The following is a 65,079-nucleotide window of genomic DNA, read 5'->3' as shown; positions in this document are numbered from 1 at the left end:
ACAGACTTTAGCAGATATTTACCTAGTGGAAGTGATAATACTCTGTTAACTAGATATTAGTTGTTATACCCTCTATTAGGTGTTATACCCTTTCAGTAGCTAGGTGTGGTAGCAGAGTGTTGAAGGCAGAAGGAGCAGGAGTTCAAAGTCAACCTCAGCTACATAGTTTGAGGCCAGCCAGGCTCAACTGAGACTAACTGAGACTCCTACCCACAAAAGGAAAAAATAATTCTTTCAGTAGACCCATTCTCTACTTCTATTCAATAAGTAGGGATCTAGTTGTGATTTAATTCCTTACTGAAAATGAATCAAATTGAGATTTAGACTTAAAACTTCCTGTCTAGTATGAACCTGTTTCCCTGAGTGTCATCAACTCCAGATACACAAAATCAGTTTTCTAGGATTAGAAGTCCAAATTTTTACCCTAGATGCACAGAACACATGAAACTCAAGAAGGATGATCAAAATGCGACTGCTTCACTCCTTCTTTAAAAGGGGAACAAGAATACCCTTGGCAGGGAATAGGGAGGCAAAGTTTAGAACAGAGACTGAAGGAATGCCCATTCAGAGCCTGCCCCACATGTGGCCCATACATATACAGCCACCCAATTAGACAAGATGGATGAAGCAAAGAAGGGCAGACTGACAGGAACTGGATGTAGATCTCTCCTGAGAGACACAGCCAGAATACAGCAAATACATAAGCGAATGCTAGCAGCAATCCACTGAACTGAGAACGGGACCCCCATTGAAGGAATCAGAGAAAGGACTGGAAGAGCTTGAAGGCTCAAGACCCCATATGAACAACAATGCCAACCAACCAGAGCTTCCAGGGACTAAGCCACTACCCAAAGACTATACATGGTCTGGCCCTGGGCTCCAACTTCATAGGTAGCAATGAATAGCCTAGTAAGAGCACCAATGAAGCCCTTGGTCCTGCCAAGACTGACCCCCCAGTGAATGTGATTGTTGGGGGGAGGGCAGAAATGGGGGGAGGATGGGGAGGGGAAGCCCATATAGAAGGGGAGGGGGAGGGCTTAGGGGGATGTTGGCCTGGAAACCGGGAAAGGGAATAAGAATCGAAATGTAAATAAGAAATACTCAAGTTAATAAAGATTAAAAAAAAAAAAAGTCCAAATTTTGAAATGTGGGCTCATTCATCATTCCTTTATCAAATAATTATTTGGTACATCAACTACTATACTTGGTTCTGAAGCTATTAATTTCAAGGCTTAAGCCACATGCAATTTAAAATAGGCTTAGGGGCTACATAGGCTTCTTGGCCGTGAAGAGGACCGGGGCTCAACTGCTGTACTCACATGGGAGCTAACGACTAACTGTAGCTCCAGTTCCACGGGTTCTGACCACCAGCATTAAATGGTGTACAGACACACATACAAGCAAAAGTCAAACACACAAAAAGGGGGGTGCTCTGGAGATTGAGGACTGGGGATGTGGTTCCAGTGGTACAGCACTTGCTTAATATGCACAAAGCATCGAGTTCAGTCTGGCCTTTAGGACCGCTTAGAGCAGGTATGGGTAGTGCACACCTATAATTCTAGGACCTGGGAAATGGAAGAGGGGATCGGAGGTTTTGAAGGTTTTTGTTTGTTGTTTGTTTTTTCTTTTCTTCTTTTGTTTTGTCCAACAAGGGGATCAGAAGTTCAAGGTCATGCTCAGCTATACAGCAAGTTCAGAACCAGGCTGGGATACCTGAGACACTATCTAAAACTAAAAACTGGTTTTGAAAACTGGGAGTGTAGTGTGGCTTAGTTGTTTAGAGTGCTTGGTTAGCATAGTCAAAGTCCCAGGTTCAATCCTCAACACCACATTAAGCCAGACATGATAAATTAGTGGTTCTCAACCTTCCTAATGCCGCAACCCTTATTTAGTACAGCTCATATTGTGATGACGCCCAAACAAAATTATTTTCTTTTTTTTTTAAAAAGATTTTATTTATTTGTTTATTATATATAAGTACATTGTAGCTGTCTTCGGACACACCAGAAGAGGGCATCGGATCCCATTACAGATGGTTATGAGCCACCATGTGGTTGCTGGGAATTGAACTCAGGACCTCTGGAAGAGCAGTCAGTGCCCTTAACCTCCAAGCCATCTCTCCAGCCCCAGAAAATTATTTTCATTGCTACTTCATAGCTGTAACTTTGCTACTATTATAAGTTGCAATTTAAATATAAAAATGTTTTGCAGTGGTCTTAGGTGACCTCCTGTGAAAGGATCATTCGACCCCCACAGTGGTTTTGACCCATAGGTTGAGAACTTCTGTGATGGAGCCTCCAGCTTGGAGGTGGAAGCTGGAGGACACAATTGCAGGCCCAGCTGCAGGGCATGTTTGGGACCAGACTGGATTACGAGACCCTGAAATGTTTTAAAAATGGGTGTAGAGAAGCCGAAGTGTGTATTATTTTTCTCATTGCTGGGACAAAAATGCCTGGTTAGAGCAATTTGAGGGTTTGCTTTGTACCTCCAGGGGATACAGTCCAAGGCAGGATTGGCATATTGGCAAAAGCGGAGGCAGCTGGCTGCCCTGGGGCCACAGGAAGCAGAGCTATGAAGGCTTGTGGGCAGCTTGCCTTTTTCTTCAGTCCATGGCCCTAACCACGGAATACTGCTGTCCAAAGGTCTGGCTAACATAAACTACTCTCTGTTAACCTAATCAGCTGCTCCCTCAATCGGCATGCCCAGGGCAATTCTAGAGCCAGCTGATAGTATTAGACCTCTCGAGGTACTATGGAAGCATGCAAGCACGTAGCATTGATAATGTTTTCTGTACATTAAGAATTTATCTGTAAAACTGGGCTTGCTGCTTTTTCAAACAAGGAAATGGAAACAAGTGTCTAAAACTGCTGTGGGCTTTATTTAGTCCTTAAAGACTATCCTGTTCATTGTACCCTTCTAGGGCAGTGGTTCGAAACCTGTGGTTCGAAACCCTTTCAGAGGCTGAACAACCTTTTCACAGAGGTAGCATATCTGATATTCACATTATGACTCATAACCAAAGCAAAATTACAGTCATGAAGTAGCAACAAAAAAATCTTATGGTTGGGGTCACCACAACATGAGAAACTATATTAAAGGGTCACAGCATCAGGAAGGTCAAGAATGACTGCTCTAGGAGAACCCTTAAATAAAGGGTAACAGTACAGTTATCTCTCCCTATCTGGAAAATTGGTTTGGCGCTCTAACTCATAGGTAGCAAATGTATGGATTTTCAAGTCCTTTATATAAAATTGCATAGAATTGCATAAGACTATACCATGGCCCACTCTGCAATCACCTCTGTATTATAATACCCAATATGATGAAAATGTCATGTGATTATACTTTATCACTAATAGACAAAGGTAAAGTCTACAACTTTGGTACAATATTTTCAACCAACAACTGGAAAAAAAATGTGCAACTGATGGGTATAGAACACTGGCTGTATTCCTATTCTAGGGTTTTTGGTTGTTTTTTTTTGTTTTTGTTTTTTTTTTTTAAGATTTATTTATTTATTATGTATAAGTACACTGTTGCTATCTTCAGATACACCAGAAGAGGGCATCTGATCCCATTACAGATAGTTATGAGCCACCATGTGGTTCCTGGGAATTGAACTCAGGACCTCTGGAAGAGCAGTCAATGCTCTTAACCTCTGAGCCATCTCTCCAGCCCTCTTCAGGGTTATAAAAATTAAGTTTTATATGAATTTGATCTCTAACACTACAGAACAAAGTAACTCTTCCCTTGGGCTATTTTATCTTTGTTGTTTTGAGGTAAGACCTTTCTATAGTTATATAGCCTAATCTGTCCTTAAACTCGGTGTAACCCTTTTATAACAGCCCCCCAACCCCACCCCACTCTAGAGCTAGGATTACAAGCATGTGTCAGTACTCCCAGCTCAAGGAGTCTCTGTTATTAAAGCTATAACAGAATAAACGACATAAAAAATTGTCAGCAGCCATTAGCGTAGGCTAAGGCTAGCAGGTGGCTTCCTAGAGGTGGCCCGCAGGGTTTTGTTTTGTTTTGTTTTTTTGTTTGTTTTTGCATTGTCTGTGATGGGTGAGCTCCATGGCAGGGTTCCAAAGTGACTTCATCTCTGGATTGCTTCTTGCAGCTGATATGCTTTTTCTGTCATTATTAAACTAATATAAGTATTCCTGAGTATTAGCCCACCGTATTGATAAGATTTCCTGCAGATCAACATAAAGATGAAGTTTCATGAATTCTGTTTTGATGAATTAATGAGTCTAAAGAACTCTGGACTTGATTCAAATAATTTTAGGAAGAAAGTTCTAAGAGATTGCCTTAGTTTCTTTGGTAGAATGATATAACTAAAGTTGGAATCAAGAATAGAATGTGCCCACTCATAATGGTAAGCAAAGGCTGCATAAGACATACAATGAGCTTTCACAATTACACTAAAGAGAAATAGCTTGAGACAGATTCAGGTCCAAGGATAAAGCCACAGGTGTGAACTATGACAAGGCCAAAGCTGTTGCTTTGAACTATGATGGGCATATTAGAACGAAACACTGCTTTGAACTTATTATCAACATCCTTCTATAATTCCCATCTTATATAACTTTCTTTCTCTGAGGTGATTTTCTAAACTGTTTATCTAAAAAGGTATAAAAAGGCCAGAGAAAAGAAATAAAGTTGTTGGTTGAATGGTTTGGCTTGAGGAGCTCGGCCCCCATCCATCCAAATGCATATGTCTATCTATACATACACATGCAGGTGTAAGAGTATGTAAGTATGCATGAATACTTGTGCAGTGTTTCAGACAGGTGGTTGGACCCTTTAAAAATGTGAATGTGTTAATGCATAAACCAGAACGTGAATGAAAATGTATGTATGAATATATGTGTGTGTATGCATATTTCCCTGTATAAATCATCTTAATTATTTTCCTTTCCTTCCTCTCTGGTTCACAAAGAGTTAACCAGTCAGGCTAGTGAAGGGCTTCTGGCTGCCTGGCCAGAGAAGGGAGCATTAACAGTAAATCCTTTACCTAATCACCTTCTGTTAGCAACAAGTGTCAATAGATCCAGAGTCCTGCAGCCTCCTCAGCAACCATACTGGTACTAAAGACCAAGTTTTGCCTTCCCCAATCCCACTCCCTGCATGCTGAGGATTTCAGAGAGGACCCAGCCCGGGGCTGGCACCCTGACAAAAAAATTAATCCAGGCTGTAGTACCTTAAGCACCAGACTCAACCTTACATAGAACAGGAAAGGGTTAAAGAACAGATTTCCAAGTATATCCAGATTCAAACTTATAAGAATTCCCTCCAGAGTTGTGATTCTTGTTTGCTGGGTTTAGTGGTGCATGCCTGTAGCTCTAGCTACTTGAAAGCTGAGGCAGGAGGATCACCAGGAAGTCTGGAACTGACCTGAGTGTGATGGTTTGAATATGCTTGGCCTAGGGAGTGGCACTAGTAGACCTGGCCTTGTTGGAGGAAGTGTGTCATTGTGGGTGTGGGCTTTAAGACCCTCCTCCTAGCTGCCTAGAAGCCAGTCTTCTAGCGTCTTTCAAATGAAGATGTAAAACTCTCAGCTCCTCCTGCACCATGCCTACCTAGACACTGTCATACCTTGATCATAATGGACTGAACCTTTGAACCTGTATGCCAGCCCTGGTGTCTCTTCACAGCAGTAAAACGCTAAGACTGAAGTTGATATTGCTGTGATAGGCAAGGTTGTGCCTTGAGCTGCACCTGGCCTTCGTAATGTGTAAGAATCACCTACGTGGTACTGATTTTGAAGGCATGAAAGGGTCATGAAGAGCAGCTGAGGCTGGGTACTGTGAGAGACCATGGAAGGCCATTGGTCAATGTGCAGCCTCAGTTGCAGTTGATGGCCTAGGACTGAAGAAGTTGTGCAAAGAAATTGAGGCTTGGCACTATGAAGGGAGCCTATGAGAGGCTGTTGGTGAAGCCTAGTTGCAGCAGAAGACTCCAGCACATTGGAGAGATGCAGTGCCATGGGGTGACCACCAAGAGCAGCAGCAGCAGTGGAGTCAACCAGAGCCTAAGAGTCCTACAGAAGGCAGAGCTGGAGAAGTGACCAAGCCCTTTGAAGGAGCCCAGGCATTAGAACAAGAGGCTGTAAATTTGAAGTTGCCTTGGATATCCAGTGTTAGAGCCATGGGATACAGATGCTGAGGAAAGCTGCTAACAGAGTGGAACCAGCCCAAGAGAATGAAGTTTATTGCTCTGAATGCCAGATCTGCCATCAGCAGTCAACAAGGATGAAAGGAATTGGAGATGTGGAGTTTGTAGTTTGCCCAGCTGGTTTTCTGTCTTGCTTTAGTCCAGTATTTTTGATTTTATACAGGATTAGTTAAGTGACTGCAGGAATTTCAGATGAGACTGTGGATTTTTAACATTGTTGGGACTGATATAGACTATGGGGGCTTTTGAAGTTGGATTAAATGTATTTTGTATTATGCTAGAGCTAGGTATGGCCCATAGGCTCCTGTCTTTGAACAAACAAACCTTCTGGGGACTGGGAGTGAAATGTGGTGGATTGAATATGCTTGGCCTAGGGAGTGGCACTGAGGTGTGGCCTTGTTAGAGGAAGTGTGTCATTGTATGCCTGGGCTTTAAGACCACACCTCCTGGCTGCCCGGAAGCTAGTCTTCTCCTAGGTGCCATACTTTTTTTTTTTTTTTAAATTATTTATTTAATGTATGTGAGTACACTGTAGCTGTCTTCAGACACACCAGAAGAGGGCATGAGATCCCATTACAGATGGTTGTGAGCCACCATGTGGTTGCTGGGAATTGAACTCAGGACCTCTGGAAGAGCAGTCAGTGCTCTTAACCACTGAGCCATCTCTCCAGTCCTTTTTTAAAATTTTTTGTTTTGTTTTTTGTTGGTTGTTTTCTTTTTTTCTTTTTTTTTTTGGTTCTTTTTTTTTTCCGGAGCTGGGGACCGAACCGAGGGCCTTGCGCTTCCTAGGCAAGCGCTCTACCACTGAGCTAAATCCCCAACCCCTTGGTGCCATACTCTTGATTATGGACTGAACATCTGAACCTGTAAGCCAGTCCCAATTAAATGTCCTTGTAAGAGTTGCCTTGGTCATCATGGTGTCTGTTCACAGCAGTAAAAACCTAACTAGGACACTGAGTAACACAGATGTCTCCTACAAAATTCCAAAATTACTGAGACATTTGAAAATTGTTTTATTTCTGATTAGATAAACAGCTAGTTGACTTTTTACACTTTAACCCCAAACCACATCCACTCAAGAAACATTAGGCTCTGGAGTGGGGACTGAAGCTCACTTACTAGAGAGCAGTTGCTTAGTATGTGCAAGGATCAGTACCTAGTACCAAAAAGGCATTCAGAAGCAAGCATATGCCTCAAGCTTCCATACCTTTCTGGGTTGTCAGAAAGCTCTAGAACAACAAACATACCTTCGAGAAGTTCCCTAGACAGACAATAAGCCAGGCCGTGCCCAAATTTGACCAGTCTCAACTGTTCACTATGGCAGTAGCAGCCAGTGAATGCCTTCAGCAATTGAGAAAGGGAATACTCAAGTTATACAACATTGCTCTTAAGTTTTGTAGCCAGTGCTCTGTAGCTCTGAATGGTCCTCAAGGATCTGTCTGCTTCCTCCTCCCTAAGTGCTGGCACTCCAGGTGGGTTCACCAAGCAAAGTTGGTCTTTTCCCACCATAACCAATCCTGCCCTTTGAAAACTCTTTGCAGGGACTTGAATGACCACTAGCACTCTGCAGCTCTTCTCCGTGACCCTTTCTCCAGCAGTAAGCAATGGTAACCTCCAGTTCTAGGCATGAAGTTTACGGCACTTGTCAATTTTGTAAACAGAGATCTTTGGTTTAGTAGTTGATGAACAACAGTAAGGAAAGGACTTTAGCTTTAGGTACTAGGGCTAAAACTCATGACTTTATACACCAAACAAGCAGACAACTGACAGTAATCTACACCTACAGCTTTGGTATTTTGAGACAGAACCTTGGTGGCCTCAAGCCTGGTATGTAGTCAAGAATGACCCTGAAAGTTTCATCCTGCCTCTGCCTGGAATCACAAGTGTTTGCCACCATGATGGTTTCATTCCAAGCCAAAGACCAAACCCAGGGCTTTGTGCAAGGTAAGCATTCTACCCAGTGAACTACATCCACAGCTTCCCTGATAGCATTTTAAAAGTCATGTCTTTAGGAAGGGTAATGTTAAACATTGTTGAATATCAGTTTATATGGCTGTTACTGAAAGCTCGGGTGATGGGCTCCCCTCCCCCTCCCCCTTATTTTAAAGAGGGCTTCTGGTGTGACAAGTCCTTTGTATAACCTACTGTTCGCACCTGTTACCTAGTCAATACTTTGCAATGCTGAGGTTTGAACAAGGGTCTCATGTATGTTAGGTACCCAGACCATGGTGTACCTCCAGCCCCTTCAATATCTTCACTTATTTCCTAACTAAACAAACAAGTTCTCAACTATGGGTACCCTCTCCTACTGTTAACTATGTGTTGTTCACCTTTAGATTGTTCAAAGGTAGATATCAGTTTACCCATTTTACAAATAAAATCTGAGGACTCTGGGAAGTGAATTCAAACCATGACTCCAGTCAGCTTGTACATAGAAGAGTTCTTACCAAGCTTCTTTATCTGGGTTGACCTCAGATGTTTTATTTTATCTTGGTTCACAGTAATTGCTAAGATCACAATGGCTGGCAGTAATTAAGAGACCCGCATTCTGTTCCCAGCTGTGACCTTTATCTGAATGAGTTAATCTGGAAGGTGCAGTTTCCTTCTAGTTTCAAAATTAGATGCTACCCTACCTTTACACCCATAGATGCGGCTCTCTATTCCTTTGATAGCAGTATTTTGTAGACTAGCCTGACTTATGTAAGCTTTGTATTTGTGATAATCGTGGTTATACAAGAGTGCCAGCACACTGCACTGTATTTCGTCTGTTCCAGGTTCACAGCCCCGACCAACCTTGTTTAGTTTTTCCTGATCTCTGACTCACTTCTATGGTCCTTACAGGCATGTACTAAAGGTCAAAAAATAAAGAATGTGAAAACCTGAGAATACTTGTAAAACAAGAGGGAAGAATGCTCAAAATTCCATTGTTTAGTAAGGCTGACAAAATGTCAAAGAAAGTACTTCCATAAAAGTTTTATTTATCCCCACAACAACCCTGTGAGGTAGGGTGATCAGGGCATTTGAAGATGAGAGAACTAAATCTACATTACTTGTTCACGGCTATACTGCATAGTAAATAAGTAGAAATTAAATTGAGATTTTTAAATGTCCACGACTTCATATTGATTCATGTGGAAATAAGTAGAGAGAATATTAACTCCCCCCTACCTCAATGCCAAAAGGACACTACCTTGAAAAATCCCACTTCAAAAGATGAAAGTAGCATTTCATTGCTTATTTCTACAAAGATTTATAAAATAAAAAAATAGTGAAATATTTCAGTTAATATATATAATGGTCTCATTCAGGGACATGTCCTTCTGCTATGTAAATGGTCAGCTATTCAGAGTTTTATAAATGCACACTCTTAATTTAAAAGTATGAATGACAAGAATGGCAAGGAGCAGTAGCCTCAATCTTCATTATTCCTCCACCACTTTGAATACGGTCTGTGAAATATGGTCCCAGCACTTAAAAAACCTACCAGGGAGAGAGGGAAAGGAGGGGGAGAAGGAGGGAGGAGGAGGAGGGAGAGAGAGAGAGAGAGAGAGAGAGAGAGAGAGAGAGAGAGAGAGAGAGAGATAGAGTGATATGGCTGGTCAAATTTTGTAACCTATTCTCAAACCACATTGTTTAAAAGAGGATATACCATACCAAAGTTGTCTATTTAAATCACTGGGAGAGCTTTAAAAATACAGAATTTTCAAAGCCTGCTCTAGATACAAAGTGGCTTCCCAGGCTTCAGGATGCTGTATAGTTTAAAAGCTCCACAGTGAAATTCTGATTAGCAGGTAGGTTTGGTAGTCACTATATATCTTAAAATACTAATATTAAAACCATATGCTAGAATAAACTTGCTCTCTTAAATCCTTTTTTAAAAGACTAAATTGATTTACAATGGAATTTCAATTCAAGATAACAGAAATATGAATATGAAAATGTATCCTAATAATGTGACTTGATTTCAATAATTTAAGTAGCATTTGAATATAAGGTACTGAGTTTTGTGGTTCTTACTCTGAGAACTTTAAGGTATTCTATGCAATCTCCTAGCAGGTTTTCAACTCAAGGGAAGACATGAAAAGCAATGGCATAATCAAATACATTATCACTGAAAAACAAACAAAAAACCCCAAACCTTTAGTCAAATACAGCTCACAAGAGGAATAAGAAAGTGAATGATGATAACCTAAGGCCTTTTGGCCTTACATTTTTGTTCCCAGTCCACTCTTCCCCTATAAGGGGAAATAAAATAAACATTCTTTCCTAGTTCTTGGCATAGTTATTCGGTGAGTAACTATTCTAAGTTAATTTAGACATACAAGATTTAAAGAGGTAACAAATAAATACCTAGGAAGACGAAGAGAAGTCAGGTCAGAAAACCTTAACTAGCTAGTGATGTAGTGTATGACACATTGTGTCAGTACAGGAGTGAAGGCTTCAGTGTCCTTTAAGTGACTGACACACGTGGAAGAGATGTGATCCTTGAAGAGTCTGTGCTTGCTGTATGACTTGTAGGAATAATGAAATGCCTTCTTCACTGATGAGATGAAGTCTCTTACAGGCAAGTTGACAACACAATAAAAATGAGCTCCGTTAGAAGGCTGAATGAAAGGAAAAGCTAACAGAAAGTCATTGGCAAAAGGTAACTTTAAAAACAAGAGTCAGCCCTAAAAAAAAAAAAATTACCCCAGAAATATATATATGTATGTATGTATATATATATGTATATATATAAAAACAATGTACACATCCATATCACTGACAGTTACAAGAAAATAGCCATTTATAGAAGTTACACAATGCTTTCAACAAGTCCCAAAACAATTTTGGGAAACAAATAAAGCCATTGGATAAATAAATATACATACTAGCAAATATAAAACAATTTTTGATTACGAATTGTCATCAATTCTCTTTTGGGACCCAGAGAAAAATGGTAGTAAATCTGGTCAGGACTACATATATTACATGGGATTAAAAAATACAACCAATTAAATATCCTCTAACAATGATACAAATATTTAAAAGAATGTCTTAAAAGTCAAACATTCATAACTGGAAATAGCACAATTTTAATAGGTCCTTAAGAGTTGTAATGTGTACACAGGTAGCTTGCTGTGTGCCTCACGGACCCATGGCCCCTGCATTTACTACAGTCATGTGTGCTGTGTGCACTGACAGGCTGGGCACATCTCAATTAAAAAGTACACACCTCCAATTAACTAAAAGGAAGTGTTCTACAGCTACCAATAAAAAAAGGTATGATTGAAAGATAACATATTAAAATGAAAAGAAGCCGGCTAACTTCTTTATAATATCAAACTTTAGAATTACTCAAAGTAATGGAAAAAAAATGTATTGATTTGGTCTCAACTCTCAGGCCATGTAAACTTTCCCACAATATATTTCTCTACACAGTGTGTTGTTGACTCACCTATTGGCTGACTTACAGGAGCTCTCCGAGCATGGGCCTGCTCTTTTATTATTAAAGTGCCCACAGGCACTATGGTGTAAGTGTTTATGTTTCCCCTTTTAAGTTGTGGGAAGGGCTTTGAGACTGTATTTATTTAATTCCTGATTAAGCTTTCAACAATTATGTATGTCAAAAATTCAATCTTGTACAGATTTTGGGGTTTGCTGTATAAGCATAAAAATGATGGGGCAAGATGTTAACTAGGTCCACAATTTTGAGAAAGAGCATATGTAAAGGTAACATATGTACATTTTATTTCAAGAAAGACATAAGACAAACAGCATAAAGATGCCCAGGTGCCCTAAAGATAAATACATTTCAAAGGTTCTCATTAAAATGAATCTGTAGTATTGTTCCTGCAAGCAAAATACCTTTTCTTTAAAATAAAAAAATCTGAATTGCAAATGCTTTTGCTTTTTTTTTTTGCAGAAAATCTGCCATGATTATTTTTTTAATGAATAAGGATTTTCCACAAAACAGGCTTGCTCTACATGCTAGATTTTTAAACAGTTCAGTGACACAATATGCTAACTACATACACAACAGATAATATAGTAAGAAAACACTCAACCTGATGAAAAGTTAAAATCTTCATTAATACACTGAAAACTGACAACTCATGCCCTTAAAATCAAAAATACAAAAATTAAATGTTTTCCTAAAAAGATTTCCTTATTTTAAGGATTCATTTGAAAATGAAGCTGCATGTAATTTGTACAATAAGTTGTACAAGTAAACAGGTAATATACATAAAAAATTAACTGACATACTCCTCAATTATCAGTTGTCCACCTTTAATTTCCAATACTGTACTTTCTTAACAAGCATACAAAATATCAAACTTCTCTTTAGAAAAAGTGCCGTTCTTTGACATCCTTTACACAAAAACAGTCTGAGCCTGCGGCATGTTAATGCAGTTGAGAGGCAAAGCATACTAACTTTTACAAATTCTACCTTCCATAAAAAGCCTCCTGAAAAGGAGATTACACGCCACTATAAAAATATCAACCTCTTGTGGTAGCTGCATTAGAGAACCAAGGCGTGACGACTATTTTCATATAGCATAGAAAACCACTATGAGCACATTAACTGCACTGGGGGCCCGGGAGTGTACTGTGCCACAGGATTATGCATAGCTACTGTTAGGTACCAAGACTGTTACACAGAGTTTTAAACTGATTGTAACCGGGAGCATAACAGAGGTACTACCAGCCCATGCAGAGTAAAAATACTGAGTCACTGTGCTGAATACTTCATTCCTGGAGAAAACCCAAAGGCAGCAGTAACTGAATCAAGCCCAACAGGTGACTGAACTCGTTCTCCTCAAAGGTTAGTGAGCACAGTGAAGTCTGAGGTATACCTTTATCCATTAAATGTGTGCCATTGCAAGATATTACCATCTGGAATACATGCCATCACAATGGTTCAAATCATTTGAATATTAGTCATTCATATATTCTTAACTACCCAGTCTCTTGATTTTTGAAGATTTCACCTACAGTAGAATATTACAGAACAAAATATAAATGCATTTTTTAAAAAATGAAACTTACATGGACTAAAAGTAGAGAATATTTTAAACAAATATACAATATGCAGGCAGACAAAGCAGGAAAACGGCCATTCAAATGTAAATTTAAAAAAAAAACCTAAAAATTGACTATTTCCAGAAAACTATGAAGCGCCTTAACTAAAAGGAATGCATCATGAGATTCTAATCTAATATAGGTCAGAAATGTAAAAAGGTTATAAACCTTAACAGGAAAAATAAAACAACTTTTACTGGCCATTCCTGTTGAAATGAGAATAGTAAAGTAACAGAAAAGTGGCTACAAACCCACTGAGAGCACCAAACAGAGAGAAAATGAAAGTCCACTCTCACCTCTGTGATTATCATAAAATCCTGTGTAGCTACAGGTCAAACTGCTGGTGGCAGAAACAGAATTCTTTATAAGCTGCAGATGTCCTGTACATAAAAGTTTCACTGGAGTTGTTCTACTCTACAGACGCTTCTGTTTTAGCCTGCCCACTGTATGTGTTCAATCCAAGATAGTCTCTTTCTCTAACCCTTGATTAATATTGGGCACCAAAGATAAGAAAAGCAAGACGGGGTACAAAAATGCAAAATTTCAACAGTAATGGCAATGTTTTTGTCTTAGTCCAAAAGGGTCCTGCATTCTCTCCCCCCTTCAGTGATCTGACAAGTCTCTGAACTTAATCTGGGGGCAGCAAATCATGCAATCGAAATCTGTCTCTGATGTGAGGCCGGACATCTTCATTCTGTGTGAAGAAAAGATTATTTTTGAAAAGCCACATAATTCCTTATAATCTCAAAATAGCACAAAGGTGATTTCAAGCATTTGGGGAGGATATGTGAAAGTTATATGCAAACACCAGACTAAACTTTCTAAAGAACCTGAACACTTGTCAGGGGGGATACTGGTCCAATCTAGAAGAGCTATGAAGGGGTGACTATGTATTAGAATACAACATAAAATAAACCCAAAATTAAAATCTTTTTCATCTTTCTTTTTATAAAAACAGTTATGGTTGTAATACTGAATTCTATTTTCTAGAATTAATTGACTCATAGATAAAAAAAATAATTCCTGTAAATAAAAGAAACCTATCAAACACTGAACTCTGACAGACCTCATTTTAATAATTTCTAATACAATTCAAAACTGTTCATAGAAAACAACAGTGGTCAGTGAGGACTAGGGTTTAGGGCCATGAGTGAGGCTATAAATTGCTAAATTTGCCACCTTCCCCAGGAGAGGACATTATTTATTCTGCTATCGAGTACCCTGGCCTCCAAGGGAAGGATTTCTCTTATATAATCCATGAAGAGGGAGACTTTTCTGAGTCTTGGGTCTTCCTGGCTTCTTTATTATTTTCCTCATTTATCACTTAAAGAAGGAAGATGTTTAAACATCTTGACCTGATGGGAATAGTTATCACTCAAGAGGCAAAGGCAGGTAGATATCTAATAGTTGGAGACCGCCTGAAACAAACAAATTTCAGACCAGTCAAGACTACAGAAATAGACCCTGCCTCAAACAGCAAGAAAACCAAAACCTCATCTGGACCATTTCTTTGATCCATTTTATGGGACACTAATAAATCTCCTTTGAATAAATCTCCTTTGAACACCAGCTGCACCATTCATTGGAGGCTCGGTACCCTGAGGCAAACCTTGGCAATTACTCTGCTTCTAATCAAAATCATTTGTTCACCAGGAACTCCCAAGTCACTAGCCTCCCAGGTGGTTGTTTTGTCTCACTCCACCAGGCAGGCAGGCAGGCAGGCAGGCAGGCAGGCAGGCAGGCAGACAATCTCTCTCTCCCTCCCTCTCTCCCTCAAAGGCTGGCCTCAAACTCACAGATTTGTCAGCCTCTCCCTCTCAAGTGCTGGAATTAAAGGTGTTCCCACTGCTGGCAAGGAAAATTTTTTAAAAGACTTGGACTTCCTTATGCTAACTGATGCAAAGAACTGTCTGCACCTCTGGAGTATGGGTTCACTCTTAGGTTGCCAACAAGATTTCTGCAGGCTACTCTTACTGCTTATTTTTGTATATTTAATGACAGACTGGCTGCAAGTGCCTTGTAGATACTTTATCTTTTCGATATGCAAATAGAAATAAACTGAATAGAACACCTTTTTTAAGAGTTTCATTTAGTCCCAGGCTAACCTCAAGCTCACTATGGAGGTTAGAATGACTTAATTTAACTCATCTTCTTGCCTCCACCACCTTAGTGTTGGGATCAATTGACCCACATATACCACAACACTAACAACTTTTGTTTCAATATAAGAATACTGCATATTATTAACCTTAATCCAGTTAAGAGCACCGGATGCTTCTTTCAGACTACCTGGGTTTAATTCCTATTGGACATGGCATACCACAACTGTCTGAAACTCTAGTTCTAGGATGTGTAACTTCTTCACAGAGACATGCAGACCAATAGCCAGTGCATGTGAAATAAAAATTAATAAATTAAAAACAAAAACAATCCTAATCTTTTTCACTCTGCCGCAGTCTTCTACCACTTAATTATTTGTTGTTGCTGCTGTTCTTTTTCAGTCTCACAACTGGCCTCAGCCTGATGAGTCTGCTGCCTTTGTCTTCCGAGTAGGTTTACAGTTAACTTTAAAAGTCAATACACATAGGGATTTTTTTCAATATAGTTCAACTAATGACAACAACAACAAAAAATCAAATAGGCAATATACTTACCAGTTCTACAAGCTTCTCCAGAAATGGAATCAATTTTAGGAGTTCATTGTCATTTTTATCCATAAACCAGCTTTCTATAGGGATTCCATTAGAAAGCTAAAACAATAAATATATAATTAAGTTCTCTTTAACTACACTAGCCTGCATAGGAAAACTAAAGAAGCAGCCTTACATGACTACAGGTGTCAAGTTCCACTGGAAAAAAATGCGACTAAGGCTTCAGCACAGCTCAATAATTCAAGAGAGCGCTAGTGAGTAAATGAAGTTCACTGATTGTTCAGTGGGCTCACTTCCTCAGGGAGTACAAAGTCAATCAACAAAGAAGGTCCACTAACAAACGCATTTCTGCAGTATTCACTCAAGCAAGTTACTAGCACAGTGCTAGTTGTCCTGGACTAAAGAGATATTTCCAACCTAAGCACTATCAGAAAGTCTATGGGTGCAAACTCTCACACAAAGACCAAGCCTTCCTACTCTTGTTTGTTTTGTTCTCTTTCTTTAAACTTTCTGCAGTCCATGTTCTACTCTTTAGGAGGAATCTTGCTCTGTTGCTGAGGCTGACCTTATGTGCCTACCATTTTTCTGCCATCACCTCACAGTGCAAGTAAAATAGTACAGATACAGGGTGAGAAAAGCACTGTAAAGAAGTATCTTGCCAGGCGTGGTATCTTTACCCCAGCACTCTCAGGAGGCAAAAGCAGGCTGACCTCCAGTTTGAGGCTGGTCTAGGCTACATAGAGAGAGCCTGTCTCAAAACACGAAAACAAACGAATGACTAGTATGAGTCCTTTAGTGATTCAGCTGGTAGAGCAAGACTATAGAAAATATTAGCAAAACAGAAAAATTTTGCTAAAACCACCTAAGAAAATACATCAAATTACTTAAATCAATAGATTAGAATACCGATCATTTTAGTTTTCAAACATGTTTATAACTATAATTTCATAAAATATCAAAATGCTATTAAATGATGCACAACCCTCTAATTCTATTTTCAGATTTACTACATAAAATTTTCTTAATTTATGTTGTACTTCATGTAGAAGACATTTTTCATAAGTTCTTTTTTTTTTTTTTCTATTCTTTTTTTTCAGAGCTGGGGACCAAACCCAGGGCCTTGCGCTTGCTAGGCAAGCGCTCTACCACTGAGCCAAATCCCCAACCCCTTTTCATAAGGTCTTATCTACCTGGCATTCCTAATCCTAAAAAACAACTAAGCGCACAGAAAAATCCCATTTTTTTTCTATCATAGTCTTCTTGGCAGCAGTTATTGTCTTTATATTTTACCCAACTGATTTTGATAGGAATCTTCTTCCTACCTGATAGGCAAAGGCTTGTGGTGAGTTGTCAATTATTATAGTTTTAGAAAGGTCTCTTCCAAGGATATTTAAGTCCTTTATATAATTTCCTTGTACACAAACACAATGTTCACGGAAAAGCCGGTGCCTACACAAAAATAAAAATAAGTTTTAAAATATATACTGAAACATTCACATACCATAAACCTTCTAAATAGTCTTCTCTCGGGAAGCAAACTGAAATACAATTATTGGGTCTAAGCTGTGGGCTAGCGTCAGTATAAAAATTCACAGCAATTATTAATACCTTAAAAAGAAACCCAAATACTACAATGGTTTAAAAAACGTTGGTTTACACTATAATGTCATAAATTACAAAAGGGAATTAAAACTCTTAAGTTGTTTTTGTAATTTAATTACCCAGGAAAGCTCAGCTCAGATGCAGCATTGGTTATCAGCGAGGTCCTGCTTTTTAACCAATTTTCCAGATGGTTGACTGAGGCACAAGTGATTTGCCCAAGGTCACAGTAAGTCTGTGGTTAGCCCCGTATTGGAACCCAGGATCCTCCTGGCTCCCAGTCCTTTGCTCTAACCAGTAAGCCACACAGCCTCCCTATCCCTGTATATGCCAGGATAGAAAATATAAGAAGGTATGTTTTTGTATTGGAATTAAAATAATTTTTTAGTTTTCCTTATAGTTTTTGAGAAAGGATGCTTGCTGCTGAGACCAAAGCATTCCATCATTTCAACTTTACCGAAACACCCATTTTTTAAAAATTTTGTGTGTGTGTCAGGAAGAATGAGAGACAGATTAAAAGAGAGAAAAGGAAAGAGGGAGAAGGGGGAGGGGCTTCAAAAGAATGGTGACAGTTGCCAGGCAGTGGTGGTGCATTCTTTTAATCCCAGCACTCAGAAGGCAGGGACAGGCAGGTCTACGGAATGAGTTCCAGAACAGCTAGAGCTACACAGAGAAACCTTGGCTTGAAAAATGAAACCAAACCAAAACAACATCAAAAAACAGGTTTAAGTAATATAAAGATAAACTAATAACCAATCTTACAAACTAAATAGAAAATTCTGTCATTTTAAAAGCTATTAAAAGTTGTAAAGTCATATATACTAGAGTAATTATATAATCTGCATTTATAACCATATATCATCCTCTAAATATTACTGATAATTGATTTATACGTCTTTTACCTTGAAATGCCATGCCTTTTCTTTGAGTTCATCTTGCTTCCTAATCCTAAGCAAATCTTTATGAGCAATATACTACTCATCTCTGTTCTTTTAGTTTTATAATTTCTAAAAAGGAATCTTTTCAGCTAGGAGTGGTAGTGCACCCTTTTGTTTCGAGCACTCAGGAGGCAGAAGCAGGTGGATCTCTGAATTTGAGGCCAGCCAGGGCTACAAAGAGTAATTCTTTGATAAACAGGAGGGGAAAAAAGTATTTTCTACCCATCATTCTGTCCAAGTTCAACACTTAAGAAGCACGCCCAACTCATTTTAAAAATCCAGCCTGAGTGGCAATGACAAAGAAGTCTCAGCCACTAGTCACTAGTCACTAAAGAAATAACTGATTTATTCATTCCCCACGTTTTCTCTCTTTCCTATTTTTGATTTTTCAAGACAGGGTTGTTGCCCTACCTGTCCTGGACTCTAAAGCACTTCAACAAATTCCAATCTGTTCATTTTTTGTTCTTCTTAACTTTTTCAAAATCCAGTTTAATAGAATAAATCTAGGTATTATAGCACAGTGTAAAATCATGATTATTCCCCAGAAAAAGGAAAGCTGCAAAAGTATCAGGACCGTTCTGTTCACAACTTTTGCTAGAATAATAAATAGTACACAGACATCTCTCAAAGCAAAATGTAAATTTATCTACTTTTATCAATGTTAGATACAGTGAACATTTATTACAGTATACTTCAGTAAATAGAAAAAATTAAAAATCTTTAATTTTTAATTTAAAGATCAAAGTTTAAAAAACTAAGTAAGTGCTCACGGGGAAAAACGGTTTTAATATATTTGCAATCGCTCAAAAGTTGTTTTGAGTTTGTTCAGACCATGTCTTACTACTGCACAACTGAAGCTGGCGTAAAACTCAAGAGATCTGCCAGCTTGTGCCACCATCCCTGGGAATAACATATAACAGTAGTAAACAAGGTCTAAGATTCATAACTCACACAATATGGGAGACACTCAAGAATCAATGCTCCACTTAATAGCTGCTGCAAGCTTCTTACGTCCCCTTTCTCTACTCTTGATCACTTAGTCAGCCTTACTCCTGAACCTCAGAGCAAAGTACTCTCTCTTCAGGTGACAGAAAAAATGGAATTGATTTTCAAAATTCCCAAGGCATCCCTGCTAACCAGGAACACACTCCATCTGCTAGTTAATTGCATACACAAGGAACAGAGTCCAGATTAGAATAACCTGAACGATTAAGCAAATTTTAATTTCCAGCTAGATGCACGTATCATTTTCTTTACACGGGAGGAGGTAAACCTGCTATTAAATCTTTTCTATGATACTTTTACTTTTCTATGCCATTACAAAAGCAGTACAACAGCATTATCTCACAGACATGGGAAACAAGGTCACAGTGAAAATTTCCACCACCTCCACCCTGCTCCCATCCCCATCCCTGGAATTCCCAAAGAAATGAAAATATAGATTTAACAGTGAATAAATATATTTGACTTTGGAATCCTTTAAGGAATGTCTGTCTGAGGTTACATAATTAGGAACTCTTAAAGAGTTCTGGGACTTAAAACAACTCATTTACCACTCGACACAATAAATCTCTATAGATAGTAGCCAGCCGAAAATGGCCATTAAAATTAAATAGAACCAAGGTAATTGCATAGATGAGTGACAGACATTTCTACTATTTCTTAATTAAATTTACCTGACCAGTTGCTTTTTAGGGTCTAGTATGTTCAGTAACTTGTCTGCATACACCTTCTTAGAAGCAGTAAAAAGAATGATCTACAAATTCAGGGAAAAGAAGTAATCAATTATACATGATCTAAATATGGGTACTATATTGAATAAAATAAATTACACAGGTAAATAGTCTAAGCAAATTTACCTCATACATCTGAGACATTCGCTCCAGGAATTCCCTGAAGAATGGTCTTAATCTCACATAAACCTGAAGAAACGCAAAGACACTTTTCAGCAAATAAACATAAAATAAAAACCATCTTAAGATATTGTGCTCTAATTTTGGATTGTATTATAATTTAAAAGTTCCTATTTTAAAGCAATAGAGATATTTACTGAGTACTACTCAAAACAAATATATTTCATGTACCAAAAGCACTTAAGACAGTCTTTTAGAGAGATAGTAATTATTGTTTTATTTTTAATACCAAATACAACAGAACTTCACTGGAATGTAATTTCAAAAAACATTTCAACTAAAAATAGAAGATTTCCCTCATTATAGATTTTGATCCACCAAATCATCTCCATCTTCCAACCAGGTAGCATCCATCCAATCATTATGCAGGTTGTGTGTCCAGTTCTAAGCTGACCTGTCTCAATGACCTTCCTCAGCAAGTACTCAGAATTTCTTTAACAAACACCTCTTGAAAGCACTGCTATCTAATTTTTATATTAAGATAAGGAATAGTCAAGAAGGTAGTATCTGGATTGGTGAGTTTAAATACAGCACGCCCTTTAGTGTAGAAGGGCAGGTTTGATAAGGTAAGTACACAAAACAACACTTCTCAAAGCCACTGCTCAGGATATATTAAAAAAATATGTGGACTGAGACAAAGTTTCTCTGTGTTGTCCTGGCTACCCTGGAACTTGCACTGTAGATCAGGCTGGCCTGAAACTCAGAGATGTGAATCCTGGGATTAAAAGTGTGTGCCACCACCCGGCTATATATTATCCAGTTTTTTTCTTAACACTGTTGCTCTTGTACTCTGCAATATTCAGAAAAAGCACACAAATGTAAGCCATAAGTAATCACTCAAACTACATTTTCCAGTCTGCCATTTATATTTACTTGATCACTAAATTTTATAAGTTTTGTACTCCCCTGAAAGGTGGGTATTGCTTTCAGATACCGTAAACAAACAAACAAGCATGCAAGCAAGAATTCATTAAACTGAGTTAACTAGACTGTGACATAGTACAAGCCTGTGCTGAGTATACATTTAATGCAGGCTTAGTTTTCAATTTCAATTCTGTCATCTACATAAAAATGTTTCTGTGACAAAAATGCCAGTTCTGGGAATGTTTTATGGTAAAACAGGGAAAGCATGCAACAAAGAAAATCACAAAAAGTGACATTTTCCAATGACTCCAGATTAGATTAAACCTGTAATTGCATTATACATATATGTTTGTTATCATGCTATTATTATCTTTAACTAAAACATACATCTTAGAATCTGACACTGCTTTCAGAATGAAGAGTAGCACTAAAGATGGGAAAGTACACTGCTAGTGTTTCCTTCACCCGAGAACATAACGAGTAAGAAGAGTTGCCCATCAAGGTTCCTATCTGCAGAACAGATTCACCACTTTATCAGAAAGGTATCACAGAAAGGTTGGAAGACAGATAATACAGTGGTTGATGGGGAAAACATACTAGAAAAAAAAAAAATAAGGGTCAGGTCTTCAATAAGACCATAGGGAGCTGTACCATGTGACACAGACACAATCATAAGCAAAAATAGTAGAGATGAGATACAAGCCCAAAACTGCCTTTGTTATTAAACGTGAGCAGGTATATGACAGTCAGCAAGGCCTAAGTTCTGTTCTAAAGGAATTGAAAGTATGTATAATATAGTCTCGCTTGTTTATTAGATCTATTTGCTGGAGGCAAGGTGTGTACATGCCACACCACTGGTCAAAGGACAACTTTCAAAAATCCACTTTTTTGGCCCAGCGATCAAACCCAGATTGTCAGGGTTTGTGACAAGTCTTTTCCTGCTGAGCTATCTTGTTGGCCTCAAAAGCTTAGTCCTTGACATTTAAAAGTTTAATTCTTGTTATTTAATTATATCAGGTCACACAGATAGACATGTGCATCATTTTAAATGCTTCAAACCTGATTCCTCAAGTAACCATTAGCTCTTTTCCGTTTCCAAACTTCAGTCTCATAAAGGATTCCGTTCTAAAGTATCCAGTCCTCATTTTCTACCAACTATACTCCTTCAGACTCAGAGCTTTTTGTCTTATGTTGAGACAGAGTCTTACTGTGCAGCCCAGACCAGTCTAGAACTTACTATGTAGCCAAGATGGCTGGATACAGGGGGTAATCTTTCCTGCCCCAGCCTTCTCAATGCTGATGTTACAAGTGTGAGTAAGCAACCATGCCCAACCAAACCTATCTGTGCAAACTCACAAAGACCAAAAGAATGAGTTCACTCTACTTTTCTTTTCTTGCAAACCTACAGCAATGCTACTTAATTTAAATCTCTTCACAACAAACCACATGTATTTTGGAAAAAAAAATAATGCCTACTGGTAGTAAAAAGTAATTATCTGTAAGACTGACAATCACTCAAAAGTGAGCATTTGTGAATATTATGCCAAATTTCTAAATATTAGAAACATTAGAATCTGCTGGGTGGTAGTGGTGTGAGTGTATGCTTCTAGTCACACCACTCAGGAGGCAGAGGCAGGCAGATCTTAGTGAGTTCGAGGCCAGCCTAGTCTGCATAGGACAGCCAGGGCTACACAAAGAAAACCTAGAAAACAACAAAACACCAATAACAAAAACCATTAGACTTTATTAGAAACTTGTCTTACTAAAATTTAAATTTTATATAGAAGAATTACATAAGAAAATAGTATACTACATTAACAGCACTTGACAATGAATAATAGCTTGTTTTCTGCATCTTCCTTGGTATCATGTCAATGAAAACTAAAATATACGAACAGAATCATACTTAGTAAAAGTCAATTGCTTCGAAAACTACTTAAAAATTGTTAACTCTAGATAAGTTCAAATTTAACTTATTTATATTTGTTTATCAAACTTTCATCTCTTAACAGGACCAAGAATCTTCTTAAAAGAAATACTTTACATGAGTTTTAAGCACAGACACTATGATACTAACATTTAAAACAAACAAACAAACAAAAAAAACCTTTCACTGGCCATGGTGGCACACACCTTTAATTACACTTGGGAGGCAGAGGCAGGCTGATCTCTGAATTTGAGGTCAACCTGGTTTACAGAGCAAGTTCTAGGATGTCCAGGGCTACACAGAGAAACCCAGTCTCAAAAAAAAAAAAAAAAAAAAGTCTTCAGTATATTTTTAAGAATACCCTTTAAACTTATTGATATATAATTTTAATTTTTATAAATAGTAATTTTATAAGGTGGGATTATTTGTTCTAGGTTTACATGTGTGCTCCGCTTACACAGGCCCTGGGGTCTGTTAACAGCACTGAAAGAAACATACATTAGAACTCACTGGAGACACAGGCCTTTAACCCCACTACTCTAGAGGTGGAAGCACAGGATTTCGTTGAGTTTAATATCAGTCTAAGCTACATTATGACTTAATGTATCAAAAATAAGAGATAATTAGCGAATACTTCTTATTTAATAACTGGAGACAAGTACAGTTGTCCATGTCATCTCTACACATGCGATCTCTGCACTTGGGTAGCAGAAAACAAATGACACTGAAGTTTTTGAAGAATTAAATGCTGTCATTATCTGGGGAAAAGATTATTATAGATACATAGTTTCCTCATCTATAAATGGATCCCAATGTTATAAAGGTTAGATAATACACATAAAGCATTTGGTATTGTGGCCACACATTTGAAGTGATAAAAGCTGTTAACTATTATTACCTACCTCTTTATTTAAAAGTAACCAGTCACCAGTAGCCAATATTATTAAATGGGGCAGAAATGAACAACCAAAATTCTAGAGAGAACATACAGTTCTTTTAAGAGAACCCAGTCTCTTAAAAGAGAAATATTATTGATTCCACTAATGTTTTCTTAGCATTAGTATCGAACACAGAAACAAAGGCCAAATCTTCTCCCAGGATAGAAGACTACTCTAGTAGGAGCCATGGAGGGCTCAACTTCAAAACCCACATCATCATTTGCTTCACCCAGTTCTAGTGAGATGCATGCAGACAAAGTATTTGTAGAAGGAATAAATATAGGGATGTACAGGGAAGGGCTGAAACATCAATCAGTTTCTCCTTAACTATGGAAACAGAATTCAATCTGAAAAGGGATTCAAATAGGATAAATTGAAGTTTAATGTATTAAATTGTCAATGAAACATAAATGTTTATTATGGAAAAATGGCCATTTATTTGTACATAAATTTAAGTATATAATACATAAATAAAACTTTTAATGACATATTAAGAGAAACTGCAATTATTTTAAGAGCAAAAAGAAAGTAGCCATGTTAAAAAATGTTGCCTTTAAAAAAACACTCTAGTATATACCAGAATGGTGGCTCAAGCCTTTAATCCCAGCATTCCAGAGGTAGAGACAGGTGGATATTTGTGCTATTAAGACCACCCTGATCTACAAGGGCACATTCTAGACCAGTCAGGGTTTTACAGTGAGACTTTCTCCAATAGCAGCAGCTGTAGTAGTAATAACATCAACAATAACAAATCATTCTAGCAATCAAATTGAGGGATTATGAGTTCTAGGCCAGCTTGGGCTCCACAGTGAGACCTTATCTCAAAAATACATAAAGTTAAATAAAATCACTTTTAAGAACTCTAAAGAGGGCTGGAGAGATGGCTCAGCGGTTAAGAGCACCCGACTGCTCTTCCAGAGGTCATGAGTTCAATTCCCAGCAACCACATGGTGGCTCACAACCATCTGTAAAGAGATCAGATGCCCTCTTCTGGTGTATCGGAAGACAGCTACAGTGTACTTATATATAATAAATGAATAAATCTTAAAAAAAAAATCTAAAGATAGTGGACGCTTCAATTTAGTGGACACTGTAGTGGACACTGTAATCAACTGTCAGCTGCTAAGTAAGAACGTTCTATGTACAGTCCATCTACTCCTCCCCACTATTCTATAGCCCAAGCAAACCTCGATTCCACATTCTCCCTGCTCAGCCTTCTAGGCTTCAACAACAGGCCTATACCTATCACCTGTCTGGCTATACAATCTGAGTTTTTTTCAATGAATCATTCCTAATTTGAAAGAGATACTTCAAGAATTCCCAATGAAATATATTTTCTAATTTTTGATAAGGAGAAAATTGTAAGTTTAATTTCTATCATTTTAAATTTAAATATTACTAATAATTATAATGAAAACATAGTGCCAATGATTACTTAATGAGAAGGATGGGAAAGTTTAAAATTATTCTGATATTGTTTTTAACACTTTGTAAAGTAAATTACTATTCACATACTATTCTCTCCTAGTTAAAAGTGACATCAATATTAAATATTAATAACCTCAAATATTATACACAGGCATAATTATGTACAAATATACACACTTATATACAACAAAATTAAGTTTATAAAACTCAGCAACAAAATAACTCTTTAATTATGAAGTCAGAATTTATAAATTTATAAAAGAAAAAATGTAGTCTGGTATTTACAACAGAATTTTTCACTTATATATTTTTCTCTTCATGTAACAAAAGTAAAGCTGGTTTTTCTAGGAAGAGTTAGAAGCCATAACTTCTAATTCTCTCTTTGTGGTGTGAAAAATATCCTGAGCTATATGATGTCCAAGAAAACAAAGTAAGAAGAGGCTGAATTTTGCTAACCATTGGGTTCTCTATTGGCCTCTTCCCCCCAACTTTCCCCATAAAAGCAACTTCTACCAATGAAAGAAAGCATCCTTTACAAGAAGCTCCCTACAGCATCCTAGCTCCTTGAGTGCTTACCATAGTCTGATTTCTGGACAGCTGACCCAAAGTTTGTTGATTTTACTGATCCTCAGAAAGCCACTCACTGGCTAAAGTCTGAATGGTGAATACAGTCAAAAAATCAGATGCCCCTGCCTTACTGTACAGAATGAGGAGATGGACAACACAGTTGCGTTTGATGCACTGTGGTGAGACATATGAGGTATCTTCTTTGTCTTCAATCAGCCACATTTGGGCTGAGTAGCTCTATTACATCTTCAAAAAACTGAGCTCCAGTTCTTGATGGAGACAGAGGAAGGTCATTGAGGAGGTGTTTCAGCTCAAGAGCTAAGTGAAAAATGTCTTTTGATTCAGTTCTGCTTGTGGATAGCAGTCATCTTCTGGATGGAAGAGGGAGTGAGATGACCTAGAGTCTTGAATTGGTGGATCTGCAGGAACAGAAACTAAATACAGTGGAGACCTCTTAACTGAGTAACACCATGAGATGGATTTCCTGACAATGTGTCAATATTAAACTAACTACAAGTTTAAACGTGCATTGGGAGTGATCATGCACCTGTTTTTTCCAAATTAAATGCATCTCTACCATTTTATGAACAAATTCTCAATCATTATGCAACAATCTTTTTTTTTTTTTAGGAAAAATGTGTATTTATTAAAAAGTACAGCAATTCAAATAATCTGTACCTTTTATGAGTCTAAAACCCTCACTTTCAAGTCAGTTCTTTCATATTTCTTATATACACAAACGAGTCTGTCTACTTCATCTATCATCAGGAGTAACTGGTCACCTTTGAGATGGACCTTTTGTTATTTCTCCATAAGAAATAGACATGTAAATACTAAATTTAGACTTGAACAATTCGTCTGTCTGAAAATTCTAAGGGTAGTATTATCTAAACTAACCCCTATTCACCAAAGTAAGAAGAGTACATATTATGAGGTATGGTAAACTAAAGTATAGTAACTACCTGGAAATTCCCTCAATCTTAAGAAAGCCTATTACTAGATCATTATCAAATTTTCATTATAAAAATAAGAATTCCAACGAATATTGGATTACTTCCCCCTAAGAATTTAAGTTTATAAATTTATAGTATATACTCATAATTATTAGATCATAGGTCAGCAAATTAGGGCCTGTTAGCCAATTATAGCCTACCACTTACTTTTTAAAATATTAAATTTTATTCGAACACAACCATATTTTTGAATAATTTTTGAGACAGGGTCTCACTATGTAGCCCACTCTGGCCTCAAACCAATGATCTTCCTGCCACAGCCTCCCCTGTACTGGGACTGCAGTGCTGGATTACAGGTGTAGGCCACCACTTCTGCTCATCTCCTTTGCATGGATGGTTCGTTTCAGGTTGGAACAGCAGAAAAAGTGGTTGCAACAATAGCCATAAAATCTAAAACTCCTGATTTAGATAATTATTAATGTAGATTTAACATAAAATCTAAAACTTGAAACTGTTTTGAAGTGAAAGAAAAATAAAAGGTAGAATTGAAATTAGATATAGATGAACCTTTACAGGCTAAACACAAACTAAAAGTAAACTCCAAAAGAGGATACTTATCTTGCCTTGATCCACAGCAAGAAGCTAATTCTTATACACTCACTGACACACATACTCATAGACACACATACGCACACACGAGAATGGGATGCTACAGAACAGATATATTTAAGAACATATAGATAAGTAAGCGCCATGGATGTGCTATGTAAAATTCACCTCAACAAATTATTTTAAAATAAGAGTGTATACAATATTTTATGGGTTTCTACCTCTAAATGAGCCATATTACATTACAGTGGTTAGATATGTTAAGTTACATCTTACCTAATAATGTGGTTTCTCCAAAATCTCTTAGCTCATCCCAGACCCTTGTGTATATTCTTCTTTGCCAGTAGATGGAGACAACACCACTGAAAGTTTAAAAGACATCATTCCCTGTTTAAAGGGAGCTTGCTGGTCTGAAAAAACTGAGGGGAGTCCTAAACCAAAGATCTCTCTGTTTTTAAAATGTCAAACACAAATCCAAGGGAAGTTACCCAGTATTAACTATGGACAATCTTTACAAGTCTAGTTGAGGGAATTAATTATGTCCTTCATAAAGTAAATTAACCATAATACTAAAACTGCAATCATCTCAACAGCTTCTAAATTCAACCTTCCTGCTCACTGCTATTTAAATAGCTGGGTTACTTTTTGTTCACTTTCAGAAAGTGCAACTCAAATATGTGAAAAGGAAGTTTCTGGAATTCTGTAAAAGTAGATATAATATATTCTGTATAGCTTTCTAAGCCTTTTATTCAAACAAAGATAATTATCCAGGTCCACGTTTAAAAGAAAAAGCAGAAATGGTGGAAGCAATAAGAAAAATTTCAATATAATACATCCATACTGAAAAGAGCCAAATCAATCTATTTCCCACATTTATTTCACTACTCAAAAAACAAAAACAAAAAACTAACAAACAAACAAAAAAAAAACAAAAGAAAAATCAATCCTAAACTAAAACCACCAACAAAACTACACACAAAACAACCCAGAAGTCATCTGTAAGAAGTCATAAATTTCAAATTGAGAAATTTAAGAATTCCCAAATAAGCTTTCCTTTTGAAACTCAAAGGCCTAAAACCAGTTTTCAAAGTCATTCAAAAATGAATAAATAAAAACCAAACTATAAAGAATAAACAACAAGGCTACTACACTGAAAACAGAGCACTAAGTCATTGCTATATTTCTTACGTTGGACTTCAGACTCCTGTCCCTTAAGTGGATTAAAGATAAGCCATCTATCTGGCAAGGAATAGCTCACTCAGAAACCAAAGAACAATTCAAAGTAAGAAAATCTTAAAATTTTATTTTATTTATCTTTTCCTCTTCCCTGAATAATGTATCAGGACTAGCAACACTTTAAAAGGAGATACTATTCAGATATTATAATACCCATCTAGATTAAATTAAAATGAAAATCACTAGTAAAATGAATTCTCATGATTCATGACTACATAAAGTACTTGGCAAAGTAGCCCTCAAACAACTATTTAACTCTAAAATCTTCTAATTCCTGCAAGACAACTGAAATCTACTTAACCAAAAAAAAAAAAAAAAAAAAGCCCAAAAAACAAAAACAAAACAAACAAACAAACAAACAAAAAAACCACTTTGTCCTTGCCCATCGAGAGCACATACAAACCAGGGACCTGGTTATTACCCACATAGCAAATGCTGCAGCTTTATTAACCCCTGGGGTTGCTTCTTCTTGACAAGAAATTTTTTAATTTTTCCAATCTTTCAGCAGCTTATGTTTGTAAGGGTTATGTGTATGTTTACAAACACAAACACACAAAAGGATTCTGCAGTTCTTTAAAGTATACTCATTTCTTAGTTATGCCAATCCTCGGATGAGAAAATTCTAATGAAAGTATGGCCAAAAGATAATCCCCAGCAAACTCTTAGCATCATTTATATTTTGCCCTGTAACCTGTCCACCAAAGACGAGAAAAATGCTCGTACCTAATGTACAGCAGTGACTGCAGGAGTCCTGAGATCTGTGATTAAATAAATTAGGTATACTGAATTATAATTTTACAGATAACATTACTGTAGCAAGTAAAAATGACCAACAAGGAGTGAATTTATTAATTGGAATTATGGGAAAAAAATAAAGACAAAAAACCCCCAGGTTATCAACCTGGCAAGTTGTTCCCGGGGATCTGTATCAGTGTTCCTTGCCTCCACCTGCTGGCAAAGATTATGAAAACTAGTAGAGATCACAAGGCAGAAAAGTTAGTATTTTTTTATTACAAAGTAATGTTTCACGTTAACTATCTAGCATAATGATTCTTTGTTAATAAACCACTAATAAATCTACAGAAAGACACACTGAACATCACAAAAATTTTTCTTCACTCAGAATGTTACCTAACAGTTTTAAAAATTAGGCTTAAAATGTCTTAATTACCTGATAAATGACATCTTGGAAAAGGACTGGAAAAGTTAGTGCTGCATCTTCCAGCTCATTCAGACTGCAGTGCACTAGCGTTTCATCCTTAAAACAAATGCAAAGAAAAACAAAACATTAACAGAAACTTCAAACAACAGTTTGATGGACGCACCATCACTCTTTGGTATTTATGTTGTATGTGATACAGCAGAGTAGGACAGAGTTTCGGTAGCTCTCATACACTTCTTAGAGCAGTAGCAGCATCGGAGCCTCCAGAAGCATAGCTCTATCTCTGAGGAGTCACACTCAGTGGGCTATGCTCTGCGCTGTGATAAACTTCTCAGCTCCCTCTAAAGCAGGCTCAAGTCTAAAACCACTGCCTGAGTTATGCAGTTTTAACTTTTTGTTAAAGAACATGTTACTCCTCTTGTAATGTAACTTCTTATTTAGTTTTCTAAAGAAAGTCTCACTCCATAGTCCAGGCTGACCTCAAATTCATGATTCAGTTCTCATATCACCTGAGTGCTGAGGTTAAAGAACCACATGTCACCACAATCAGCATATATACTAACTACATTTCCTTGCCATTAGCTCATGAAAGCTTATAATCTAATTACTTGATTTCTCATATAACTCACTTTCAAACTTTCTATGAAAAAGAATTTTAATTTAGGATTAGATGTTATTTATACCAGAGTATACTTCATCAACTAAATACCCAATGAAAACTTACCATATTTGAATAACAGATCATGATTTCTTACCAAGAATAAGAAAAATAAGAAAGCAGTTCAAGAAAAATGTTAAGTCAATACATTTCTCAAAACCTAAATGTTAAAAAGGACAGAGGATATAGGTGAGTTGGAAGAATCAAGTTCTCGAATTGACTCCCAGTACCACATTAACCAGGTAAGGTGGCACGTGTCTATTATTCTTAGCACTTAGGAAGGAGAGGAAGGAAAACCAGGTCATCTTTGGCTACATAATCAATCCAAGGACAGCTTAGGCTATCTCAAAAGTAAAATGAAAAAAAAAAAAAAAGTAAAATGTGCTGCCAGTAACCACCCTCAAATTTTTCAAAGGGCTTATTAAAATTGTTGGATTATGTTGGTACACACCCTTAATCCTGGCACTTAGCAAGCAGGGGCAGACAAAATCTAGGAAGCAAGGGCTTCACAAAGAAACCCTATTTCAAAAAACAAGTCAATTAAAATGAGAAATGAATGTCCATATCTTATAATTCCACATTACTAGATGCTGTTTTTTTTTGTTTTGTTTTGTTTTGTTTTGTTGTTGCTGTTGTTTTGAGACAGTTTCTTGGTATAGCCCTGGCTGTCCTAGAACTCACTCTGGAGACCAGGCTGGCCTCAAGACATCTGCCCACATCTGCCTCCTGAGCACCAGAATTAAAGGTATTCACCACCACGCTTGGCTGGCTGGCTGGCTGGCTGGCTGGCTTTCTTCCTTCCTTTCTTCCTTGCTAAGTCTCTAAATAAACATGTGTATATGTGGATATGTGTGAGGTATGTATTTGGGGCACAGGGTCAGTGCCTTGCACATGCTAAGCAACTTTGCTATCACCACTGAACTATATATTCCCCAACCTCTTCTTTTTTCTCTATGTAGTTAGCCACTCTATACAGTCAGCCTTAACTCTACTTGCCTCAGCCTTCCAACTGCTGAGTAAGTGCTAATATAACACACTGGGCTCCCTGCTAACACTACCAAAATAAGAAGCCAGGTGCAGTGGCATACGATCTCAAGCACTTGGAAGGCTGAGGTAGGAGGAGTGCAATAAATTGAAGGTTTGAAATCAGCTTGGTCTATAAAGCAAACGTTGGGCTAACTTGTGCTACACAGCAAGATCTTGTCTTAAATATCACACCCTTAGAATGAAAGTCAAGATATCTTAGTACTTATAAGGCTAAAAGAGGAATAAGGGTTCAAGGCCAACATAGGTTACACAGGCAAAAGTGTGTGTGTGTGTGTGTGTGTGTGCGCACACTCGCGCACTTATCACATACTTGTAGGTATATGTTTATATATAGCAAGAGCAAATAAAACTGCATTTTCAAAGACTCCTAGCATCTTAAGGTATAAAAATTCTTCACCTACTTCAATAAACTATTTGTTCTCAGACACTTCTTTCTCCCTCCACATTAAACCTTCACCTTCCAATCAAAATATGGCTAAATTTCATTATAACTACACCAACTCCTAAATCTCAAATGTAGCAAAATCTCTAATTTCTCCTTCCATTTCTTCTTCCTGAACTAGTCATGACCAATTTTAACTTTTTTCTTCTCTTTACATTTATTCTCTTAAAATACTTTAGGATTTTTGTTTTCTTTTACATCTCTGAATAATAAAGGCTATGAAGTATAAAAACATAAATATCATGCACTAATTAAAAATCATTGGGTGAGTGGTGGCACATGACTTTAATCCCAGCACTTGAGAGGCAGAGGCAGGGTGGATCCCTGAGTTCAAAGCTAGCCTGGTCTACAGAGTGAGTTCCAGGACAGCCAGGGCTAAACAGCGAAACCCTATCTCAAAAAAACAACCAAGGAAACAAATAAAAAAAAAAAAAAAAAGCAAAAGAACTGGCTTTTCTTTAAAATAAATTTCTTGAGGATTAAATCACATTTCTATTCATGAGACACTAGCAATAAAATGTTTTCCAGCACAGTGCATCAGATATACCTTTTGATGGTATTAGAAAACTATAAGCAAATAGTAAATGTGGTACACAAACACACACATACCAAAATGGGTTAGCAAAAGATAGGATAATCAATTCAAAGTTCTTTTTTACTTTACTTTACATTTATAAAATGTAAATTTTTTTCAGACAGAAGTCTTGCTAAATTGCCTGGCCTGGGCCCAAACCTTCACAAGCTATTCTTGTGTCCCAGTCTCAGCCGCTTTCCATAGTTCAGGCTGCAAAGCATATAAAATCACGCCCCATACCAGGTGTGTAATATATAAATTTTAAGTCACATCAAGGTGGGGAAAAAAATCAACTATTTAAAAAAGTTAATTGGTAATTAAATAAATTGAAAAATAAACAGAAAAATAGGGCTAGGGATAGAGCTCAGCTGGTGAAGGGCTTTAGCATGTAAAATGCCCTAGGTTTATTCCTTAATACCAAACACAGGCATGGTGTTACATACACAGCACACCTTAGATCCCAGTCTGTGGAAAGTGAAAATAGCAGGTTCACAAGTTCAAGCTACAAGTACAATTTGAGGCTGGCCCTGGCTATATGAGACCTTGTCTTAAGTGGGGAACGGGTAGAAAAGGACATGTTCTTATGTTAACTTACTGAAGTCAAATTGTATTTGATCAGAAAGACAAGATTCTAAAAACAAAAGGAAATCTAAATTCCAATACAATCAAATCACAGGAGCTTTATGGTGCTGGAGAGATATTCAGTAACTAAGAAAATCTGTTGCTCTTACAGATGATCTGGGTTCAGTTACAACCATCCATTAACTCCAGTCCCAGGGAACTGTTTCTATTGTAGGCAAAATATAAAAATAAATACAACTTTTTTAGGCAAAAGATATAATGTAGTATATAATAACACTTGTCTTGCATAGTAAGACCCTGTATCCACCCAACATCTCAAAATATCGAATCAAAATAAAATAAAAAAAAAAAAAATCACACACATACCAAAATGGGTTAGCAAAAAAATGTGGGTCTTGAGAATGTAAAGAAAAACATTCATTTAAATGCAAAAGTAAAAAGTCTTATTTATTTTCAAAATGTGCCCGTCTCAAACAAACTAGTCTAATGTTAGGGTGCCTAAATAAAAGCATCCTCAGAACGTACATATGGTGAATATAATGACTGCCTATTCATTTGTAGTCTGAACTTTAGCCCTTATTCTTTATGCTGGTAAAGATGCCACTCACCAGATCTAAGACCAGGGAGAACTCCGGTGTGCTTCTCGTTTTCAGAGGAAGAGCAGGTTTCCTATTTAGTTGTTCTTCTGTCAGAGGCGGAACATGTTTGATGAAATAATAGCTATAAATCAAATTTTAAAAAAATTTCAACATTTCTATGTTTCATATATATATATATATAAAACAGTACTAAATTCTAAATTTTAATTAGCTTATCATATGTTTAGCTATAGAGAACTTGCCTAGAATGTGCAAGGCTTTGGGTTTAATCCTTCAAGAACAGAATAAAGCAGGTTTGTGATGGCTAGTCTTTTATATCTACCTCACTGGACTTTATTAAATTGGCACAAAAGGAAGTGCTATGCCAGACTGAATTTTAAATCATAACTAGACTCAAACACATCTTCATTAATCCTAACTGGAAGAATTAACCCATTTTCACCTATAAAAAGTAAAGTGTGCTTATTCCTGTAGTGTAGCTGTTCTCAACCTGTGGGTCATGACCCTTGGAATAAAAGGAGTCTTTCATAGGGGTTTCATATCAGATACCCTACATGTCAGATATTTATGTTATGATTCATAACAGTAGAAAATTATAGTTATAAAGTAGCAATGAAGATAAATTTATAGTTGGGAGTCACTACAACATGAGAAACTGTATTAAAGGGTCACAGTATTAGGAAGGTTGAAAACCAGTGCTATAGTGTAAAACTCCAGGCCTCAGAACCCAGTGAATTCTTAGATAGTATTTTTTGCATGCTGATGGTAGTATAAATGGCCCATCTTCTAGACTGAGAACACAGACTAATGCTTTGGGTCTGGATTCAGACATCTGTTTGGATCCTACTGGTAGCAAAACACAAAACACTGACTATGTAACCTCTTTTCACTACATGTTTGGCACTGAGATGACCATGTGACCTTTTATTAAATGCATGTTTGGCTTTGAGAAGTGCTCTGGAACCTTCTTTTCAAGATCATGAGTTGATCCTCTATATTGTGGTTGGTAATCAGTATTTCTTTGCATGTCACAACTGATTAAGAAAAGTTTTTGGGTTTTTTTTTTTAGCTCAGTGGTAGAGCACTTGCCTAGAAAGCGCAAGGCGGGCTGGAGAAATGGCTCAGCGGTTAAGAGCACTGACTGCTCTTCCAGAGGTCCTGAGTTCAAATCCCAGCAACCACATGGTGGCTCACAGCCATCTATAATGAATCTGATGCCCTCTTCTGGTATGTATGAAGATACCTATATTATACTCATATAAATAAAAAAAAAAAAAAAAAAAAAAGCAAGGCCCCTGGGTTCAGTCTTCAGCTCGAAAAAAAAAAAGAAAAAAAAGTTCTTTGATGCTTAGAATAAGGAAGTCCCCCAAAATGACATATTTTTTTTTCTTTGCCATTAGCTCATAAGGCAAACACTTATCAAGCCTTTTAACTTTTCTGATTTATTTCTATTATGACTGCTGAGTACATACTGAGTTACTTAGTAACTTCCTGTATAGTTGTAAGAGGACCAATGGCAATGACAGTTCTCAACTTGGTTGTCATCTTTTGCTAGCCAGTCACTCCCTCTTCCCCTTCAAGTTCCAACATAATTTACTATTGATGTTGTCAGTGTGTCATGTTTTACAACACATTTTAAACTCATGAGAAAATGGCTTGAGTTTGCTTTCTGTTTTGTTATCACCTCTGTAATATAAAATAAACATCAAGGGCTGGGCATAGTGAGCGGCTCACACCTTTGACCCCAGCACTTGTTAATTTGAAGCCACCCTGGTGTACATTTTGAGTTCCAGGCCAGCCAGAGCTACACTGTGAGATCCTATCTAAAAATAAACAAAAAGCATAACTTAAGCAATAAGTCATTAGCAAAAGAAAAAATGTAAGAACTGTCATTGAAATGATGTACAGTATTTCCTCATTTATATATTCCATACCAAAAGATTTATTTCAACCATGCTAAGGATGTAATTATTTTTGCAACAATCTAACAGGATCACCTAGAAAACTAGAATTCTGTGTATATCTTAAGGGTGTTTCCAAAGATATTTAACTATGGGCCAGGGTCCCAACTGAATAAAAAATCAAAGGTGAAAGCTAGCCACAGTCTTCCCTTCTCTCTGCTTTCTGACTGTAAATACACTGTAATCAGCAGCCTCCAATTGCCTGGTACAATTAGCATGGTCTCACTGCCACATCCCCACTATGCTGGACTTATCCTCAAGTTTGGACGCAAACCAAAAAACCCTTCCTGAGGTATTTGGTCACAGCAATGAAGCCATAAATAATTCAACACTTAACCGAGTAAACTAATTTAGAAAACATGTAAGGAAAGTACATAGATTAGTGTTTCCAAAAAACTCATGAAGTACTAATACCCACAGCTCAAGGTCACAAGCTCTTTGTAAAACAGATGTCTCTATTCATGAGATTATCTCCCACTTCCAGGCTGGAGTATCCTACTAAAAATGCATCTAATGTTCCTAGACTAGCAAACATGTATTGAAAAAATATAAAGCCTAAGTTAAACAATGCATACTGGTTGTCTGCCCTTAGGAATGCCCAGGTGAATGAGATGAGGTCCAGTGTCCAACATCATGACAGTCTCCTGTTATGTGCTGCTGACTTGAAAAAGTTGAAACTCAATATCCAAAGTAAGATCTTCTGCTAGACAAATATTTCCAATTTTATTATGAAAACTGAAAATTTTTGAAGAAAAAATTGATAACCAGGAAACAACTCACGGGTCAAATACTTCCCAGTCTTCCTCATAGGTGGCCTCTGCATGAGCTGATGAGTAACCACTCTCTGGAGCTACTGGTGCTATTTAATAAGAAGCAAAAAAAGGTTACTTTCAGACAACTGTCACAAAATACACATTTTTATTGTTTCTACAAGGAGCTTTCTGTATTTTAGATTAATGACCTATCTTTACAGCAAATTTAGTAAAACAAATGACTACACCCAAAGAAAATTACTGCTATGGATAACATGCCTAACTACAACATGGCTAGTAAATTAAGATGTCTATCTATGAACTAAGAAGAACTAAGAAGAAATCTACTATTAATAGAAGATAATATTCAGCAATAAAAACAACAGCAAAAAAAAAATAGTGTGCTAGTTAGTTTTTTATTAAGAGCTAGAGTTCTTTTAGAAGGGGAACCTCAGTTAAGAAAATGACTCTAGGGGTTGGGATTTAGCTCAGTGGTAGAGTGCTTGCTTAACAAGCGAAAGGCCTCAGCTCCGGAAAAAAAAAAAAAAAAAAAAAGAAAAGAAAAAAAATGAAAGAAAATGACTCTATCAGACTGGCCCACAGGCAAGTCTGTGGGAATTTTCTTGATTAACCGTTGGTGTACAAGTATGTACTATGTACTATGGGTGGTGCCGCTCTTGAGAAAGTGGTCCTGGTTTATACAAGCAAAACAAACCAAAAAACCAAGCTATGTGAGCCACAAGGAGAAATAATAACAAAGTTCCTGTACAGCCTCTGCTTCAGTTTCTGCTGTGACTTGGCTTTTGTTTTATTTTATTTTACTTTTTTTTTTTTTTGGACTGGCCTGGCGCTTCCTAGGCAAGCTCTACCACTGAGCTAAATCAACCCGGCTTTTGTTTTATTTTTTAAGTTTTTTTTTTTTTTTTTTTTTTTTTTGAGACAGGGTCTCTATAGTCCTGGCTATCCTTGAATTAAAGCCTGTGCCACTACACCTGCCTGGCCTAAGTTGCTTTTTATACAGCAATAAAAAACAAGCCAGAGCAATCAGTTTCTAAATGGACAGTATTTACATGTGCTAGTAGTAAAACAGAGAGCTGTGTACTTATATGTAGTCAGTAATACAGTTGTAAAATCTAAACCCCATAAGCACTCCTTAAGCAGTCCACTAATCCTGAACAGAGATGCAACTTGAGCATTATGTTAAGTAAAATGAGCCAGATAAAAAGAGCACATAAGCTCAGTGTATGGCTGCCACGAGAGAGGCTGATCACCAGGCACAGTTTCAAGCAAGAAGCTCTCATGTGCTATTGCACCAGGACTGCAGATACAAAAATGTACTATAGCAAAAAGCTAGAAAAAAAAAAAATACGGCAGGTTTAGCCTAATTTAAATATTATAAAATGTACATGTGAATAAAACATCACATAGCACACACCTTGTCTCCCCATTTGTGTCTGTATGTAGATAGAATGTTACTGTCTTATTTGTTTTTGTTATTTTGAAACAATGTCTCACTAGGTAGACCAGATCAGCTCTGAACTCACTATATAGTCTAGGATGGCCTCAAACTGCTAATTCTCTTGCTTCAGCTTCCCAAGTGCTGCAGTTATAGGAATGCGCCACCATCCCTGCCTTTTCTTTCTTGCTTAGATTTATTTTACTTTATATGTATGGCTGTTTTGTCTGCATGTATGTATGTGCACCACGTAATGACCGGATCAGACACTGTTTGATCCCCTAGAACTGGAGCTACAAATGGTTGTAAACCTGAACCCAGGGTCCTCTATAAGAGAAGGAAGTGTCTCTAACCAACAATGACTCAGTCATCTCTTCAGCCCTAATAGCTCTTATTGTATAAGACAACAATCTTCACTATTAAATCAAGCTGGCCTCAAACTTTTGATCTTTCACATGTTGGCAACATATGTAATTTTTCTGATATCACGTAAATCTAAAAGAAGGAAGGTAAGGGTTGGGATTTAGCTCACTGGGCGCTTGCCTAGCAAGCATAAGGCCCTAGGTTCCGTCGTCCCCAGCTCTGAAAAAAGAAAAAAAAAAAAAAAAAAGAAAGAAGGAAGGTAAATGGGAAGGGAGAAGGAAGCAAATAGGATAGAACAGGAAATATAGGAAAATATAGGAAAGGAAACCTAAGCACAAGGAAGAGCCCAAGAAAATATATGTACATTTGTCCAGGAATTTCAAGCTTTTTTTTTTTTTTTAATGATCATAAAAGAGAAAAACTTGGAAGCTAGAGAGATGGCTCAGCAGTTAACAGCACTAGCTGCTCTTGCAAAAAAGCAAGGACTTGGAGTCAGTTTTGAGCTCCCATGTGGTTTATATTCTAACTCCAGCTCCGGGGGTTTGATGCCCTCTTCTGGCTTTGAAGAAACCAGTAACTACAAACAGTGCAAAGACATACATGCAGGTGAAACAAATACACATAATACAAAATAATGAAAATGCTTTATAAGGTGTGTGTAGAAATCAGTGACTTAGAAATCTTTGCCACCTCAAAACAATCCAGAAGCAATTCCATATTCTGTGTCCCATGATTCAATCTATTTCAGATATATTAAAATGAGAATTTTCTATAATGGTAATTTTAGCTTATTCCAAAGAAGAGGGCAAAAGTGCGTGCAAGGTAAACAAGTAATGTCTAAATGAGACAAATGTCTAAGTGCTAGGGATGTCACTAAGCCCAGCTATTTATCTCCCTTCAGCTGTTTATTTTTTGAGATGGAGAGTATAGCTATGTTACCCAGGATGGACTTTAATTCCTCTGGCTCAAGTCCTGCCTCTCAGAAACAGAGGCAGACAAGTTTCTGTGAGTTTGAGGCCAGCCTGGGGTACAGAGCGAGTTTCAGGATATTAGGGCTACACAGAGAAATCATGTCTTCAAAGTGCACCCATTCCCCCCAAAAGAACTTTAAGTAATAAGAAGCAGCATTTTTACCATTCCTAATCACTTTCTATTAACAATACTGACCTCTCTACTTATTTATATTCTTTATTTATTCTGACTTTGAAACAAAGTCTCTCTGTGGTCCTGGCTGACCTTGAATCCAAAATAGAGATCCATCTGCCTCTGCCTCTGATAAGAGATGAATGTCCCCTTTTGTCAGTCTTTTCATAACATCCAGAATACCCACAATGTGCATTTGCTACTACACTATCAAGTTGTTCTATATAGTTAGCTCTTTAATTCAATCATAGAAAGTTCATAGTCAAGGAGCCTATCTTAGTCATCTGTGTCAAATAATCCCAAAAACCACTGTAACTAGGAGTAGTAGTAATAAACCATAAGAAGCTGAGGCAGGAGGATTTTATGTTTAAGCCTAGCCTCAGGCTAAGCATGATGGTGCATGCCTTTGATCCTAGTACTCAAGAGACAAAGCATTATCTGAGTTAGAGGCCAGCCTAGTCTATAGACCCTGCTTCTGTTCCCAATATTAATGACTCACTTGTTAATCCAATAATAATAAAAAAATAATTTTTTTTTCTTTTTCTTTTTTTTTGGAGCTGGGGACCGAACCCAGGGCCTTGCGTTTGCTAGGCAAGCGCTCTACCACTGAGCTAAATCCCCAGCCCCTAAAAAAATAATTTTAATAATCTCAATAATCTTAGTAAGAGTTTGGGGGATGCTACTTTTAATTTATCAATTTAAAGCATATCTTTCCTCTTTTTCTGTTTTTTACCTTACACTAGTATTACTAGGTTGTACTTTATAGACATTTCAGTTATACCCATTTTATTTAGTACTTAGCAATGGAGATGGAATCCATAGCATTGTGCTAACAAGGCCCTCTACCAAACAAGCCACGTCCTCAGTCCCATCATTTTTTTTAAACATCTGAACACAGAAGACATGGTAGCACATGCCTTTAATTCCAGCACTCACTCAGGAGGCAGAGGCAAACAGATCTCTGAGTTTAAAGCCAGTTTGATCTACATAGGACAGCTGGAGCTACATAATGAAACCCTGTCTCAAAAATAAAGAAAAATGGCCGAACACAATTAGATCTTGTACTTTTTTTTAAAAAGATTTATTCACTTATTATATATTATATATATATATATATTATATATAAGTATTATCTTCAGACACACCAGAAGAGGGCATCGGATCTCTTTACAGATGGTTGTGAGCCACCATGTAGTTGCTGGGAATTAAACTCATGACCTCTGGAAGAGCAGTCGGGTGCTCTTAACCACTGAGCCATCTCTCCAGCCCATGATCTTGTACTTTTTATGATCATGTACCACAGTACTTAGAAATAATAAATTCAGACCTTGTGTACACACCTTGATGTCAACTAGTGCAGGAATGTAGCAGTTAGAACGTTGTAAAGACCTAAGATAAGCTGCCGAGCTTGGGCTAGTGAAAGAATCTCGTCTGGGCAAGAGTGTCTCCACTAATGAATCAGACCGTTCTAAAGGTACGAGACTGCCTCTCTCTACAGCCACTTTAATCTTAAATGTCTAAGGCTATTGCATATGATGACAGGATTCAGGGACAAATCTTGCTCAGTCTCCTTTTAACTTCAAGTAAGAAAAACTTAAGCATTCAATCTGTCCACTTAAAAAATATTGATGGGGTTAGGATTTGGCTCAGTGGTAGAGCGCTTGCCTAGGAAGCGCAAGGCCCTGGGTTCGGGTCCCCAGCTCGAAAAAAAAAAAAAAAAAAAAAAAAAAAATTGAACACTGTGTTTTTATAACTATAAAATCTGTTAAGGGAATATTTTCTTCACCTGTAAGGGGTGGGATATCCCGAGTAACTGTTTCTTCTGCTTCTTCTAAACCATTATTGAGTGATGGCCTCACTTGAACTGCTTGATTTGAGTAGGCCGCTCCATTAGCTGACGTAGTGCTGGTAGTGATTTCATCCACCTGTTCCATGTCAAGTTGTTTCACTATCTCCTCAGCTTCCACAGCCTGTCCCGGGGAATCTGAACCTGACGTTCCTGGAATTGTTTATCAACAAACCATGAATCACTTCCAATCAAATATTAAAAAGGCTAAATGCAAACAACATTATGATTTATTTTTTTTAGATTACTCATACAAAACCTCCGTTTGGAGGGTACTATTATTTGAAATTATCTATAAAAAGCTAAACAATGGAGATTAAGGTATTTTGTCTTTTAGTAGTAGGCATTGAACCTAGAGATTCACACATACTAGGCAAGCCCTCTGCCACTGAGTTGTACCCTCAATCTCTACTCAACTTTTAAGGCATGGTATCACTAAGTAGTTCAGTCAGGGCTTGAAAATTCATCCAATCCTCCTGCCTGAGCCTCCCCAATAGCTGGGGACTACAGACAGTCTGTGCCACTAGGCCTAGCTGCATATAATTTATGAACAGAGTTTTCATTAAGTTCTTAAATAGTCTGCGAACACCTCCTAAGTCAAATAACTACAACTCAGAACTTTCCATTAAAGTACTAGATGTAAGTCATTTGATAAACATTATCACCAAACAGCTCTTTATCTTCCGGTTCAAATACACTAAGCTAAGCCTTCGAGCATGATGGCAACTACAATTTCCAACCAGAGAAGTTATCCAAGAACAGGCTAGATGTTCTCCTAACCATCAGAATCTTTTTACTAAAAGACCCAAGGTTAAATCATTTTTAAAAAACATAATAGTAACTGTTAAGACATGATTAATTTCTCAATAAGCTTCCATTTAAGTAACACAGAATAAAGAATTACCCAATTCTTCTCCCACTATGAAATACTATTTCATTCTCCCTTCAAGTATAATTTTAAACAAAAATAACAAAGTCAACTTCCAGTACTCTTTATTTCCTTATACAATACTCCTCTCCCCTTAGTGCTTTAATATTAACCCCTCTCCTAAAAGAGTATGTCTTTACCTGATACCCAACCCCCAACATTTTTATCCTCCTAACTCTAATATACACTTATCTCTACTGCTACCAGTTAACTGATTTTTCACTAATAGGTAAAACAAGGAATAAAGGCAAAAGCACTACTACTTTTGAGCTTAATGCTTTTAGCCTATGTGGTTCTTTGCATCCATCTAACGTAAACTGTTGCCAACACTCTTAATTACATAAGTCTAACACACAGCTCCTGGTTTGCCATGTAGTGGAGGGCAATGCTTTGCCAGCAACTTCTTCCTTCCAGCCCCAGGAAAAAATGTCTCTATGGTGCTTCTGTGGGAGTTCCCTACCTCTGCCTGTTCTTCTGACTCCAGCTTGGTCAACAGCCTCTTAGTTTCCACACTTCTCTTCAATCTCTTACTACCAGACCTTTCTTGTTCTTAGACAAAAGGACACACTTGATTTTGTGACATCCTTGGTTTTTCTTTCACATTAAAATCCTCAGACATCTACACTTACTGCCGCCTTTCAACTCAATGGTACTGAGCTTCCAAATTCAAGTGCTACAGGCTCAGCCAGGTGTGTCTTTTTAATGCTCACCTTTCTCCTCTCTGACAAAGTATGCCAGTAAAACCAAAAGGTCTTTTTTGGGGGTGGGAGGTTAGGGTTCTTTTTTCAAGATACGGTTCTTTGTGTAGACCAGGTTGACTTCAAACTCAAGAGATGTCCCACTATGCCCAGCTCAAAAAGATCTTTAAAAACTAGAAAAACTGTAATTTTAGTTAATGTTTAACTGTCTAAAAAAATGGGTTTTACTTACCATTTTTATTTGCTGGTGAAAAAAAGTTGAAGACTGGCGAAAATATGGTCCCCAACAATGTAGTCCTTGGAGGACTACCTGAACAAGGATTATCTTCTAATTTTCCATTTTGTTTTATATGTTGATTTGTCATTTCATAACTACCAGCTTCTATGAAAGAAAAAGAAAAGATAAGGAATGTCTAGCAAACATTGCATTTCAGGTGTGTGTTATAAATCATTTTAAATATTCTTTCCTCTCAAAATATTTTGTGTAGACTTAATGTTCATGAGTGCTTAGCAAGGGAATCCTGGGGCAAATTTTTTTTTCTTTGGGGGGAGCAAATGTCTTATACATCTAATTATCTTAATGTATTTACAATGTTTATAAATGCTAACATTCACTGAGTTTTTTCAATGTTGATTTATATCTAAAGTTAAATAGCTGGAGAGGTTTCAAATCAGCACAGAACAACAGAAAATAAAGAAAATGCATGTAAGTAAGCAAACAAGTTACCAATTCCAACACACAGATACAAGGTATTGCTTATTTCAAACTTTTCCTGATATCTACCTCTAATGAATGACAAGTAAATAAATAACTTGATCCATAAACAAAGTTGTCAAAATGTTGGCCCATTTATCTTTCCTGGTGTTGGGAACTGAGCGTGCTATGCCGATACACTCACTACCAATGAGGCATAGTCCTAGCCCCAGTCCACTTACACTGGGTAATAAATAATGTAAATCTGCTTTTCTCCTTGTACTTGTTTTAATTAATAAAAGTAAATAGTTTTAGGAAAATAATTTTTAGTTTCACTTGATACTTTCCTATGCCTCTTGAATGCAGACACTGGCCTACGATGCCCAGCCTCAAAGCAGTTTTGTTTTTTTTTAAATTTTACCTTTTTTACTTATTCGTTACATCCCCACACGGCCCCCCAGTCACTCCCTCCCATAATTCTTCCCCCATTCCCCCCTCCCCTTCTCCTCTGAGGGGGTAGGGCCCCTCTTTAGTATCTCCCATAGGCCATAGCAGGTGAGGAGGGACTTCTGCTTGCAGTTAAAGGAAAGATAGCATCAAAACATAAACAAACCTCCATTGACTGGACTTTTCCGTCTTACTCGAGACAACTGTTTGTCAGGCTTTTCTCCAGTTCTTGGTGTTGATGTGATTAAATTATTATCTATATCTCGTTCAATTCTACTCCGTTTTGAAGGATTTTCTCTCTCTTCCTTAAGATATAACAGGAAAAAATTCACTGAGCATAATTATTCTGCTTTTCATTTTACTCTTTTCTTTTTTTTTTTTTTTCGGAGCTGGGGACCGAACCCAGGGCCTTGCATTTGCTTGGCAAAGCGCTCTACCACTGAGCTAAATCCCCAACCCCTGCTTTTCATTTTAAATGAAATACATACTTTCTCCTGTTTTTCATATACTGAAGAGACAAAAAATACAATTAACATCGTAGAGTGATTGACAATGCTTTTAAAGTGCTGATGTAGTTATTCTACACGATTATAATGATAGCCCAAGATTTCTTAAGGCTCCTAAATTTCTTATGTTCAGAAAATAACTGAACTTTACAATATGCTCTCAATTTTCAGTCAAGTTTATTCATAAAACTGTTCTAAACAACGAAGCCCATTTCTGTGATCTCTAGAATGAAAGCCCCACAGAATCTGCTGATATTCAGACTTCCAAACCTGCAATACCCGAATTCATACCTAGCAGGCTACCCACTGCTTTACTTAAGGTACGGCTACATGGCCTGTTTATACTACTCCTTAAATATGACGGATGAAAATATACTGCCAAGGGAGCTGGAGAGATGACTCAATAGTGAAGAACAGTTTTTGCTCTTACAGAGCACCCAGTTTCTATTCACAGCCATATATAACTCCATTACTAGGGAACCAACACCTTCTTCCGACCTTGACAGGAACCAGACATACATATATGCGGGCAAAATACTCATATGCATAAAAAATAAAATTAAATAAAATATACCTCCAAGCACTATGATTTATTTTCTCATCTGTAAAAATTTCCAGAGTCATTACTGCACTAGTCATTTCCGCAATATTATGATAATCCTCTATATTATAGTTTCTAGTTTAGTCAGACAAACTAAAGTCATTGGATAAAGGTTAGATTTTTCAAATTACAAATGATACCTAACTTATATACACAATATTCTCACTTACCTTGCTTCATTTTTTTCTTATTTTGGGTACTTTAGAAAAAAATAAAATTGTGTGTGTGTGCACATAGGTAGTATGTGTGTGTTTGGAGGTCAAAGGACAGCACTGGGAGTGACTCTTGGTGACTACACATTGAACCATCACCTCAGCTCATTTGAGATACTTTTAAAATACATTAGCAAAGGGGCTGAAGAGATGACTCAGCAGTTAAGAGCACATGCTGCTCTTCCAAAGAACCTGATTGTGGTTCCCAGCACCCATGTCAGACAGCTCAAGACCTCCTGAAAAATCCAACTCAGGAAAAGATCTGACACCTACCTTCTCTATCCTCTGGAGGCATGCCACATACCTATAGCAAACATGCACATGCACACACACACACACACACACACACACACACACACACACACACACACACACACACACACGAAAATAATACAGTAACTCTTATTAGTTAAGAGAACTGACTGCTTCTCCTGAGGACTGGGGTCTGGTTCCTAGCACCCACGTGACAGCTCACAACCACCTACAACTCCAGTTCCAGGGGATCTGAGACCCTCTTCTGGCCTCCATGGGCACTTGGCACAAACAACAAGCAGGCAAAATACCATGTACAAAAAGTTAAAACAACAGGAACGATGATGAGTATGTTGATATCATAAGTAAAGGCGCACCAATCCTGATGTTCTAGAGTTCAACCCCACAGTCCATATGATGGAAAGAGAAAACTACGCAAGCTGTCACTGAATGCTGGTACAAAGAGGGAGGGAATAGGTTGGTAGTACTCACTCACCACATAGGCACACATACACAAAATATAAATAAAACATATACCACTATGAATTTCCTAAAGGCTGGCTACATATATTTTAACTTATAAAACAAATGTGTGGGGGTCTTCATGAGTATGAGCATCATACGCATGCAGGAGCTTATGGAGGCCACAAGAGGGTATCAGATCACTTGGATCTACAGTTAGAGTTTTGAGTTACTTTGTGGATGCTAGGAACCAAACCTAGGTTCTCTGCAAGAGCAATAAGTGCTCTTAACCACTGAGACATCTCTCCATTTCCCAAATTTATTTTTATGTCATGCACATCATAGGTGTGCCTGGGAATGTGTGTCTAGTATCCATGCAGACAGAAAACAAAACAAAACAATAAAACAATCTATCTTTAACAATAGTTAAAGATAGGTCTGAGTTGCCAAACCCAGTTTCTCTGCAAGAGCAACAAATTCTCTTAACTTCTAATCCCCAGTCCTGTTATATTATTTCAAAGACAAAACCTAGTATTGTAAATGGCAATAATTATAATTTTCTTTTTGCATCAAAATAGAAAAAGAAAGCATAGGCCAGCAAGGCAGCTCAGAAAGTACTTGCTGCTAAGCCTAATGACCAGAGTTCAAACCCCAGCACCCACATAAAGGTAATGATATGCCCTCAACTACTCAGCTGTCTTTCCAGTCCCCATAAACTGAATTTTGTATTAGCAACAACAGCTACCCAGTTGAGCTTTTTGAAGTATTTGTATTATAAGGGGCGAGGCAGATGGCTTAGTGATTAAGAGCACTGGTTGTTCTTCCAGAGGCCCAGCATACAATTCCAAGCACCCAAATGGTGACTCACAACCGTCAGTAACTCCAGTTCCAGGGAGATCAGATTTAGCAAGCACTGCATGACAGTAGTACAGAAAAACATGCAGACAGAATATTCACACAAATAAAGAATAAAACATTTGTTTTAAAATATTAAAAAGCATTGGACATAGTAGTAACACACACCTGAAATCCCAGACTTGGGAGTTGGAGGCAAGAGAGTCAGAAGTTTAAGGTCATCCCTGACTACATTTTGAGTTCAGTAAGTACATAACTATCTTAAAAATTTAAAAAGCATTTGCTGGGCAGCATGCTGCACATCTTTACTCCCAGTACTTAAAAGACAGAAGCAGGTCAATATCTCTATGAGTTCAAGACCACCTAAGACGACCCAGCAAGCTCCTGGCCAGTCAGAGCTATACAATGAGACCCTATCTCAAAAGTAAATACTAATAATAAAGTTAAAGCATTACAAAACATCAAATACCTAGTAATAAAGTTGGTAGAAATAGAGCAAGACTTCCATATTATTCAGAAAAAATAAGATTAACTCCATCAGGCTAGAGTGTAACTCAGTAGCAGAGCACTTTTTAATTCTGCTCAGTTTTGTAGTTGTTTAGTTGGTCAGTTTTGAAATTTCTGAGACAAGAGTTTTCCCATTGAGCTCCAGCTAGTCTGGTACTTACTTTGTAGCCAAGGATGGGACTAGAACTCATGTCAATCCTCCTGTATCAAGGATTACAGGGATGTTCACACCACTCACTATACACGGCTCCTCTCTATTTTTCCTCTTGAAGACAACAGGCTCACTAAGCCCAAACTGGCTTGCTATGTACCTAAGGCTAGCTTTCCATTCTTGCCTTCACCACCCTCATCTTTTCTGTTGTTGTTCTTTATTATGACAAGGCCCTGTAATGTAGCCCAGGTTAGCTAAGATTAGAATACAGCACCATGCTTCGTTTTTTTATTTCCTCAAAACACACAAGTCTCATCGTGTTCCCCAGGTCATCCTCCTACCTCAGCCTTACAAACAGTGGTACTACAGGTACTCACCACTGTGTCTGGCTCAAATTTATCATCATCATGAATTGACAGACTCCATATTAAGATGTCCATCCTCGGGGGTTGGGGATTTAGCTCAGTGGTAGAGCGCTTGCCTAGCAAGCACAAGGCCCCTAGGTTCAGTCCCCAGCTCCGAAAAAAAAAAAAAAGAAAAAGAGAAAAAAAAAAAAAAAAAAAAGATGTCCATCCTCGATAAATGATCTACATATTCATGAAGTGAATGATATACAAAATTTATTGTAATAGCAGTGGCAGCTTTTTAATAATCTAAACTAATTCTAAAATTTATATTAAATTACAAAAAACTCTACAATCATAAAGTAAATTAAAAGAAAACAAGGTTCAAGTACTTCTATTTCCCCCAAGGTTCTTCACAGAACACACAGTAACAGAAAGGCTGACTTGGTGGACAGATCTGTAAACACCAGCACTTGAGGGGCTAAAGCAGGAAGACTGTTTGAGGTCAGCCTAAGATATATATTAAGACCTCAATTTAAGAAAACAAAAAAAAGGACAATATAAAGAAAGCATAATGTAGGTATAAAAATAAATAAATATTTTGCAATGAATCTGAACTTAGGGCATAATCAAAACAAAAACTGATCCAAAGAAAGATGTCTCTATAACATGAAGTAAACATGTATGGTTGGAGATGAAGAGGGAGAACTTTTCCATCTCTACTTAACTAATTTACCGACTAAGCTTGGTGTGGCAGGTCATACCTATAATCCCACACTTCTGGAGGCTGCTTATGCGTTCAAGGCCAGCCTGGGTTACACAATATAGTCTAAGTCAGTCAACGCTAAAACAATTCTGTCTCAAAAAAAAAAAAAAAAAAATCAACAAGTGGCTGGGTGCCGAGGCTCAGTATTTATCAAGAATGAACAAGGCCCTGGCTTTGATGCCCAGGATCCCAAAACGCAGGTGATAATCGTAGCAGTTGGAAGGTAGAGGCTGGAGAATCAGGATACACAGAGACTGGGTTGAGACTAAGCTGCATGAAACTGTTACAGAGAGAAAAAGGAGATTATCTGCTTATTATTCCTGGGCCGGTGAAATGCCTCAGCAAGTAAAGGTCCCTGCTGCCAACCTGCCAACCTGCCTTGGATCCCTGGGACTCATGATAGAAGAAAACGGACTCCCACGGTAATCCTAGGACCTTCACACATGTGTTGTGGCACATATGCATCCACACATGTACATATGCATGCACATATGTACATAAAATATACAGATAAAATATAATAAAAGATTTATTATGGTATCATGAGTTACTTCATTCTAAGGGTTACAATATAACTATCTAATGCCAGACATGGTGGTGCATGCCTTTAATCTCGGAGGCAGAAACTTGGGAGGTAGAAACAGGTGGATCTCAGTGAGTTTAAGGTCAGCCTGGTTTATATAGAGTTCCAGGACAACCAGAACTTTTGGAGTCTGTTTCAAAACAAAACAAAACAAACAATGGGTTCGATCCCCAGCTCCGAAAAAAAAAGAAAAAAAATGACAAAAAAAAAATCAGTCCAGTACAATATTCAAAGTTAAAAATTGGGTATGGTAGCTCTTTACAGTCATAGCACTCTGGAGATTTGAGGCAGGATTGCTTTGAGGATCAAATGAGCTTGGGCTATGGTGTGAGAAAAAAAAAAAAAAAAAAAAAAAAAAAAAAGACATAGAGAAAAGGAGCTGAGAGAGTAACTCAGTGTGTAAAGTGCTTACCTAGAATGATGCCCTGGGCTCAATCTTCAGTAATGTGCATCTTATCTATAATTAGGTTTATTTTGCATATATAATGTAAAAATATTTCTTTCTATAGATCATAATTAGGAGATTAATATGGTTTTGATGTGAAATGAATATTTCAACGTTTCATTAAAATTACACCGTATCAAAACTGAAGCTTTCACTTCAAATATAATATTAGAAATCTCACTGTACTAAAAGCACAAACACTATATGTAAATAATTTGAGTGTTCTTGCTAACAGTTTTAAAATTCTGAAATCAGAGAAATACTGAGTGTTTCGGCCAAAATATGGATTAGAACAGATTGAGAATTTCATGTACTTTGTTACAGGTAAACAATGGGGAGAGAGCCCACCATGGTGGCATAAACCTTTAGTGCCAGCACCTGGGGTGCATGACTAGGAATATGTCTGTGCATGCAGAATAAGTCAGCCACAGTACGGTGAAACTCGGAGCTCAGGGCGCAGAGGCAGGTGGGTCTCTGTAGAGTGCAGCTTACACTATGGCTGAGGTTCCAGGCAGTCAGAGGTACAGACTGAGACCCTGACTCAGTAAATCTCCAAAAAATAAAAATGAGGGAGGGGCTTGCACGCATATACTGAAGCTTTATTCTGAAATATGATAATAACTGAAGAAAGGGGCTTTCAAAGAGATAGCTGTGCTTAAGAATGCTCTTCCAGGGTTGGGGATTTAGCTCAGCGGTAGAGCGCTTGCCTAGCAAGCGCAAGGCCCTGGGTTTGATCCCCATCTCCGAGAAAAAGAAAAGAAAAAAAAAAAAAGAATGCTCTTCCAAAGAAGAACTGGTTCAATTCCCAGTACCCACATAATAGCTGAAAACTGTAACTGCAGTTCCAGGGGCTCCAATGCCTCTTCTGACCTCCCTGGGTACACTGTAGTGCATGTATATACAAACACATAGGCAAAACACCCACACATATAAAATAAAAATCTCAAAAAAATTAAATTAAAAAGGATTTGCTACCTATAACCGAACCTATCACTATGAACAAGGCAAGAAAATGATTGTTTTTCTATTTTTGAAAATATTTGTCTCATAAACACAAAAGAAAATCATAAAGTCATAACAAAATCAACATCATAAATAACAATGCACATTTACAGAATACATGGAAGTTTCTAAGACTGCTTTTTTGCTTTGTACCTTAGTCTGAAAAAAGGAGTCTGAGACCAAGCACTTGGCACCAATTCCAATCTCCTTAAGGGTTAGAAGAGTAATTGACTTCCTAATCACTCATGACAATCCATAATATCAATGTAAAACATACTACCTCCTATTCAAAAGTCATTCTTTTACTAATGTTCTTTCAGCTGCAGTTACTCTACTGCTGCTATACCCACTGCTCACTGCACTACACTACTAAATAAATGTTTTCTTCGTTAACTTAAAACAATGAAGAAAATCCTCTTTTGACTTCCATAACACCATGAAAAACAGAGACTACCGGCACAATAGCATGCACCTGTTATCCCAATTCTCAGGAAGTTAAGCCAGGAGGACTGCTATAAATTGGAAATTAGCCTGTGCTACATAGCAAATGCTTGGCCAACTGGGCTATAATATAGCAAGAACCTGTCTCAAAAACACAAAATGGACTACTGGGAAGTGGAAGCACACACCTTTAATCCTAATGCACTCAGAAGCAGAGGCAGGTGGATCTCTAAGAGTTCAAGGCCAGCCTGGTCTACAGAGCTATTTCCAGGATAGCCAAGACAACACATAGAGAAATACTGTCTCAAAAAACAAAAACAAAACCACCACCATGACAGAAAGCTAAATTACTTAGTTCAATGTTATGTTTGTCTTGGATTTTCATTAAATACCTCACATGTAATATTCCTGAAAACTAAAATATGCATTATCCTTTAAAATAGGTTCTATTAATATCAACTTCTCTTCTATACATACTTAGAGAAAACAAACTAAGCATGATGTGTTTTACATAGGTGTGAGGTTAAAGTATTACCTTGGGCGTGCTTCCTTTAATGAACTTTTTAATTGAAGACAATAAGCCGGTTTCATTCTTGGATGGTTTTTCTCCTCCTGAAGGCAAGCTATCATCAACCTCTGAGTATTTCCTTTTTGCTCTGGCAGTGCGCTGTGTTTGGATTGGACTGGACTGCTGAGAAGCCTTCCGTGTTCTCAGCTTCATCTTTTATGGGTGCCACATGTAAACCTGTAGGAGAAAAATAACATGTTATTACTCAATATGCCCAATAACTTATACAATAAAAATCTATTTCTTTTAAAAAGCCCAGATCTCTAAGAGACCTTTAAAACTAGTATTTGTAAGTGAAAGGCACTGGATATATATGTTATCTACCAAATAACTTTAACAGCATGTGAGATGTTGCTTTCTAGAAGAGAAAATTGAGTAATGCCAAATACAGTGCACGATTTTTCCAAAACTGTGCTATCTCTACCTATGTCAAAATCACACTGGTCGGGGTTGGGGATTTAGCTCAGTGGTAGAGTGCTTGCCTAGGAAGAGCAAGGCCCTGGGTTCGGTCCCCAGCTCCAAAAAAAAAAAAAAGAAAAAAAAAAAAAATCACACTGGTCATTCATTTACTCTACAAATATTTATTGAGCAGTTAATCACATCTGAGACCCCAAGCTAGGTAAGCACTGAGACAACAGTAAACAAAGTAGGGAAAGGTTTTGTCATTTTGACCTTAAGAGGAAAACGCATCACTTGATGAATGAATTTCATAAACATAATTCGAAAAACCAATAACCATGTGAGAGTACCAAGAGGGGTTGGATCACCTTGATAAGAGTTCAGTCTTATCACACATAATAAAACTGGATTTACAGGCTAAGATGTAGATAACTGCTAGACCATATGAGAGTTCTTCTACCAGTAACACATATATAAATACAAATATTTAAGAAGAAATTTTAAGGGTGGCTAGAAAGCTGACCAGAGTTGAGAGTACTTATTGCTCTTCCAGAGAACCCAGTTTTGATTACCATCACTCACATGGAGGCTCACAACCACCTGTAACTCCATCCAGGAGATCTGACTGCCTCTTCAGGCCTCTCCAAGTATTAGCACAAACATGGTACTCAGACACATGCAGGCAAAACATATTCAAAAAAAATTTTTTTTAGAAAGAAAAAAGAAACAGTGTTGTAACACACTTGTGAAACAAGTTAACCCATAAAATAACTGCACAGAAAAATACAAAATCTGAGGATAGGGAGACTTGCAAGATGGCCTTGGGGTGGGGGGGGTTGGGAGACCCTTGCCTCCCAAGAGGTCTAATGACCTAGCCATGCTTGTAATACCTTTAATCTCATTATTCAGGTAGCAGAGGAAGGCAGCTCTGTGAGCAAGAGGCCAGTCTGGGATACATGAACCTGTCTCAAAAAAGAATAAATCAGCCATCAAAATGAAAAATACCTGTATACCAAGAACCCTATGTACAAACTCAAAAAGGAATCCAGGGGCCAGTAAGATGCACCAATGGGTAAAAACACAGTCTGAGTTCAATCTTCAGGGCCCACAAGGTGGGAGATGATTCTCATAAATTGTCCTCTGAGCTCCATATTTGTAACATGGCATGCACGTGTATGAAGAAAATGTGTACAAATATTCATCTTAAGGAAACAATATCCAGAATATAGAACGACCCTCATCAGAAACCAAAAAGTGAATGTCAACACTAGACAAGGTGGCCAATCTCTTTAATACCAACATTCTGGAGACAGAGGAAACTCTGAGGCCAGACTATTCTACAGAGTCACACAGCTTTAAGGTCCTTAAGAGGAAAATGCAGGGAGTTGGCGGGATGGTTCAGTGGTTAAGAGCACCGACTGCGGGGTTGGGGATTTAGCTCAGTGGTAGAGCGCTTGCCTAGCAAGCGCAAGGCCCTGGGTTTGGTCCTCAGCGCCAAAAAAAAAAAAAAAAGAGCACCGACTGCTCTTCCAGAGGTCCTGAGTTCAATTCCCAGCAATCACATGGTGGCTCACAACCATCTGTAATGGATCCAATTCTCTCTTCTGGTGTGTCTGAAGACAGTGACAGTGTACTTATATAAAATAAATGAATAAATCTTTAAAAAAAAAAAAAAAAAGGAGGAAAATTCATCCAAAACCAAAAGAGGCACTGTTTTCTTTCTTTACCATCAATCTGGCCAACCTGAACCCTTTCCCTTTCCTTGATCTAAATCAGAAGATAACTTGAAGGCAAGGGGAAAAAAAAGTCAGAATTTAAGCTGTAATTCCAGAAAGGGAAATGACCAATTCTTCTATAACTGAGTTCTGTCTCACCTATAGAAAGCTGATAATAATTAAACTGCTCCAGCCCAACACGAACAATAAAAAACTTGGGTGAACCACAAAAGAATTAATACTTTCTTGAAATCAACAGAATATTAAGGACCTGACGTAACTAATCAATCTCAAACCCAAGAAAAGAAAAGATAAGCCCTTCTTAGGAGAGACAGGAAACAAGCATGGGTTCTTCTGTAGAAGAAAAAAAAAAAAAAAAGAAAAGAAAAGAATGAATTATCCCATAAAAACATGTGTGAAAAATCTAAAATTATTTTATTCAGACATCAGAATTAATCTTTCATTTGCAAGTTTTAAAATACATTTAAAAATGTTTAAAAATTACAAATATATAAAATTAGAGTTTTAAATTTTTCTTTAGATTTATTTATGTGTACAAGCTTTTTGCCTTTATGTATGTATGTGTACCATGTGCACGCCTGGTGTCTGAGGTCAAAAGAGAAGTCTGGATCCCCTAGAACTAGAGTTATGAATGATTATGAGCAACCCTGTGGGTATTAGGAACCAAACCCAGGGCCTTTGCAAGAGTAACAAATGCTCTTGAACCCTAGATGAACATGGGCTAGCATAGCTGGGGCAACTTCTACTGTGGGAAACAAAAAATCCAAACCATTAAACATAAGGGAAGGATAGAAGATGCTCTGAACTGCCACTAGCATTGTATGCTCCAGGTGCTTACACTGAGGCAGAGAGAATAAACAAAAGTCAAGAGCTGATCAGAAAGCAGAAACTTTCCCACTTTCCAACTAGGATTCTGGGTAAACACAACAAGAAAACTTAGTTAAGTCAATGATGTAAAACTGACTAACCCAAACACCTTCACTTACAGCTCCAAAAATCCAATTTTCCAAATAGACTCTACCAGTGTTTACTTTCTATTCATAATATTCAGTAAAATACTCCAAGAGTTGGCAAGATGGCTCAATGGGTAACAGCACTTGCCACACAAGCCTGGCAACCTGAGTTGAAGCCCCACAGCCCACATATAAGTGGAAGGAGAGAAATGACTCCATGAAGTTGTCCCCTGGCCTCCACAAATACTGTGCCATGCACACCCAGTAGCAAATGCAACCAACTGTCAAGAAATTCCACAAAGATTTCAGCTGAGGTAAACAGCTAGCTGATAGTGTGGTAAACAGCTGTAATCCCAGCACTCAAAAGGCCAAGGGTAGGAATACGAGAACTTCCAGGCCAGTCTGAGACATAGCAACATTTGCCTCAAAACAAACAACAGAAATCACCAAACCTTACACAACAGGCTAATTAATCTCATATTTAAAATTGAGTATGTAGTAAAAACATATGTAAACTAAAGGCCCAGATGACTTCACTACAGAAACCATTAACACTTAAGATATTAAATGTGTATAGGTATTTTGCCTTCATGTGTGTGAGATGATGATGTCAGATCCTCTGGTGCTTGAGTTACATTTTGTGAGCTGCCTAATGAGGGTGCTGGGAACTGAACATAGGCGTTCTCGAAGAGCAGTAACACTCTAAACCACTGAGCCATCTCCAGAGCCCGCCATATAACTTTTCTTTATAACATTTAAAATATATGATAAAATAAATATTGTGTGTGTGTTATATATCCCTTTATAGAAGACTGGGAAATGATCATGCTTAGTAAAATAAATCTAGTACCAGAGAATGAAAATGATAAAATACAAGAGTAGTACTTTAAGTCCAAGAACTTGAGACATAAAAACAGCATAAAACATTCATTTTTTTTCAACATAAATATGTTTTGTAGTTATCTGCTGCCCAGGTGAATAGATTACAGGGGAAGGGTGTTGGTGCTGGAAGAAGTCTTTCAAAGGTTCACCATAAACTGCAACATTAATTCTGCTAGGTTTTCTAAACTACTATCTAAAATTTCAGACTTATATCACACCACCTCAAACTCAACTTACCTAAAACCAATTTAGTTTTTCTCATCCCATCCCAAAATATCTTCTTCTTGTTTTATTTTTTTCTCCTATACTCATCCACATATGTAATCACCTAACCAAAAAGACTTAAACTCCATCAACCACCTAGTTGTGACACCTGTCCTTATCCCCTATAATCAACTATGAAATTCTGGTTTTTAACCTCTAAAATTAATTTTTCAGTATTTTCTTTTAAATCCATCCTCTGAACTACACAAGTCTGTCTACTCCTCTTACCAGGTTTCTCATCAACTGCTTTCCAATAAAAACTAAACTATAAAATCCCTGGCAAATACATCACTCTACAATATGTAGAGTGTGTATATGTGTGTTGCCAATACATGGTGTTCATGTGTGCTGATTAGCTTGTGAAGAGGACAGAGGTGGACACCAGTTATGCTCCTCAGTCTTTCTCCATCTTATTGAGACAGGGTCTTACAGAACCTGGAGCTCAGTCAGCACCAGCATCTACCTGTATTAATTCCCCAGAGTGTTTCCAGGGGCAGTCTTCCTTCATTAATTATTATTTGCTGTCATTCTCTGTACAGCAGTAATCATAGTTGCATAGTTGCTGACACTCTGTGCTCTCTACCTAAGTTTCTATCCTCTTTACCACAACTATTATTTCAACTAATTACCTAGTTATCCTCACTGTTTAAAAGTCAGCCCAAGTATCATGTAACTAATAAAAACCACCTCCACACCCATAAACTTCTATAAACCCTGAGGTCATCCCTCACTTAGCTCTTACCAAATTAACACTAAAATAACCTGCTTCAACAGATTCAATCACACTTGACAAGAGTGAGTCCTCATGGCAAGGGCCAGGAGACGGAGCTCAGAAGCTGATCCCTTGCTAAGCAGGCAGAAGCACTGCAAAGAACTAAAAACCCTTGAAGGCAGTGATCTAACCTAGCACTTTAAGAACCTGGCACTCTACAACTTATCTTCCTGAACTTAACCAATTTGTTTTCCATTTATCTCAAACAGATCAGATGAGAGAAAGTTCTATCTCTGAACAATCCTCAGTACAGTAAGAATGTTTGCTTACAAAATGGGGGCCAATTAATAAAAAAAAGTTCCTTTCCTTTATCACAGCCATTTCTGATATCTACCAAAGCTATAATTACTTTAAAATTTTCTTTATCATTCTGTGTGTGAGTGAATGCATATATGGTGCCTTCAGGCCACTGCACACAACTTTCAGGAGTGCATTCTCTTATTCCACCACATGGATTCACAGGCTCAAACTCAGGGGATGAGCACACACCCTTACTCTCACTGATCCAAGCAATTTTGAGGCAGACAATTACAAATTGTAAATTGTCTTGAATTATGCTCTTTTATTTTTTTTTCCGGAGCTGAGGACCGAACCCAGGGCCTTGCGCTTGCTAGGCAAGCACTCTACCACTGAGCTAAATCCCCAACCAATTGTCTTGAATTATGAGATTGCAATAATGGTCCAATTATGGGACTGGTTTTATCTAGGGGATTCCTTACAATGCATCAATTCACAATAACTTAGTATGTATGTGTACACATATGTTTTGAGACAAGATCTCACTCTGTGTGGTCCAAGTTGGCTTCAAACTTGGAGTGATTTTTTCCCTCTCAGTGCTGAGATTACAGGCATGATCTTCTTGCCTGGCTCAGCCCTTTACCAAAAGATAAAATTTATGTGGAGTAAAATGCAGTAATGCACCATGTGGACATGTGGACTTGTGGACGGAGTTCAAGTTGTCAGGTCTACCCATTTGAGCCATCTTACTGGCACAGTATTTTCTCCAGGATACTGGCTAGGCAGGGCCTGGCAAAGACAACTACTTTCCCACGAATCTACACGTCCAGCCTTTTCATTTCCCCAAATATTCTTTATAATAGACAATTAGGGCTGCTTTGACTCTTTTTGCCTTTAAAGCTTGATTTGAAATCTTTTTACAGCCTGCCCTTATTTTCTTCAATGTTTAATTTGTCACTGTAACTCTATTGTCATTTATTCAGCAAACATCTTTGTTTGAAAAAAGAAACATTAGTCTTGGTAACTTTCTGAGAACCCTTCATATGCAGTGTATCATTTCTCTTTTCTTGGATTTGGCAGAAATTAGTGAACTGGAGACTTCTATGACAAGTTTCTAAGTTTATACTTGTGCCATTATTGTGAATTGCTACATTGTAAGGAACCCCCTAGATAAAGCTAGTCCTATTCTTGGACCATTAATCTGGTAACCCAATACAATGTACAACTGCAACTGTCTGCCTCAAAAATTGCTTTGGTCAGTGAGAGTTAGGGTGTGTGCTCACCTGAGTTTGAGCCTTTGAACTCATAAGATGGAAGGAGAGAATGCACTCCTGAAAGTTGTCTTCTGATCCCCACAGGTATGCAGTGGCATACAGGTACTCATACATACACTCAGTCACACACATAATTAAGAAATTTTAAAATAATTATAGTTTTGGTGTACGCACAACACACACAGTAAATGAATGTAAAACTTTTTAATTAAAAAAAAATCTCAGTTTTAAAACAAAGAACTTGGGGGTTGGGATTTAGCTCAGTGGTAGAGCGCTTGCCTAGCAAGCACAAGGCCCTGGGTTGGGTCCCCAGCTCCTGGGGAAAAAAAAAAAAAAAAGACAAAAGATAAAACAACAAAGAACTTAATTTTGGAAGACTCAAAAAATTGTTATCCACTAAATATAAAATTCTATGATTAACTCATACCCTATCTTAAAAATTATGATTCCTAAACATACATTAACACATCCATGAAAGAAAAAGCTAAAAGTAATCTATATTCTAGTACACCTAAACTGAAACATATGCTCTACTGTTTGGTTTACCCATTTTCTCTTCCAAAGTCACTAAAGGAATTCAAATTAAATTCTCTACCACAATAAAAATAGAAAAATAAATGGGCAAGTCTACATAGAGTTTGAAGCCAGCCTGAGTACAGTGAGATCCTATAGAAATGGCTATTAATAAAGTTTAAACATAATTTTTTCTAAAGTATTCAAGTGCCACTTTCTACTACACTGTTTCATGTTTCTTTATCTTAAAAAAAAAAAAAGAGCTTGTCCTACAATTATTACAGCCATTATGAAAGCCTAACTGCGAAACTCCAGCTCAAAGCACTATTACTCGTGTTAATAATGTTCAATCTATCTTTCTTTCAATCTATTATAGAAAGCTATGCATATTATGAAATATGAGATTCTAATATAGAGAACTATCCTATTATGATTTTATGTCAAAATTTTGTTGATGGACATGGTGGCTTAAATACCTGTAATCTGAGCACTTTCGAGGTCTTGGAGGCAGGAGGATCAGAGAGAGGTTCAAGGTCAGCCCCTGCTATGTAGAAGATTCAAAACCTGTCTGCCCTACCACCAAACAAAATAAAAAATTATTTGTTCATAAAGTCTTATCTTGGGGCTGGAGAGATGGCTCAGCAGTTAAGAGCACCAACTACTCTTCCAGAGGTCCTGAGTTCAATCCCCAGCAACCACATGGTGGTTCACAACCATCTGTAATGAGATCTGATGCCCTCTTCTGGTGTGTCTGACAGCTACAGTGTACTCATATAAATAAAATAAATATATCTTAAAAAAAAAAAAAAGTCTTGGGCTGGAGAGATGGCTCAGTGGTTAAAAGCACCCGACTGCTCTTCCAGAGGTCATGAGTTCAATTCCCAGCAACCACATGGTGGCTCACAACCATCTGTAAAGAGATCCGATGCCCTCTTCTGGTGTATCTGAAGACAGCTACAGTGTACTTATATATAATAAATAAATAAATCTTAAAAAAAAAAAAGTCTTATCTTGGAAGCCACCTTTAGGTCTCACCATTCCTTATTGCTAGGTTCACAAAAATACCAAAGGACCCCAAAAGGCCTAAGATTCTCACTACATAAAATTTACTCTCATCATGTTTGTCTTACCTAGATAACACTCCTATATCCCATATATTTCCCAGTCACAACCAGTATGTAAAAATTTAACTTTTCTTGACAGGCAGTAGTACACACCTGTAATCCCCCAGCACTTGGGAGACAGAGGCAGATGGATCTCTGAGTTTGAGGCCAGACTGGTCTACAAAGCAAGTTCTAGAACAGCCATAGAAATCCTGTCTCAGGCTAGAGAAATGGCTCAGCAGTTAAGAGGTCTGACTGCTCTTCCAGAGGTCCAGAGTTCAATTCCCAGCAACCACATGGAAACTCACAACCATCTGTAATAGGATCTGATGCCCTCTTCTGGTGTGTCTGAAGACACTGACAGTGTACTCATATACATAAAAAAATAAATCTTTTTAAAAAATAAGAAACCCTGTATCAAAAACAAACAAAAAAGGCAAAAGAAAATTTACCTTTCCTTAATTCCACTGTCTCTGAACCTTCACTTATGTGTAGTTTAATAAGCTAATCTTCACTTATGAGTAAAATACAATGATGTTTTATCTACAAACTTATAATTTGTTTTTAGACAGAGTCTCTTTATATAACCCTGGCTGTCCTAAAACTTGCTATATAGTTTAGGTGGCCTTAAACTCACATAAATTCACCTGCCTCTTCCTCCCAAGAATTTCAATTGAAGATGCATGCCACCACACTCAGCTGAATTTAATGTTTTAAACAATGCATTTCATAAAGATTTCCACAATACTCAGTATATATAAATGAAGCCAGCATGGCATTTCTCAAGAAAATCTCAACCACCTAGGTCTACCTATAGGTAGGTTCAATAACAATTTAATACAGTTTAAATATAAAATGTATGTACTCAATAGCTGTGGTGATGTACTCCTTTAGTCCCAGAACTGACTTAGAAGGCAGAGACAGGAGGATCTCTGTGAGTTCAAGGCCAGCCTAGTGTTCATATATCAAGTTTCACCCTGGCAAGAGCTATAAAATGGCACTTTTTCTTAAGGAGGATAAAAAACATATACTCATACAAACATTAGTGAATACCTCTGGCTTAGGTTAGGGTATAAGGATGTCAGAAAAGTAAGCAAAAACTGGTCAAAAGTGCTCATTCAAGCAAATTTCATGCCTGTTAAATAGCCTAAGCCTGGGACCTAGTGGCACTCACCTTTAATCCCAGCACTCCTGGTTGAGGCAGAAGGATCTGGAGTTTGATTAAGCTTGGGCTATATAGCCAAACCCTGTCTCACTTAAAAAACAAAAACAAAAACAAAAACAAGTATATAAATAAACAATTTCATTCTCAATGTAGCACAAATGACCACCTGTACCCAATCCAGTTTAAAATGGCTTGGTGATTTTAATCTACTAATAAAAATTACCCAAGAGAACACTATGTATAAGGTCCTCTTCACACATTTGATATGTGACTTAAAGTATCTTTCTTCCCTTATATTTTCATAAAAACTTGATAAATTACAAATACAGGGAGATGCTGCCCTTTTCAAATTCTGGCAAAACACTATATTCTTTATATATTTTTGATTCACCAGTCAAAAGCATAATGTAATATAACTAAGATAACATTATACTTTATCAGTCAGCAATTGATTCTGCAGTTAATTACAAGTCTTTGTCCAGTATATCCTTTCTGAACAGGTTCAAGTTTCTTTTAGAGTCAGGGTCTCATGGAGGCAAGCTGGCCTCCAATTTGTAATATAGCGGAGGATGACTATGAACTTCTGACTCTTCTGCTTCCATTTTCCCGAGGTTACAGGCAGGAACCACCATAACCAGCTCATCTGGTGATGGGGATTTAGCAACATGGGGCTTCCTTAATGCTAGGCAAGCACTTTACCAACTACGCTACATATCCAGCCAGATTTTATTCAAATCATCCTACAAAGAAGCCATTTGATCAAATACAATCTTGTAGTAAGCTAGGTTAATTTGGAAAAGATAAAACTTTACCAATCATCAACTTCTTAAGGGGGGGCACCCCTAGTTCAAATGAAATATCTGTAAGGCACTAGCACTATGCAGAACAGAATGCCTAAAACATAACTGTCCTATTTGGTATTCCTACACAATCTTATCACTGCAATACAACTACAGAGACAGAGGCAGGTCCATCTCTTTGAGTTCAATGCCTCTCTCTCTCTCTCTCTCTCTCTCTCTCTCTTTCCCTCTCTCTCTCTCTCTCACACACACACACACACACACACACACACAAAATTATGTCTCAAAAAATCAAAAATAAACAAGACAAAACGAGAATATAGGGTCTAGTTGAATGCAGTAGTAACTAACTTGGGAAAATCTTAGCCATAGTCTATAATACTGATTCTACTACCTATAAAATAAATTATATCAAAAACCACACCCCAAAACATCGTTAAAACAGAGAAAGCCTGCACTAGAAATAATTTATCCCAATTCTTCTGAGTAGCAGCATAATTGGTCCTATTTTAAAATAAAATGACTCAATAAGTATTTAGTATGTCTAAACTTTCACTCCCCAAACCCCAAAATCAAGCAATCCTAGAAAAGCAGTGAGGCCCAGCTCATTCCTAAAACTACGTCATATGAGAGCTATATTTTACCTTGGCTTTCTTTATGACCTTGGGCTAAGTCTTTCAAATAAAACTATAATGATGTTTGCATGTGCCTGCTTATTACTGAAATTTAATCCTAATATGTGAACAGCAAGTGAAATACTCTAGGCTGCACCTATGAAACAGAAGGCTACTGAATGAGAAACAGTAACTGATATGTAATATAAGCCATGTTTTAATCTTCATTTTTATTCCCAAGGAAAACACCTATAATGCCGCAAATTCAACATGGCCAAAGCATTCAAAAAACCGAGGAACTCTTTATTTAAAAAAAAAAAAAAGTAAAAACAGCTTCCACATGTCATTTTACTCTTTCGCTTTTATAGAGATAATTGCTGGACCACACAAATGTGTAACTTGGCATTTGATGAATCGAAATAAGCAATCTACAATCTAAAAATTATGTAGATAAGCCTATCATTTCAAGGCACTAATTTGTATGCGGATGTAAACGTAATCTTGGTATTGTCTTAGTAGCATGAGAAAGATAAATTCCTGCCTTGGAGTAATGTCTTCTAAGGATACTCATCTCAGCAGCTTAGGGTAGTGTCTCAGCAGCATCTCAGTAGGTTTCCCTGAGGTACTCTTAAAGTGTTTAAAATCATTCACACATTCAGCTACCACTAGGGCGAGAAGTAAATAAACACCATTTACTTATGCAATTAATTTTCACAGAATCCTGGTCAAGAACGCAAAAGTAAATTCGTAAGTAAACTCATACGGACATACCCAAAGTAAACAGCATGTTAAGTATAATTAAGACTCACCCTTAACTAACCACTATGGAAATCAGAGGCTTCCTACATAAGCTGGTTTTTACTACCACACTTGATTTCTAACAGTAGTAATGTCAACTCAACATTTTTCCAGTACAGAAGACGGACAGAAGTTCCAGTTACCTCTTTCCAGATTCTCAAAGGGTGTTTGTAAGAGCTCAAGTAGAGAGAGCAACGCCCCCCTAATGCACCCTACAAGAATGAAATACCGAAAACATTACGTGGGTCCACAAGAAGGTTCGAAAAGGCAATCCAACTTAATTAGCTCTAAGGTCCACGGGGTCAGAGACTAGGAACGTGAGATGGGGCTGGGGGTGGGTGAAATCGAACCCCAGAAATCACAACACAGGCCGCAGCCTGAGAGCTGAAGCTGGCGGGAAGTGAGCTCCTTTGCCGTTCCCTGGGGAAAGTCCAAACCAGAGCGGCTTCCACATAGTGAACGTACAAGGCGCCAACAGTGCATGCCTACGGACGTGCTGGAACCGCTGAAGGCTCGGCTGGAGAAGGGGAGGAGATCCCGGCAGACGGCCCTGGGAGAGGACTGAGCTTCGGAGCAACGGCAGCGTTTGGACCAAGGGAATTACCTTCACTGTGACGACAGAAAAGTGTCCTCGGGCTCCGGCGATGGTCCCAACTGCGCAATAGGTGGTGTCTTTCCCGCTTATCCCTCAGCAGCAACAGAACCAGCTCCTTCAGCCAGTCGCCATTTCCCGCCTACCGACCTGCTGCACCGCACGGACAGGGACCCGGATGGAAAGCGGCCTCCCCGCGCAGGCGCTCTGGCTTCCTCCTCCCCCGCCCGCCACTATCCGGAGAGGCGGGAGGGAAGGAATGCGGGAGGCCTGGGCAGCAGCGGGTAAAAGAGAACCAACTTTTACTTCCGTGAAGAGGCAAAAGTTTCTGCCGCCTTAGGGAACTCACCAGTGAGAATTCCTGACTAAAAGAAAAACAAGAAACAAAAAACAAAGAAAAATGAGCACAGGGCCTTAGGGCCCGAGGAGTCAGACTGGACGCAGCGTCCGAGGGGGCTCGGAGCGTGAGGGACGTTTGTACTTCGGGGGCCTCCGTAGCGAGCTGCGGGGTGGTCGCAGGGGGAGTAGGGAGGAAAGCGTTAGCAGCAGAGGCGGGGACGCCGGGGGCGGTTTTCCCTCCCGCCGCTAACGGAACCGCCTAGGGCCGGGCGACGCGGAGAGCGCGCCCTAGCCCGGGAGGCGGGGTTTAAGAACGCGCCGCGCACCCGGCGGCCAGGGTTAGTGACTAGGCGGCGGTGGGTGGAGCCGGCGGGAAGGGGCGGTGCTAACGGCTTGGCGCGCTGGAGCCGGAGCCAGTGCCGAGCGCTCCCCAAGGCCAGACCCATCCTGGTGCCGGTGCTTTTGGAGATTCGCGGGGTGTCCCCGAGGTTCTCTTCCTAGCTCACTTTTCTAGCGGAAACCCCTGTTGTCCTCGGACCTGTGAAAGAGACGGTTACCCTTCCCTTCCTCGCGATGTGGGCGGTGATCCTGTACACTTAAAACTCGAGTCTTTCAAGTGGATTTTCACACACGACTGTGGACTCCATCTAGAATCTACATGGTTCTTAACCTTCTTGATGCTGGAACCCTTTAAGACAGTTCCTCATGTGTAGTGACCCACCAACCATA

At 37.9% G+C, this 65,079-nt stretch overlaps 1 protein-coding gene and 1 long non-coding RNA gene across 3 annotated transcripts; both read right to left on the bottom strand.

Moving 5' to 3' along the window:
- Positions 1–11,884: 11,884 nt before the first annotated feature.
- Positions 11,885–64,779, bottom strand: Ctdspl2 (CTD small phosphatase like 2). 2 transcript variants are annotated; one of them, XM_032904083.1, is made up of 13 exons: positions 64,024–64,779; positions 51,877–52,086; positions 44,381–44,519; positions 43,306–43,455; positions 41,388–41,600; positions 36,668–36,746; positions 33,936–34,047; positions 30,034–30,120; positions 20,287–20,349; positions 20,104–20,183; positions 17,213–17,339; positions 15,894–15,989; positions 11,885–13,933 (listed from the first exon to the last, which is right to left on the bottom strand). In XM_032904083.1, exons 2-13 carry the CDS (start codon positions 52,060–52,062, stop codon positions 13,868–13,870), a joined length of 1,398 nt encoding a protein of 465 aa, XP_032759974.1. In that variant the 5' UTR covers positions 52,063–52,086; positions 64,024–64,779; the 3' UTR covers positions 11,885–13,867. The 2 variants fall into 2 exon arrangements, with proteins under 2 accessions (XP_032759974.1, XP_032759975.1); XM_032904084.1 differs by having other exon boundaries at positions 43,306–43,452.
- LOC116901877 lies at positions 26,672–29,933 on the bottom strand. The gene is made up of 2 exons (XR_004388028.1): positions 29,586–29,933; positions 26,672–27,988 (listed from the first exon to the last, which is right to left on the bottom strand). It is a non-coding gene; the product is annotated as an uncharacterized LOC116901877 (long non-coding RNA).
- Positions 64,780–65,079: the final 300 nt, after the last annotated feature.

Source organism: Rattus rattus, chromosome 5 (assembly GCF_011064425.1).
Source record: "Rattus rattus isolate New Zealand chromosome 5, Rrattus_CSIRO_v1, whole genome shotgun sequence".
In the NCBI taxonomy this organism is placed as follows: Eukaryota; Metazoa; Chordata; class Mammalia; order Rodentia; family Muridae; genus Rattus; species Rattus rattus.
This window is presented reverse-complemented; position numbering and strand designations above follow the sequence as displayed.

Bases quoted from the DNA above. Each gene is read 5' to 3' on its own strand.
- Ctdspl2 (XM_032904083.1), bottom strand. From the start codon at position 52,062: ATGAAGCTGAGAACACGGAAGGCTTCTCAGCAGTCCAGTCCAATCCAA. The intron at 36,747-41,387 runs GTGAAGAAAATA...CTTATTAAATAG, and splicing joins GGATATCCCACCCCTTACAG to CACCAGTAGCTCCAGAGAGT. The intron at 20,184-20,286 runs GTAAATTTGCTT...CTGAATTTGTAG, and splicing joins GAATGTCTCAGATGTATGAG to ATCATTCTTTTTACTGCTTC.